Consider the following 70,886-nt stretch of genomic DNA (forward strand, 5'->3'; position numbering starts at 1 on the left):
AACAGGGATAAGGGCGCAGGGGCGGTGGCAGTGCCGGGATAGGCAGATGCTCGGCGCGATCTTCGGATGTTTGATGTCTGTTTGTGGGTCGTTGCGTGCTTACAGAACTGTCGTTCAGAGGCATCGGACGGATGGACATGGGCCAGGTGATTTCGAAGTCCCTCTGAGGGGAAGCTTCGACGATGGGGTGGGCAAGAGGCTACGAGGTCGGAATATGGACGCCGTAGGAACCCGGGAAGGCAGAAAAGATGGACTAGGTAACCGGGTAAGACTGAGTTACGATGGGATCTGAATATGCTTGGGGCTCTCTCCTCAGGCGATAAACTGTACTCATTCATAGAAGAGATCGGGGACATTTAAACCGCGAGTCTTTGCGCCGCAAATGGCTCTTGATTCTGTTTAAAGCATAAAATGTTGCGGGTCGTGGACGAAAGTTGGCCTAAGAGGATGAATCAATCACGGGATTCCGAAGAGCCTCCGAACTTGAAGGATGAGCATGTCGAGCTCGAGCATCGAAAAGCCTGTTTCCGAGGTGCTGAATCTCTCCATTACTCGAATGTATCCCTTTTCTCGGGGGGTAAACTCTCTAAGAGCTGAATTCGCCAATACGACGCAGAGGGGATATTCTTTCGCGCTGAGAAAAGAGGATGTCACCTAGTCAGCCGACCTGATCGCAGCAGGAGTGACTTGCAAACGGTCGGAAGCACGAAGTGCTCCAATTTATCGCCATAGACTTCTGATGAGGCTGCGAAATCACATTGTAAACACTCAATGGCGAGGATTTGGATGGCTGTTTCAAACGTCTGGTTGTACCCAACACGATGTGTTCAGTTACATCGGTGTGGTATCGATGCCGGACTGAGATCAGCGGCGATAGCAATGCGCCTAAGACGGAAGACTGGATGTCAAATGTGCAGAGACGAGCAGTCTCCCTGATTCGATTCATGTTGGAGGTAAGGCTTTGCCGGGCCTGCTTGATGGCAATGAACGTAGTGGAGAATTGGTGAGGATAGTGATAGAGCTGAAGTGGTGGAGGTAGCGGAAGTAACCGGAAGCTGATATCTGACAAACCGCGGTTCAACGAAGAGAAAATGCCGCCGTGCGTCAGTTTTCACACTTGATTGGTCTAATGAACCTGAAGACTGCATGAGCGTCAGGGGGACTCGGTGTTTGGTGGTAATGTAAGATATAAAGCCGCGGTATAAGCCTACCTTGACTGTGAACACGAAGCACCACTATGAAGAAATGTGAGGGACGAAACAATAACGCGCCATGGAGCCTTGCCTTCAAAACGGTTTGGACTGAGGGCCGAGGTATTTGGACCCTTGCCGCTTCTCACGATGCCCTCTTTCTCGCACAGCATGTGGTTTTGCCGGGTGGTACCATTGCAAAGCTTTCAAGGGGCTCGTCAGTTGACTGATCCCTCGCGGCAGTTTGAGAATACCAACGGGAACCAGGCGGACAGGTGATGATGTTGGCCACACCATACTTGGGATGGCGGGAGCAGATGATGGTGCGAAATAGCTCGCGAGATGTCCGCAACGAGTAGTATGAACGCAAAATTCAAAGGGCTTACGGAGTAGTGGCCTACCAGCCTTGTTCAATCTACTAAATGTGGATAGGATTCTACAGGTTCCGCAGCTGTAGACGTGTAGATGCCACAGACTGATTGAGGATCCGTCGTGAGATGTCGGATTTCGACAACGTCTCCATCATGGGAACTGGGAGGGCCCATCATACTCAACTATGCTCCACACCTCTTACCCCTACTGTCTAGCAGGACGTATAATAGACCTGCCTGTTTAGCTGGGGGTAATGGCTCAAGGTCTCCCAGCCGCAAGATGTGCATCGGAACCCCGCTGAGAGGGCAGAGGCCGGCAGATCAGTATGAGTATGCGTGCATCCCTGCCGTTAGATTGCATCGCTCCGGCGACTTTGGCACGATACTTGATTCCTGGCTGACAAGGCCTGCGTGGAGGATCGATCGAGACTCTGAGGCTTCTAGACAGACGCTAGTCAGATTCCCGTGTATGAAGTCCCTCACTATGTTTGTTTTTAGAACTCATGTCAATTGGCGCGCCAGAAAGATGAGGGTATCTCGGCTGTGAGTGACTTGAACTGCCACCTGCATAACTTTGAAGTCGTTTGGTCGGGGCGAGCGGATGGGTAATAAGAAATAAGAGACAGCATGTCACGCTATCTGATTTATCTGAGAGTGCATGGTTTGCTTCCTATGCAACTACTTTCCCTGTGGCTATAATTTACCTTACCGTCGTCGTTTCTATTGTCGTTGTTTTTATTGTTGTTGCCGTGCTTGCGCTTCCCTTCAGTTTACTCCACATAATAAACCATTTGCAGTATGTCTCGAGGTTGGCTTCTCGTGGAAACCTCGCGCATGAATGATGGCCAGTCCCAAATGTACGCTTTTGCGCTCGCACGATGGCCATTCTGGTGGAGTCGGCGGGTAGTTGACCACCATTCTGTCGTAAGTTTTGCGATACGTCTCAGACATTTGGGATCAGAGAGTATGCTGTTCGTTGGGCCCCTCGAGGAGCTGGCTAACGAGGGCCGTTACCTCCTTGTTGCGACGGATGGCATCGGGCTGCGGCATGGTCATACCTTTTGGCGGAAAAGGTCTGACTATGCCACTGGCCCTGGGACATGGTCATACTTTTTTGGCGGATAAGTCTGACTATGCCACTCTGGCCCCTGGGCCACGGGCTGCATTCACTCCTACTGCCACAGGGAACAGCGGGCGAAAAGCTTCGGTTCGATTGGTGAGGCGTTGGGACCCTTTCCCCAGGCAGCGCACCAACCAGCAGCGCGCAGTGACATGTCCCATTTCTCGCAGTGTGCAGCCCAGCTATCCTGCTTGTGTGGGGCCTGCCGGCCCGGGGCCGAGAACTCGCCGGCGCACTCGCCGGGTAATCCGGCTACTTCGTCATGGCTTCGTTCCAGGGTAGAGGCCCTACATAGGCACAGCTCGGCAATGGTTCGCACCTGTCGCTATCACTCGCTGGTTATATGACGTAGTGTTCTGGCTGTTTTCCCGCCAGAACACTACGTTACTGCGAGCTTTCTAGCGTCCCGCCGCTGCACTCTACTTGCAGGCTTCCCCCTCTTTTTCTGTGGCTAACTCTGGCAAGGCGTCGCACCGCTACGACCTATGGAAATGGAAACAGCAGCGCAGCAGACGCTCCAGGCGCCGAGACAGACTACCTTAGAGACAACTCCTGCATGAAAGACTCCATGTTGGTAAGACGTAGTTGTGGCTTCCCAGGCCTGAAGTCGCGGCAACCGAATGTAATCGGTTTAGACCACAGGTTAATTGGGGATGCTAATGGAATTCTAATTTGCAGGTTAAGCACGCTATATGTATCTGTGAATAAGGTAGTCTCGACACCTCCCTATCTGGGACTAACTTAGCGACGCCTTCTATTATTAGACTTGAGTGGACATTGCGAATCGACTCTTATGGTAGTCCTGTCGGAGGATTTCGCGTTTGGACCATCAAACAAAGTTATTTGTCGCCCTCTGCACCCAGGCTGAAGAGAGGTATTTGAGCTAGTGGGAGGCAGCAGAGACCTCTTTATGCATGGCTGCTACTGCTCTACTCCTAGCATAAGAAGACCTACGGCTACTAGTATTGCATTCCCTGCTTCGTCCTAGCGGCAAGAAGCTATTGAATTGGCTGGGAAAACAATAATCGCTGGTCAAACGCATTGAGCATTCTTTGTTCAGCGAGTCAAAAGAGGCCAGAAGAGGATTGGGGGGTTTTCTTCATCAGCTGGGCCGTGTTTACCCATCAGATATCTCATCGCCTCAGTCCCCCAATTTGATTCATTGAGACCAACTTTGTCGACAACTTGAAAAGATTATTCACGTCTTTGATCTTGGTCTCAAGACGCCGCCGCTGGCTTTACCCCTTGTTAAGCAACGCCAGCACAGAGACGGAGAGCTGTGCAGAGCGTCAGTGGTGTTTGCAACCGGAGAAATTGAACGTGACCGAGAACGCGCAGCTTCAAGGCCTAATTCAACAGTTTCAGAGACCATCAGGCTCCTATAGACTCTGCGCCTTCTAGGCTACATCAATACCTACGTAATATGCAACGATATGCCTAGCCAATGCTGTCAGTTTCAGACCCAGGCTCTGGATCAATCAATAATCCTCAAAACCATAGCATAGCCTTTCAAGCTCTACGTCAACTTAAAGAAGAGTGAATGCATGCTGAAAGAGCAGCGAAGCGCGAGGCTTTGACATTCCTCATCCAATACAAAGATCTAGTGAGGGTAGTACGCAACCAGCAAGAAGTTCGGCGATGCAACAGAAAACACAACCAAACCGAGAAAGGCTTTGAAATCATCGTGCTCCCGGACGCCAAAGGCTATTCCATTATTTCCAAGTGAATTCCCCTCAAATAGGACCCGCAAGTGCGTACACTAGACGACAAACCTACGTATGCTCACATGCAGCTTGACCTACACTCACTTTCCCTCCAAAGCGTCGCGGTTCTCGATCTCGCCCGCTCTTTCATACACGCGTAGACTGGCGACGCGAGCATGTTCAGAGCCCGGCTTCAATTTCTCCGTGTCTATGACAAACAGCCCAAATCGCTCCCTGCGAGACTCTGCGCTCTGCGGCCGAACACGCGCTGAAGCACATTCCTGCCGTGCCACGCCCTTCGTCATATAATTTGAGGTTCTGGGGAAGCTCTTATGAAGACACGGTCCACGACGGCTTTGAAGAAGCCTTCCCCCCCCCCCCCCCCCCCAAATTTCAAGTTGACGCGACCATGGTGAATGTCCACAGATATCTATCGACAAGCTTTTATTGTCGGGTGCTAAAGGCCTCCATCGGGCTTTGCAGTCGCTTCAAATCAAGAGCACGCATATTCTTTTCTTTCAATCGCAGCGTCCTCGCGAAAAGAAATCGGCAGATTGGCTGCAAGCAAGGCTCTCGGTTTTCACCGCCACAACATTGAGAAAGCGCTGGGCAGTCCACCAAGGTTATGCCTCCCAAGCGAGACCTCCATCAAACGACACCGAGTTGTTGTCTGGATTCCCATATCTAGCCTTTCGTATTCGGCTCCTATACCAAAAGCTTTTAGGCCAGAATTCAAGGTCAGCTTCTAGCAACTCTTCTGGTCCGGCGCTTTGATATTTGTCGGCACGTACCTCATGAACGTCAGTCATGGCCTGTTGTCGGACCCCTCAGTGTTACGGTCAGCTATCCGACAGTAGGGTCTGCTAACAGAAGCTGGGGATTGATACGTTCTAACAGTACACTGGGTCGTGGTTCGTAGGTCGTAGTTCGTAGGCTGTAGTAGATCGGTTCTTCAGAGGCCAAGGTGATCAGTCTTAGACTCAATAAGTGATTCGCAGTGAAGGTAAGCTGAGAGTATCTGTGAGGATGAATACTAAGTTGATTGCTGAAGAGCTATGGAAGTCTGACCATAAGCCAGGCTCAGGGTTATACTATATATAAGTCTTCTTATATGAGCAGTCTCGCTGTTCCTGAGCGCTGTTACCCTTGTCACTATGATGTTACGGTCAGCTATCCGACAGTAGGGTCTGCTAACAGAAGCTGGGGATTGATACGTTCTAACAGTACACTGGGTCGTGGTCGTGGGTCGTAGTTCGTAGGCTGTAGTAGATCGGTTCTTCAGAGGCCAAGGTGATCAGTCTTAGACTTAATAAGTGATTCGCAGTGAAGGTAAGCTGAGAGTATCCGTGAGGATGAATACTAAGTTGATTGCTGAAGAGCTATGGAAGTCTGACCATAAGCCAGGCTTAGGGTCATACTATATATAAGTTCTGAACAGTACCCTTTACTCTATCACTGATCCCTTACCAGGTACCAGTGAGCGCTTATTAACTGTTGGTGAGCGCTCAGTAACTTCAACTGAGCGCTCAGTGATCCACACTGCCTGCTCAGTCTTATCTTATCATCATATGACTTATATCATAGTTCTTCTGTCTCTGAGTGAGTCCCTGTTGTTCTTATGATCCTGCAGTATAAATATCCTGTCCTAGCCGCCCGACGCCTAAGTGGGTCGTTCAGCTGTTATCCTTGTTTACAGGTCGTAACATCAGGTCCCCTCTCTAAAGGTCTTATCCTCAAGACCTAACATAAGTAGGTCGTTAGTCCTAGGTTAGGGATCTGTTAATTATGCTTCCTGATTTACCTATGATGCTGACACTATGTCAGGTTGCGTTCCTGAAAATCCTGCGATTTCTACTCTTCGTCGTTATCGTTATTCCCTTAACATTGCGGAGAACAGGTTCGAAGTCATGCCTTGTCGTCGCTGTCGGTCTAAGGGGTTGCGCTGTAAAATGCTGCCTAGCTCCTTGGTTTGCAGAGAGTGTGTCGCTGTAGGTGGCACTCGTCGTTCGTGTAATGCTTCTGACGATGCGATCTATTAATATTTATATAGTTCCTGAGGCCTGTTATGTTTTGTTTATGCTAATTTATATATAGTGGAACGTTTAATAGTTAAGTCTCAGCGTTTAGACGATAAGGAGGAAGAAACTAAGGAACTATTTCAAAAGAGAATAGAGGTGCTGCAAAAGGCGCAGGCTGAAGTGAATAAGGCGCTTGCGAAACTGGATTATGTCCGCAAGGCTAAGCGAATAGTGTTCAAAAAGGGTTGCAAGGAGACTTCAGTGGTGGCTGAAGAGGAGGGGGCAGCAAGTCCTTCCCCTGTTGAGTCTTCCTTAGTTCTTAAGGTGCAGTTGGTAGGCGCTTTTGGTGCGATAGACCTGGATACTATCCTTGGCGATTAGAATCCAGGCACTCTAAACTTCTTATTAGAGGCGCCTTAGTTGATTTCTGGTGTCCTTAGGCGGATAAATGGTTTTCCTTGTTGCAGCTGATCTACTTCAGTAGGTGGTCTAGTGAAGTGGTGTGGGTGTTTGATCTGCTTATATCTACTGTTCTTTTTGGCTAGTATAACAGGTGTAGGTGTAACTTCTCATTCTTAGTGTTATTGCCAGTAGATCATAAGTTCTTCTGCTGCGTTAGTGATGTTTTTAGCTGGTTCCTATATGTTGTCTTTATGTCTGTATCCTTTCTATTTGACGAGGTATTAATACCCTTCTGGTTCTTTGAGATAGTTGATAATTCGTTCGACTTCATACTCTGGTTTGTTATCTTTGATAATAATAATATCGTTTGTCTGTGATCCATATAGTGCTGGTTTGAGGAGTGAGATATAGAATACTAGGTGACACTTCATGGTTTCTAGAAGTCCTAGTTCGTAGTTGACTAGTGAGATTACTTGTGAAATTTTGAAAGGTCTGAGTTTTTTATAGTTGAGTTTATCGTTTGGTCGCTTTGTTTTGATGTTTTGCCGTATAAGATAGGCGCTATCTCCCTCTTTTAAGGTTGGTCCCTCAATCCTTCGTTTGTTGCTGAATTTTGTCATTCTTTGTCGTATGAATTTGAGTTCTTTGCATACGTTTTCCTGGATATCCTTGATTTAGCGTATTGAGGCGACAGCTTTTACTGCAGCTAGGCCTGTTTAGGGTTCTCTATAGGCGGTTGGTTTGAATCTATAGTTAAGGTAGAAGGGGGATTCCTTAGTACTTTCTCCTACTGCGCTGTTGTAGGCAAACTAGGCTATCAGTAGCAATATAACCTAATTATCTTAGTTATAGTTGACGTAGGCGTGGAGATATGTTTTGAGGATTTGGTTGATTCGTTCTGTTTGTCCGTTAGTTTGTAGGTGGAATGCAGTGGATATTAATTATTTGATGCTGAGTTGTGATGTGATTGACTTCTAGAATTTAGAAGTGAAGATCTTATCTCTGTCTGATATAATCTCTCTGGGCGTTCTATGGTTGGCGATAATATATTTAAGAAATATATAGGCATATTCTTTAGCGTTACTTGCTTCTTTATATAGAATGAAGTAGGCGTACTTCGTGAGTTAGTCCACGATAATAAGAACGCTGTCAAAGTGTGTTCCTATAAGGGGTTCTCGAGACTTCAGTAATTTGACGATAAAGTCGAGGGATATGGATTGCTAGGCTGTTTGCAGCATAGGCAAGGGTTGTAGCATACCATAAGGTTGATAATAAGCAGGTTTGCTTTTGAGGCAAACCTCATAATCCTTAATTGCTTTTGCCACTCGTTCTCTAGTGACTTTTTCTCTATATTGTTGTTATAGTTGTTTCCAGGTTTTTGTGATTCCTTGGTGACTGTATGCAGGGCGAGCATAGAACTCCTTAATTGCTTTGTCGTCTAGTTTGCTAGGCGGGCTAGTACTAGATCGTCCGGCTATCATCAAGAGTTTAGTTGCTAGCACTAGGTCTCTGTCGTTGTTTCCTTTGAGAATCACCTGGGTTTCTTTAGGTACTAGGACGTTATAGTCTGGTCGTCAGCTAAGAGCGTCAGCTCTGCTATTATCTGATTCTTTGTGATAGATAATTCAGAAGTTAAATTCTGATAGGAATTCTAACTATCTAATCTGTTATTTATTCAACACTTTTAAAGTTGTGAAGTGTGAAAGGTTCTTATGGTCTGAATACATAAGTACTTCATATGTGGTTCCTGAGAGCTCAGGTCTCTATTCCTTAAAGGCTTCGATGATTGCCATGAGTTCCTTATTGTGAATCTGATAGTTGAGTTTAGGTCTGTGGAGCTTGCGAGAAAAGAAGGCATATAGGTGTAGTCATCCTTCTGAATCCTATTGAGATAATTATGCTCCTATCGCATAGTTAGATGCGTTAGGTTCTACTTCGAACTGTTTTGTTGGATCTGGAATGCTTAGGATAGGTTTGCTGGCGATGAGGTCCTTGATCTTCTGGAATGCTGTTTGTTATGGTTCTTCCTATATAAAGGGCGTGTCTTTGCGGCTGAGGCTTATGAGAGCTGTGTTGATTTTGCTATAGTCTTTGATAAATTTGCAGTAGAAGTTGACGAAACCTAGAAATCCTTAGACTTCCTTGAGGTTGTTAGGTACCAGCCATTCTTTGATAGCTTTGACTTTGTTCTCTGATATACAGACTTTTCTAGGGGTGATAGTGAATCTAAGGTATTCCACCCTCTGTGTGTGGAATTTGCTTTTCTCAGGTTCAACTAATAGCTTAGCTTCTTAGAGGGCTTATAAGACGTGGTGTACATCTTCCTTATATTTCTCAAGTGTTGATGAGAAGATGAGGATGTCGTTAAGATAGACTACTATACAGATGTCGACATACTTATGTAAGACTTAGTTGATTATATTTTGGAATATTGCAGGGGCGTTAGTGAGGCTGAAGGGCATGACGAGGTACTTGAAATGTCCTTTTTGGGTTCTGAAAGCGGTTTTCCATTCTTCTCCTTGCTTCATCCTGATCAGGTTATAGGCTCCTTTGAGGTCGAGGGCTGTGAACCAGTTAGCTCTGTGAAGGAGTCGTCTCATCTTATTGATAAGTGGCAGTAGGTAGCGGTTTTTGATCGTCATTTTGTTTAGCATGCGGTAGTTAACGCATAATTGTAGTTTTCCGTTCTTCTTAGGTACGAACAGGATTAGGCTTCCTGCTGGTGACGTTGAGGGTCTGATATATCCCTTCTTGAGATTTTCTTCAAGGTATTTATCTAGGGCTTCTATTTCTGTCTGGTTAAGTCTGTAGATTTTGTTGAAGCGTGGTTCCTTCCCTTTTTTGAGGGGTATTTTGTGGTTGAAACTGGTGTGTTCGGGCAGTCTGGTTTCTAATTCGGCTGCAAAGAGTTTTTTATACACTCTATATTCTTCTAGGATAGACAGAAGTAGATCGTTCTTCTGTTTGAGATCCATTATTACTAGTGGTTATGACATGGCTTTTTTTTGCCTTGAGGTAATAGAGGTATCATTTTGCTGTTCCTTGTCGTATTGATTCGTTTGAGGCCTGATTCTGACAGGGCTGCTCAGGGACTGAATCATCGTGGTCCTAATAGAGTTGGCCCTTGGTCCAATCTATCCGTGGGTTGCTTGTTCGTAGCCAGGGTAGTCCTAGCACTATGTCGTATGTTCCTAGATCGGCAATATCGAATTGGATTCTTTCTTTTCGATTCAGGTAGCTCATCTCGAGGGGCGCAGTCTCATTATAGATAGTACCTCCTTCATACTTAAATTCTTCTCCTTCTGCCGTGTGTAACTGATATGGTCGTTCTTTTCCTCCCTATCGTATTTCTAGCCTATTGATAGCTTGGGGGGCAATGAAGTTTGCTTCAGCTCCGCTGTCGATCAGCGTGAGTGTTATTTGCTGATTGATAGTAACTTTGAGTTTGATATTACCCTTATATCCTTATGATATTTAGTGAATAGATCTTATGTTTGTTGCCTGTTGTGATCTGTCGTCGGTAGGTGAGTCTAGTCTTTTGACTGCTCTGGTTGTCCTAGGTAGGTGATTTGCCTTCCCTCTCGTTATGCTTTTGCAAGGCTGTTTTTGCAGATCCTGATCTGTGGGGGTCTAGGTCTATTCTTTGTGATTCTCTAGGCTTATGCCTTTTCTTAGTAGTGAACTTAGCATTCGTCTTGTTAGCATTCATCCTATTTTATGCTGTCGTTATGTTGATATCTTATAGGGAACTGAGGACTAGGTCTGAAGACTGCAAGGTTGTCTTCAAACAGTACTATAGTCCATCTAATCATAATGGAGGTCGAGTAGATCTTATGGATAGGCTCGTCGTTATGTCTTCTGGGATAGAACTAGTAATCGTGTTTTTCTCCTATATATTCCTTGCATTTGTCGTGGAAGCACTAGGGCCAGAAGAGGGTTCAGTGAAGCTGGTGGTTGCTTCTCAGTGTGGGATGATCTTTCGTGTTGTTGTTGTTGTTGTTGTATTTAACGCCGTGGCGGCAAGGGCGCAGCCGCCCTTGCGGCCGACCTCCCGAGGGGTATATGGCGTGGAGGGCCGCAGGCTCAAGCTATATACTCTACATTACACGCCTCTTCCTAACGTCCTCCAAATCTTGCCCATAGGCTACTATGTGTTCTATCCGTCCCTAGTTCCCGCTGGTTCCCTGGTTCCGTTATACTCGTCAGTTCCTCTACGAGGAGGGGGTTCGTTACTAAGGCCTAGGTTCAGACCTGGGCCCTAGTACCGCGGGCAGATCTTCCGGAAGAAGTCTGTCACGCAGAGAAAGGCCTGGAAGCCTTCATGATCAGTGATTAGCCCCTTGTAGTATCGATCCAGAGATCCTATTGGTCCTATAGGCTCCTGTGGACTAGAAGGGTGGAGGGTCGGCCACTGAAGCCTCCTCGCTAAGGTCTTTCGGCAGTAGACTAGGTGGTCTGCCTCCTTTGCCTCCCCACAGGAGCAGGTAAGCAGTGCTTCTGTATGGTTAAAGCGTTGATAGTATTGTTCGAAGTCTCCATGGCCTGACCGGGCTGCTAGGAGATGGTGGAGTATAGCCCGTGGCAGGGCTAGTTCAGGGGGGCAGGCGAGGGAAGCCTTAAGCCCTAGTTGGGTATAGCGGGGTGTTGCCTCTTGCTTCCACCATTTTCTATACTGGCGGCATATACGTTCTCTAGCTAGCCGTTTGATCCCTGACAGGGTGGCTAGTTAGCCCCTAGGGGCTGGCAAGGTTGTGCCCTCCTTGGCTAGGCTGTCTGCTTCCTCGTTCCCTTTGATGCCTTCATGCCCTGGGGACCAATAGGTTCGTATGTCATGGATCCTAGCTGCCTCTTGGATCTCAAGGAAGGCCGCTTGTGAGGAGTCTGGGACCCTGCCTCGGATTCCCTGGATAACGCTGGTATTATCGATACAGATGTGTATAGGCTGGCCCTGGGAGGTAAGGAGGGCCCGTCGGAGCCCTGCCCTCGCCCCCTCAGCCTCCCCATCAAACACTTCTGCTAAGCTAAGGCGGCCGCAGCCCTAGGCTATACGTTTGTTCTTACGGTATATAACAAAGCTAAACCCTGTAGCGCCATCAGGGGCCTTAGATCCGTCTGAGTAGATAATAGTATGCTTATCTGGCACAGTCTTAAGCCAGGCCTGGAAGATCCTTGCTGCTACTTCCTTCGTCTGTGTGACTATAGGGTGGTGAGACCCAGGGGGGTATTGCGGCTGTAGGAGTGCTGGCCTTGGGCACTTAGGTAAGAGGCCAGCTGTTCTTTGGAGCCTGGTCTGCTGCCGCCCTGGCTGTAGAAGCCTTGGGACCAAGGGATGTTGTTGGTCAACCTTCTGTAGGCGTGCAGCGAAGCGTAGTCGCGCTGCCTCAAGAGCCACCTCTGCTGTTGGTAGGCCAGCATCTCGGATGAGGGCACTGGTTGGTGTGGTCCTCCAGACAGGTAGGATAGCCCTTGCTGCTGCTGTAATAACTCTTCCGACTCTACAGGCTAAACCCTTCTGCCCTGTGCCGACTATACTGGTGCTGCTGTTCAGGGCTGGTCTGGTCAAGCCTGTATACCAGGTCTCAGCTCCATATAGGGCTATTGGGAGGGCGCAAGCAATAGCTGCTTTTCGAACTGCAGCTGCTGGGAGCCCCCCTTTTGTGTTTGTAAGGTGCTGTAGGAAATAGGCTACCTTCTTTGCTGCTGCTACCTTTATTCCTACATGGTGTTAGAAGGAGAGTCTCCTATCAAACCAGACCCCTAACCATCTTATAGGCTTTATTGAGGCCTTAATAGTTAGGCCTCTGGCTTGGATATCTGGTAGGTCTGTTGTCTGTTTATATTTTCTGCTGAAGTGGATTGCCTCACACTTAGCTGGATCAAAGGCGACTTTATTTTCTGTTCCCCAGCTGAGGATACTAGTGATCTCCTGGCCTAGGGCTGTAGCGTTCTCTTCTAGCGAGGGGCTAGTAGCTACTAAGCCTATATCATCTGCATAGCCAAACCGCAGCTTCCGATCATCAGCTAGGATATCAGCTATATAGAGCAGGAAGAGGATAGGGGACAGTGGAGAGCCTTGCGGTAGTCCACAGGATAGAGGGAAGTCCTCTGTAGTAGTATCCTCTAGCCTGACGCAGGCTGTTCGGCTGGAGGTGAAGGTGTAGACCAGTCTGATCAGGCTGCTAGGCCAGCCCTGCTGTCGTAGCCTGACAATAAGTCGGTTTCGTAAGACGGAATCAAACGCCCCCTTGACGTCCATTGTTGCTAGCGTCGCAGTAAGCCCTGTATCTAGAGCCCTCTCAATCTCATAGGTTAGACAGGTTGTCAGGTCGACTGCAGCCCTCCCTGGTAGGGCTACAACCTGCTGTGGGCTGGCAACCCCTTCTAGGATAGTAAGGTAGGCCATCCTCTTTGCTATCAGCCGCTCTAAGCCTTTGCCTAAGCAGGACAGCAGGGATATTGGGCGCTAAGACCCAGTCTTAGAGAAATCTGTTTTCCCCGGCTTCTGGATCATGACAATTTCCGCATTGCGGAAGGGTCTAGGAAAGTAGCCTACTTGAACGCAGGCCTGGAAGAGCTGTTGTATAGGCTTGGCTACTAATCCCCAGGTGCATTATAGCAACTTTATAGTAATCCTATCAGTCCCAGGGGTTGTAGTTTTTGTCAGAGTAGCCTGGCGTACTTCCTCTATGCTAACTGTATTCTGCCAGGGTATAATACGACTTATAACCACTGGGGTAGCAAAAGGGTTCCCAGATAGGTCATCTGTAGCACTAAATCGCTCTAGTAGAGCCTTCCGCAAGGCTTAGGCTTTATCGTGGGTATTGCTGATCGTCTGCCCTTCCACTATTAGAGGCGGAGCTTTAACTGCTAGGCTAGACTTCCGCCAGCCTATAATTTTATATAGGTCTTGGTCTGTCTTAGCCTCTTCGATCTTAGCAGTCCAGTAGGTGCGTTTCGCCCTTCTCACAGTTGTTAGGAAGACTTTTTGCTCCTCTAGGATAGGGGGAGGTATGACCAGCCCAGGTTCTTAGGCCTGTTGGCGCCTAGCCTTAATAGCAGCTTGGTGGGCTACTGAGCATTCTTCTGTCCACCAGGGGGCTCCCCTACCCTGATTAGTCTGTCTCTTGCCTACAGCTTGAATAGCTGTATGGAAGAGGCTGACCAGTTAGGCAGCTAGGGTGTCCAGCTCTGCTGGGCTGGGCAGTTCCCCTAGAGTAGGTAAGGCTGTAGCCCCAGCCTTTATTAGGTCGATCAGCTGTGGTAGGGCTGACTCTGGGACTGAGAGCTGGTTAGCCTGGCGTCCCTGTTCCTGGGCCCTACTCATAGGGATAATTATTATGATGGCTTTGTGGTCAGCCCCTAGGTGTAGGTGTGGGCTGATATAAGCCTCGGTAAAGGGAATATTTGAGAGGGTTAGGTTGAGGGTATGCCTGTGGGTATAGGTAGGGGCCCCAACCTCCCCAATAAACAGAAGATTGTAGCCTTCCGCCTATTCTGCAATATCGTCTCCTCGATTCCAGCTAGGGGACCCAGGTTCCTAAGAGGAGTGGCGGGCATTAAGGTCCCCAGCGATAAGGGCTCTCTCTGGCGGTTGATAGTCTAGAAGGAGGCTGGTTGCTTGGTTTATAGGCTTATCTGGCGGCCTATATATGTTCATAATAGTGAGGTCGCCAGCTTTCACCTATAAGATATCTCTTGATTGGGTAGGTCTTTGTTGCTGTATTTGCAGCCTTAGACCTTTGCGTGTGAAGGTTATAACCCTAGGCCTTATGTCTCTGCTGTTCCAGAAGTCAACTGGTACGTAGGAGTCAAAGCCTGGGTGTGTATTAATCTGCATCTTATCTCTATAGCCTATCCAGGGTTCCTAGACCAAAACTATGTCGATCTGATCTGCCCAGCAGAGCTCTAAGAGAGCTGTATAGGCTGGGCTCCTCTTCCCCATATTACACTGGGCAACTCGTAGTACCTGTGGGGTAGCTGGCCTGAGCCTATAGCTCTGAGTCGAGGTCGAGGTGGGTGTAGGCATTAACAACGTTATAGTCAGGCTTCTGGGCTACCCTCTGGCTCCTGCTGCTGCTTAGGAGTGGATGGATAGGGCGGTTAGTTAGGGGGGGGAGGGCTTCAGAGTCTTCAGCCTCATCCTCATCCATACTGCTGCTCCTAGCTATACTAGCAGTATCTGCAATAATAATTAAGTCTTGCGTAGGTGTGAGGGGTTGAGGGCGCTTAGAAGTAGCGCTTAGCCTAGCCTCAGCTTGCTGTGTGCTGCTTCCTAGGGAGCTAGCCTGGTTTGCTAGAAGGTTGTTAGACGCCTTCTCTCCAACCTTCTGGATCCCTCGCAGTTCTTTCCAGGTTGGAATAGTAAGGTTTCTGTTAACCAGTAGGGGCCTAGCTGGGCAGTCTGCATAGCTTGCTGGGAAGGGCCCATGACAGTTAGCACACTTAGGCCTAACTAAGCAGATCCCAGCCTCATGAGTATCTAAGGGTTTGCTACAGTTCTCGCAGAGGGGTTTCTAGGTGCAGTAGCAGTTTGAGTGAAAGCCTTAGCAGCTAGGGGAGTGTCGTTTAGGGATATGCTTCCTCAGGGGGAGCAGACGAGCAGGACCTGACTGTCCAAACAGGCGGAAGCCTTCCTTAACCTATTGAGGGAGGGCGATAACCAGGCTTTGCGTAGCTGTAGCTAGATCAGGGCTATCCCAGGTTGGGCGCCAGGAAATAAGTCTTTGCTTTGTCTTTAGGAAGACCTCTTCCTCTATTTCAGATTCTATGCTAACCTTATTACTATTGAGGCTAGTAAAGTAGAGGGGGCAGAATGGGATGATATACTGATGCCACTTAGTGGGCACCTCAACCTTCTCAGCTGTAAGGCAGCTTTTGATCTCAGGGGCTCTCTGGAGAAGTAAAGCTTAGATCTCCTTGTTCTGGGGCTGAAGTGAGAAGCCTGTAGCAGTATGGCGGACCTCAACTAGGTCTTGCAGCTGTAAGTTAAGCTCTCTTGTTACCACCATCTTAACTGAGTGAGGGGCTAGGGTTCTGGAGGTAGGGATGTGTTCTGCAGGGAGCCGAACTAGTAGGCGGAGGTCCTGGGTCTGCTTAGGCTGGCGTGTGCGGCTGGTGGCCCGCCGGCCTGCTGCTGGGTTCAACCTGGGGCTGGAGCTAGGGCTGGGGCTGGGGCCGCTAGCGGTAGAGTTACTAGCTGCCTAGGCATACGTTTTTCCACTGCTGGGGCCAGGGGTGGGTCCAGAGATTTCTGCGGTTGCAAACCAGGTAAAGGTATCGATGAGGCCCTGGGCTGTAGCCTTCAGTCGTGCTGGGGCCGTCCTAATGAGGGCATCTAGGCCTCTGGCGAGGAGGTCCAGGGCCTCATCTCGGAGGGCTTGACCCTCTCGAGCCTGCTGGAGGGCGGCGGTGGCCGATCGTGGCCCCCTTCCCAAGGGCCGGGTAGGGGGGGGCGTGAGGCCCCTCGGTCGTGGAGGTAGGGAGGTAGGGGGGGGAGGGGTCTGGGGGAGACTATGCATAGAGGATGAGAGACCCCTAGGGGCCTGCGAGGGGCCCGCGGCCGGCTGTGAGGCCATCGCGGGCGAGGGTTCCGGTTGTTAGGGGGTTGATTTGGTGGTGTTAGTGTTCAGGTTGCGGACCCAGCACGGCACTAACAGTGGGTGCCGGCGGGATTGTATGTAGGAGGGAAGTGTGATCTTTCGTGTGTAGCTGAGGGGTGTAGCCTCAGTCTCATTAGGCTGCTGAGGTGCTATAGAAGTGGCGTTATTGCTTGTCTTAAAGCATGTCGATTCCTTAGTATCCCAGAAGTTGCTTGATTCTTCCTTCCTGGTCGTTAGGTTCCTCTTTGGAGCTGGAGTCGTCCACACTAGGGGTGAACCTATAGGCAATCTCTGTCTGAGTGCGTTATCAGGCAACGTCGCAAGGTTTATCTAAGTCATAGGGAGAGCTTTCTCCTTCTCTGAAAGTCTAGTTATTAGTTATACTGAGGAGTTATTATTCTATTAGAGGATTATATTAGTATTCTAGTTCTTCTTCTGATTCTTATTATTGATATAGTTATGCTTATCTGTTGTCTTCTTGCTGGATTAGCTCTATTTCCTTCTGGATTTATTATTCTTTGTAGTGGAGTTGCTAGCTAGTTATGCAGGGGGTGATTAGTTCTAGTTGCTGAATTCGTAGCATCTCATTAAGTTGTTCAACTGGTTTTCTAGCCACTTTGCTGTTGCTGGAATGCATTATTGCCAGGTTCCTAGGGTGAGTGTCTAGGAGGGTTATATTATATCCAGACCGTCCAGGGTTGCTATCCCTTAGGTAGTGTCCTGATATTTCTTTGTCTTTAAGGTGAATTTAGCAGTTATTATTATAGCATCTGGTCTATAATTAGGATGTATATAGGGCTTCTGCAATTATGTTGACTTATTGAGGTCGCTCTGCCACTAGTCTCTAGGGGAGCTTCTTAGGCTGTCTGCAGTCTTTAGCGATATAGCCTTACTTATTGCAGTTGTAGCACTTAGGGTTCTAAGGTTTTTTGTTGTTAGGTTTAGTTATCATGCTGAGATCTATAGGTCTGCTGTGTTGTCTTTAGGCAGTGCTCTGGCGGGTGTTATTCCAGTTGTTGCAGGGTCTGTTGTCATTCTGCTAGCTGTTGAACTTCTGTTGAGGCTGCTATTAGTACTTACGTCCTGAATTCAGATTTTGTTGTTTCTCTCCTCGTTCCTTTTGTTGTTTATAGAGGCGGTTGTTAACCTTAATAGTATGTTCAACATAGGCGAGGAAGCTAGGAGGTGTCTCTAGTTTAGCTATTTCGTCTTTGATATCATCCTTAAGTCCTTAGTAGAAGGCAAAAACTTTGCTTTCGTTAGTTATATAGAGTCTTACAGCTAATCGCCTAAACTCTGCGGCGTAGAGTGTAGCTGACTTAGTTTGTTATAGGTAGGATAGGTCTCGCTCAGCCTATCTTTATTTATCAGGGTTGAGGAAGAGAGATTCTAGGGCCTTAATATAGCCTATAAAGCTGAAGAAGATATCCTTAACTTCTTAGCTGTATTTTTCGACAGGGTTGTTAAGCTATTCCTATTGGAGGGGTTCAAACCAGGCAAGGGCTTGTCCCTAAAGGAAGGTGGCAGCATATATAACGCGTTTGGTGTCGTTCTGGAAGGTGTTTATATGGAAGGCCTGGTAGGTTTGAACCTATACCAGGTGTCCTTTGAGTTATCCTGGGGTTCTGTCGAAAGTGGAAGGTGTGTTAAGCTTAAGCTGTTCTCATCCTTCAACTAGGGTGGATATAACGTTAGCGGCAGCTTAGAGGGTGGCAACTTCTTTCTCCAGATCCTGGTTCTTGCGGGCTTGTTCCTGGAGTTCGCTAAGGGCTGCAGCGTTCTGGTTAAACATTTCGCATATTACCTTGAAGTTGCTGTTGGTCTTGTTAAGCTGGCGCTTAAGTCCTTTGGTGTTATCCTTGCTGTCTGAGTCGTCCTTTATCTTCTGGTCTCCTAGTTCCTAGGCTAGGTTTTAGGTGGCTCGTCCTCTGGAAGTAGACGAGGATCCTAGGGTAGGCGACTTAACAGAGGCGTAGGAAGATATTATCGTTTGTTACTGTTAGTAGGAATTAATAGTCAACTTACTGAACAGGAGCAATCAAAGTGTTACGGTCAGCTATCCGACAGTAGGGTCTGCTAATAGAAGCTGGGGATTAATACGTTCTAATAGTACACTAGGTTGTAGTTATAGGTCGTAGTTTGCAGGCTGTAGTAGATTGGTTCTTCAGAGGCTAAGGTGATCAGTCTTAGACTTAATAATGATTTGCAGTGAAGGTAAGCTGAGAGTATCTATGAGGATGAATACTAAGTTGATTGCTGAAGAGCTATAGAAGTCTGACTATAAGCCAGGCTCAGGGTCATACTATATATAAGTCTAATTCTGAACATGTTCCTTTGTACCTTAGGTCGATCTGGATCATTCCGATCCAGAATGATCGTTTGGCCCCTAAGTTGTGTTGGATCATATTGATCCAATATGATCGTTATCTTATCATCATGTGACTTGGACCATAGTTCTTCTGTTACCGAGTGAGTTCCTGTTGTTCCCATGATCCTGCAGTATAAATGTCCTGTCCTAGCCGCCCGACGCCCAAGTGGGTCGGTCAACTGTTATCCATGCATAACGGGTCGTAACATTAAGGCTATCGCAACCAATACTAGCCTACGAAAAGCTTTATTACATTATAGTGTGCCAAAGACCACTCTGCTACGTCAAATTCAAGGGGCTCAGCCACGAGATATTACCTTTTCTGATCTGCAAAAGCTTTCTACAACCCAGGAAAGCCACCTAGCTGAATAGGTTCAAATTCAGGCTGCCCTAGGCCTGCCTCCAACCCATCAACAACTCAAGGACTTTGCTGAACGCATCCTACAGGTCCATAGAGACTCCCAGCCTCTTGGAAAGAACTGGGTGCAGGCTTTTATTAAGAGAAACCTATCTATAAGGGTCTAAAGAAGCAGAGCAATCAATTCCCAGCGTATTAATAGAGCTTCAACTAATATAATCAGGCAATAGTTCAAACACCTCGCCATACCTAAGATTATAGCTATTAAGGCCTCTAATTAATATAATATAGATGAGACTAATATTCTAGAAGGCAGAGGATTAAATAGGCTTATTCTTAGATTATTAGAAACTTATTTTATCCGCAAGAAACAGCTTAGATTGCATACTTAGATATCTCTAATTAAGTGTATCTCTGCAACTAGCAAGGCACTACCTCCACTTATTATATATAAGGGTAAGAATATCTAGCAGCAGTGGTTCCCTTTAGATCTGACGCTATATGAATCCTAGAAGTTCACAGCTACAGAAAATAGGTGGACTTCAGACTCTATAGCTGTTAAGTGGTTAACAGAGGTCTTTGTCCTTTTAACCTAGCCAGGGGACCCCTCAGAGGTTAGACTATTAATCTTAGATAGTTATAGAAGCTATAAGACTACTGCTTTTATGTATATATGCTTTAGGAATAAGATATATCTGCTGTTCTTATTAGCACACACGTCATATATCCTTCAGCCACTTAACCAGTTGGTTTTTAGGCCCCTTAAGGCAGCATATAAGAAGGAGCTTAGATTGCTAGCTGAATAGGATGCTAGTATAGTTATAAGCAAGAGAAATTTCATTATATGCTATGGCAAGGCGTATAAGGTAGCCCTAATAAGCAAGAATATTATTAGTAGCTAGAAATAGACTGGTTTGTGGCCTATCAGTATGGCTAGACCCCTTATGAGCCCTCTGCTGCTTGAGAACACTTTAACCCCTGCCAAACCAGCTGGTCAGGTCTGCAAAAGGCTCTCTGATAGCAAAGCAAGCGAAAAATAGGCAGCAGATATATCAGCAGTCCCTTAGTCAACCCCCAAGAAGAGGGATAAGCTTCAGGATCAGTTCAGCCTGTTCAGTAAGCTGGATAATAATGAGCATACGCAGCGCCTGCTTTTTCAGAAGGTTCAAAAGGGCTTTAATGAGAAGGCATAATAACTGGCAGTAGCCTAACGAAAAATTGAGGCACTATAAGCAGAGATTGATGCTAGTAGGGTCAGGAAATGGAAGAAGGTCAAAATGAGCCTAAATTCGAAGTTTGCCGATATTGAGGCTATTTGGAGGGCTTAAATCGAGGCGGGCGAACTTGAAAGTAGCACAGATGAATCCAGCGAGTCTGAAAACCCTAGTGATAGCGAAAGTTTCATCGTTGTGGCATCATAATGTATATTGATATTGGTTGAAGTTGATGTGTATAAATGTGAGGGCATCAAAAGTGGGTGGTCCGGAAGTGGGTGTGGGACGTTACCAGTGACAGCGCGGGCGCTATACACGTGTCGTGTAGGTTGAACGTCGAATCGTCCTTGACGTACGGGTAGATCAGCCGCGACAGGTTCACAGACCTCTCGCACGACACCACCCCTGGGCATCTCATCAGCCTGTTCACCACCGCAAACATGCATCCGGCGGTGGCGGGACATGACCTCAGAAGTTCGTTTATGTGTCCTGTCTCGCACATGGTGGTCTTGTTTGGCACAACTGAGCATACAATTGCAGCGGCCTTCCCGAACTCGTGTTCTGAAGGCTTTGGGGCAGCTACCGTGCCGGACGGAGTGGTCACTTTAGAGTCAGACGTAAGCATCAGTTTACAAGCCGCGTCCCACTGTTTCATGCCCATAAGCACCACGTCAGCGTCTGAAGAACCTGACATGTGACATGTGGTCGTGGCGGTCGAGCACGGAGGACAGCTGGAGCATACACGCGCCCAGAAGATGGGCACCACTGGATATTCTCACATTGGCGTGGCAGTACGCACCCTTCTCGTCTCTGTTTTGCTAAAACCCGCTCAAGTACGAGCTCTCTCTGCTTCTGGGCTCTGCGGACATGTTTTTGTTTACGGATATCAAGAACATACACAGCTGCTCGTGTCTTCTGTTGTTCTGTTCTCCCGTCTCCTTTGCCAGTCTCACTATGTCTTCCGAAGCTGACCTTACGCCTATCAACACTATCACTGGCGTCTCTATGCCCGCGTGCGCTGATGCATCCCTGATATTGTTCGCCGTCCTATGCACATGCTCGCCTTCTTTTTTAGACACATACAGCTTGGCCAGCCAATTGACTTGAGCGTCAAGGTCCGTGATGCGCAACGAGTCGGAAGACGAGGACGACATCGCCCTGTGCGACGCTGGCAACAGCGTTGCCAGCTTCTACCACGATGTACTCAACGGGGAACACCACGAAGTAACGGGCGCGAAGCCGGGAGACGTTGCGCATGTTGTTGGACAAGGCGGATGCGTCCCTCCTAGACGACAAGTGCGACAGTATCTATGATACGACCCACCAGACGGCTCTGCCCGCGTCGTCCATCACGATGCTGACACGAGTGCTGACAGGACTGTGTGGTAAGAGAACAGAGCCAGGCACGGACTCGAGGTTGGTGTTCACCATGGCCGTGTAGATTAACGATAGCGGAGGCGTGCTCAGACTGTCCTTCGTGCAACCTGAGATGGTCACATGCACAGTCTACCTCGACGCTGGCACTTTTTCAAGCTTCTCGAAGAGTATCCTAACGTGGTGAGAGAGAACAACGACGCAAAGATGAGTAAGCCTAGCATGTGCGTGAGGAAACGCAAGGTAGCAGGAAGGATCGTCCCTTACCTTGTTGACCGGTGCGGGTTAACGGAGGAGGCAGCGTGGTCCCACCTCAACGCGATGGGGACATGGTTCGTGTACATTTTAACGAATGACTGCCAGACCCGCTATTTGTCGCACGCAAGAAGATCGTTGGAGGGACCACGTAGGCGAAGACGCCGTGATGACCGACTACGACTCGATGAGATCGTTCAAGCTCATCCGCGCGCCACGCGCGGGCACTTTTTATGTTACGCCAAACAAGAGCACGTGTGTGCTACCAATGAACAACGGTAAGTTCAGGGTACATGGAAGGCCGTCTGACGTTCAAGCTGTGTGCAGATCGTTCAGAAAAGCTATAGTTAATGTTTCGAAATCAGACGTCTGGGAGGCATTCCTTCTCAGCCTCCAAGACATAGGCCCACAAGCCTCTGCGCCCCCATGACTCGCGTCCTTTCAGAACTGCACTTGCAACTGCGTCCTCCACCCTCAGCTCGCCGTATGTGGAGTGACAAAGCTCAAAGCAGCTGCTACTGAACTTCCACGGGCCGCTTAGACTAGCGCGCCAGCACAAGCGTCTAGGCACGACAGACTGGAGTACTGCTCCACTGTGGGGGTGACGAACTCGAATCCCTCGCGCGACCTGGATCCCATCAGACGCCTCACCAGAGCTGAGTGTGACGTAGACGAGCTCACCGACTGTGTGTGTATAAAGCTTCATACACTGAGCATAAAGTCCCTGTCAACGTGCTTGAACGTTTCGTGGCTCAATTCGTAGTCCGAGCTGCAGAGAACTGCGAGGACTATAGGTAAATGCATGTTTCTTGCAGTCTTAATGTTCTGCTTCGATATACGCTTGGCTACACATATGGATATCTCGGGCTCTTTGGACAGGGTGGTTCTCAGCAGCTCGGCCATGTCCGCAGTGTTCACGAGGATGCAGTGATCGTGTGCCTAGCCATGTCTTCCTCGACGCCGACTACAGGCAAAAAGACGGAATAAAGATTGAGATGGCTGATGTGCCTGTCTACTCGGAGATTCATGTCCGTGGCTGTCGTGGTGGGTGGATAAAGCAACGGCGCTGCGAAGTTTTGAAACACAATGCTTCACACTGAACACTCTCGTATGGTTAGAAACCCAACTCTGCGAGCTTGGCAAGCACCGCGTCTGGGGTCACCTCAATTTTGTGGGGTTTAGTAGCCTCCAGTTCAGAGGTCGTGGACCTGCGCTCCTGCATCCTCACGTCTGCAACCACAGTGTTGATGTACGCTCTGACGACGTCTCCCGCGATGACGACGCCGTCGGAGGGTCCTCACGGGGCACGCTCCTCGAGTGGGATCTTCATGTCTTGCTCCCTGCTGGACTTAACGAAGAAGTAGAACTCCCCGTTGACAACTATACCCCTCTCAGTCGCATCCATAAGTACTCTGATGTTGTTGGGGTGAAACATGATGTCCCCGCCAAGCACGCCAATGGTCTTATTTGTGGGGTTGACGTTCTGCCACCATTCCTCAGGGGTGGACACGAGGTTGCCACTGGTGGTCTGGAATGTCGTTCGTGGGCAGCTTATGTCTAACGATTCTCGTGATGCCCTCACGGAAATACAGGTCAAATCAAGCGTAGAAATAACAATCGGTTTCTCTTCCATACTTTCCTGCTAAAAGTACGGAATCCTGATGTTGCTGATGTGGAGGCTGTCTGCAACCTTGCCTTTCTTCTTGAACCTCAGTGGGGCCTTCCAGTAACGCGTGGTGGCGCTCCGCCTACGTGTGAAGTCGCTTGTGGTCTCCTTCATCGTAATATCCTCTATATCCATACCTCCAAACGACTTGGGGGAGTTGATCATTATGATCGCACCCTTGCCCACAGTAGGAGGAGCCTTGTCGTCCATCTTAGTGCTAACGACGCTCGGGAAGGTCAACGCGTTGAAATGGGGTGTAAGCTCTGGAAGCGGTACTCCTGAAACTAGTACTTGGTGCGCCACTGCAACAGCGTACGCGAAGTTGCTCGGGTCCAGGTCTACCACGGCTACGCCCCGAAGGAACCTGTCGCGTATCACCATCAGGTATGCCGTCAGAACGCCAGAAAACAGAGGTGTGGCTAGAGACGCGCAGCGCGCGCGTCTGTGTATCTGTGTAGGCAACAAACATGAACGATTGGTCTATACCCCGTTGAAAGTAGTAGCACCATTGACGTAAGGTTGGATGAAAACCTCAGACACATAGATACAAGTATTGGGCTTATGACTACGCAGCCTGACCCTTTCTCGCAGCTCGCGTCTTCCGTTTGTCTGGAGACGCTAAGTTTTAACTTCTCCAGGTGCAGCGTAGATGAAAGAAAATGACAGCAGTAGTGAACGACGATTCTAAACACGCCGTGGGGGGGGGGTCCTGAGTGGACATGGGAGATGAATGCATAGAGGTCTGCACCTGCACGATTCTTCTGGACTAACCGTTACGGGGCTCGAGGCTGCGTCTTGGTCTGAGACCCTTGATATATGTGCGTCCTTCACGCCCGACTACAGAAGACCAAGACATCAGTGTGCATTTGCGAGCAATCTGTCTTTCTGTGCAGCCTATAGACGAGGTCCTGGCCCCCCATGCAGCACACCGGGCCCGACTCTATAAACGCCTTGTTCAGCTTGCTGTGCTGTTCTGGTTCAGCCCCCTGGTGCCGAGGCACGGTCCAGTCTTCGTCTTTGTAGTACATTAGTTCGCCCGAATGAGACATCACGACGTACGGCAACACAACGTGGTTGTTAACCGCACGCCTAAATGGACCTGTCGCGTTTCAAAGAGCTGGTTGAAACGAGAGGGCCGATTACCTGGGTGGGCTCAGTGAAGAATGGCATAGGCGCAAGGCTATCGGCTGAAAAGAAAATAACAGTCATGACCATTCGTGAGGGCCTCGGAGTGAAGAGAGGCGCGACTGTGGTCTACAACAACGAATCAGACAAGGACGACACAAACACAGGCGAGGTCTCGCCTCGTCAGTATAGCGACATAAGACTGGCGTCGGTCCTTGGGCTTAACATTTGCCGAACATGCACGCCAGGAGGGTTCCAGAAGTACAGGCCTGTCGAAGGAGCTTGCACCATGTCATACGACATCGAAGTTGACGCCAGTGGCAACTCCGCCGGCGAGTTTCCGCTGGTCGACAACGCGATACCATCTATAGCGTGTAGCTGCACCTGGGACTAAAGGTCGTATTTCTCACCATAGACACAGGAGGGGTGACCTCCGTCAACGAAGTCAAGCTGGTGCAGTGTTCGACGTTCGCGGAGGCAGTGCGATGCTTCACGGAGGCTTCGAAAGCCCATATGCCACTGTGGTCGATCGGGTGGAACAACTACGGGTTCGATAACCAGTGCATGTTGTACCATGACTTCGAGATGAGCGGGATGTTCGAGCAGGTTCGCATTGGGAGCTCAAAGATGGTGAGGTACGGCAGCATACTCCACATTCGTGGGTGTTACAACATAGACGTCATGGCTTGCTTACATGATGAGAGCCAGGCCAGGCCAATACTCAGCGATATCTCTGAAGGCTGTCTCGCAGGAGACGGGGTGCTCGCACAAGCTAGACATGCCGGTCATAAGCAAGGACGTGGATCTGGATTCTCTTGTACAGTCCGTTGTGCTTTGCATCAGTAACAGCTATTGGAAGGTGGTGCGTCAAGCTGGCGTACAGAGTTCTTGAACGCCACGGTCTTTCCATTCTGTACGGCGATACCAATTCGTGTTTTGTGTCCCCGTCTAGTGCTGGTGACAAGTCTGAGGAGGGTGCACGCCGCTGTGTCTCCGAGGCACTCAGCTCTTTGCGAAAGAATTTCGAGGATACCCCCTTACAGGAAATGACCATGGAGATGGAGAGCTACCATCCCAGAGTTATACTGCTAGACAAGAAAAGTTACTGCAAGATGAACGAAGATGGAACGATAAAGTATATAGGCGTCTCTGCAGTAAGACGAAACACTATAGGAGTAGTCTATAAAATGTGCGTCAGCATATGCATATCTATCCTTAGCTACACTATGGTTGAGCCGCAGCTAAACTTAATATCTAGACACCTTGAGGTGATGCTAATATAGGTTATAAATAGAAACGTTACTATGAAGGACGTCTCAAGCATTACGTCTAGAGATGGTATTAAATGCTACGCATATAAGTTAACTAGAGGTAGAACTATAAGAAGCATAATGTGGGAATCACCCTTGGACGCATCTAATGTTATAGCAAAGGAGGTTTTGAAAAGCATAAGAGAGGAATATGATTGAATAATTGTTCTGTGTGGCCTTGGTGGGACTTCAGACATATGTCTAAGGTTGATGAGATTTATGGATTAATTGTGCTTCGACATTAAGTTGGAGAAGTTAGAGAGATACATTAAGCACGTAATAGTCTGAGGTTTATCATTAAAACTCTCTATATAGTGACCCAGTTTGCTGTAGTCAGTTCTAAATCTTTCTTCCCTTCTAACCTTTTCTTACAATTTGCTGCTTAGAGGCGCACCTTATTAACTACCATATGAAAACTTTATCTACCCACCCTATGTCTCTTGAGAGTGCTCCCTCCCTTGAAGTAATGGGGTACTCCGACTTTTCCAGCTGGTACGAGAACATATGTGCAAGGTCATGCACCTCAGGCTCAGAATAGTCGCAGCCATAGAACCCCATAACCGATCTAAACGCCTCCGTGCAAACATAGTGACGTTTGGAAGCGGCCACTTCCTCAAGAATTTGAGGATTATATGCACCCACAACACTGGCAACTCTAACTCCTGTTACCTTTTGAGGGCTTATAAGACACATCAGGGTGCCATCCACGTTTGCGCATCATGACGACGCCGCCTTCGCCTTCGCGTAGCATAACTGCTTAAATATGCAGCACGTTGGCCCCTTGCGTCCTGCCTGAACGCTCTCTGGGGGCCTAAACATGTTGGCTATAAAGTTGAAACTCTTGCTTTCAGACAACCCTACACTGTGAGCATCCAGAGCGGACTGCTGCGCTTTAGAACACTACAACATCACCGCTCTCAAAGAGGGCGACCCTGGGTCCGGACCCGGCTTTGCAAGGACCACCGTGCCCTCGGCTGTCTGAACGCAGAGACTGCCACCTTCCGACCTGTAAAAGCATGATGCCGCCACCTTCGCGTTCCTCGTTAATTCTCCAATAGAGCGCTGAGACAGCTGCTGTCTGAGTATACTCATAGTTCCACGTATCGACTAGGACACGAAATCCAGCTCGGTTGAATCTGTCCGACGTACCTTGGACGCACACTTTAGGGTTTCTTGACTGCTCTCCAAAGTACAAGCCGCAGTCTCCATCCTTCAGCTGCTTGGAGCTCAGAGTCGTGAACTCTACAAAGCACGCGTGGTCTTCGGGCATGTCTGTGTCCGGGCTCAGGCCGAGGTCGCGCATCATCTTTCTGCCTTCGCTGAACTTGCTCAGTTCTGGCACAACCCAGTTAGACGCCTCCCACAAAGACCCCTCAGACGAAAGGGGGTAGCAATGGGCCTCGTCCCCGTCGAAGTCACCGTGAAACCCCGTGAACGCTTCAGGCTTTATGCCTACGCAGGGTCTGTCCCATATACTCACTTTCATAGGCTGTGTGCTCAGCCACGTAAGGGAGGGAGGACGAACAAGCATTACGTAGTCGCCTTCTTGGAGGCATCGCTCCACCATCTTGCCTGTATACTTTCCATCAGTGTCTTTTTCGTGGACACAGAATACAGTCGTTTCTGCGAGTTCCTTGGCTATGCACACATAGTTACGCGGAAGATGCACTTGCGGCACAGCCACAAGCCTTGAGCTGCCGGCCACAGGCGTGCTCATTATCGCTCTCATATGGCCACGCTGGGTGTATTTGGTACGTTTAAGCGCGTCCTTGTACGCGTCCGGGTCTCGATCGAACGCCATTGACGCCGCCTGAAGGTACTCTGTACTTATGGGTCCTACTCTCACGGACAAGGCGTGGGGAGGAAGGAGGTTGCCCTGAGGTGCGGTACACATATAGCCGAAACACCCTGCATGGTGTCTACAGCCCGAGGAGTAATCGTCGTCGGTCGACTCCACCGTGACAGTCTCCAGCTTGTGACGCGGGCCGAACGGCTCGAACCTCACCGACACCACCGCGTGACCTTCCTTCACTTCCGAACCGTCGTAGACGCGCCGTGTGAAATGCTCTGGGTCCATCGTGGTAGCACAACGCAAGGACGTTGCGTTTTTCACCGAGGTAACGCCAACATGGAACAAGCCAGGCTTTCACTGTTTTTCCTGTCTACGAACCCGCAAGAGCGGAAACTCCTCGAACAGTCAGGATCGTTCATGACACTGCACGACGGGTGCGGAACGAAGCTCGTGCCTTTGCCCCAGCTTCATGTCAGGCGCCCGAACTCAACGCGACTAAAGGCGGACATAATGGCTCTGTGTACCTATAGAGATAATAATAGAGTCGAACGAAGCGTACCATGGGCTACAGGAGCTGAGGGTTGGGGTGGTGTGTTCCGAAGCAAGCGAGGCTACAGTTGTGGGAAAGTATTTGTATAGGCATACATCTGCATGTGTCGTCACGCCGAGCGGGGATCTTAGGCAAAGAGTGGTTCAGCCCGGGCTACCTGTTCCTGTGCTGGAGACGGCGTAGTACACACGTACATGGTTCGAAGGAAGGGGTCTGCGGGGAGACAAGGCGGAGCGCCCGTCCGGGCGGGCGCCAGGGCAGCGGCGCTGCGCCCTCCACACCAACCAACCATGAACGCCGTCTACGCAGAACTTCAAACACAGTGGTGCAACGGTTGGCTAAGGCGCGCGGTAGAAACACTCGACTGTCATCTTGTTTTACACTACGGCCTGGATACAGAGGTAAAGGGAAGGATCCATTCGTTTATTACCGTTCCCCATGGGCTAGGCCCCCAGCACACTGAGGTCGTGCAGGCTCGCTCTCAACTGTGGCCCAATTCTCTGAACCAAGATCCGCATCAACCTATACACGCTCGACTGCCCCGTCGATCGCCAGCCTTCTGAGAGATCGAAAAGCCGACCCAACAGGGGAAATACTCCAAGCCGTGGCCGTAAGTCAAGATGTCTGAGCCGACTGCCGACATGGACTTTTCGCAATGGAGCCAGCCTAGCCAGTTGTCAGTTTTCTTTTCGATGACCTTTTGTTTTTGCCACTTACTTCAGAATGTAGAAAATATCCTCGAACTCAACGATCGTGTGCTTGAACTCGGCCGCATCTTGGTAGATTTTCGTTCCAGCAGTCAACAAGGTGCGTCTCCAGGCGGCAAACAGCGAAGAAAAAAACTTAGAAGGGAAGAAAGATTTGGTTGAAGGTGAGCTGGAGGTATTCGTACTCGTCCATGTTTGCTTGGAGCTGTCTGTTGTTGGATGGAGAGAAAGGAAGAAAAGAAGCAATCAGACGTTATACCTAAGCAAGGACAGACTGTGGTGAGATCCGTGCGAGTGAGACACTTTGCGACGGTGATGTCAAAGGCAGCTGTCGTTGTTTGCTCTCTCGACTGTGGAACCCTGAAGGAAAGGGTAAGCAGGCTTCCGACCTGGGTGCCGTAGACTGAGGGGTTCCTGTCCGGGGGCGCTTCGGATTTGAACTTCTCTTTGCTGTCCCGAACTCGACGATCGTGTGCTTGAACTCAGCCTTGCTTGAACTCGGCCTTTCCATCTTGGTAGATTTTGTTGACTGCCGTATGACTCTCACGGGGAAATATTCGAGGGCCAGGATGGCTCACAGAGAAGCCTCTATCGCACAAGGTCTTCGAACTTAACGATTGTGTGCTTGAACTCGGCCTTTCCATCTTGGTAGATTTCGTTAAAGGTGATAGTTTTAGGGGCCATAGACTGGGGGGTTCCTGTCCGGGGACGCTTCGGATCTATTTCCTGGTAAGAAGAAATCTCACTGGCGTCTGTCTTACGCTTGAGTTGTCGTTGAGGATCCGCCTGGAGCTGTCTGGTCAATTCGTCTTGTCGTCCCGGAGAGAGATGCATTGTCGAAGAGGAAGACTTGACGTTGGCTGAGTCAACAAGGTGCGCCTCCAGGCGGCAAAATGCGAAGAAGAAAAGTTAGAAGGGAAGAAAGACTTGACGTTGGCTGACGCCTCGGCCGCTGTTGGAAGGTTTGTGTTAGTCGAAGAAGAAGACTTGGAAGGGAGGAAAGAGTTGATTGTTGGTGATTGGGATGTTGGGGTGTTGGTGAAGTCGGGACGTTGGTGAAGTTGGGACGTGGATTCGGGCAGATTCCATGGAATCATGATTGTGGGCAGAGACAGCAGGGGCTGGGGGGGGGAGCGCCATCTATATTGGTTCTGAGGACAGGGACACCCTATCGGTACCTACCTTACGGTGCACTATCAGGGTCACCATTAGGGTAGGTGCGGCGCATGGGATACCCGGACGTCTTTCGGAGGCAGGGATGTGTCTCCAGCAGAGCCCTGCTGCTGCGTTCTTCCTTCCAGGTTCCGTCTCCGTCCAGTAAGGCACCTGCTCCGTACCTACCTTACCCAAACTTACCCAAACACGCCAAAGTAGACGGGATGCCCGGGCGCTCGCTGACCTTGGGCGGCTCCACTCCTTCCTGCCCTCAACTTGAGATTTTTAAGAGCACTCTGCACCCGACAACAATCACAGTCGTGACGTCGAGATGGACCTGCCCCACACCACTGCACAGGTGCAGCCGCCATCCTCCCCTCCAATCCACATCCATCTGGAGGCGGATGACGATGACCGTGACGATAGCATGATGCTTCCGACTCTCGACCACTTCTCCAAGCTTGTTGAAGACAACGAGGACCACGACGCCCAATCTCTTGTCGAATTTGTTGTGGCCAATGACCTTCTCGAGCCCGACGATCCTTTGCTCGATTCGGCAACCCCCGGCCTTCCCATCGTCGCCAGTCGACCCGGCGAGGACAACAACCACGGAGATGAGTCCGAGCGCGAGTCTCGTGTCAGCACCCCACAGCCAGATCCCGTAAGCAAGCGACATGTCATCCTCTCCAAGCAACCCCGCTGACTAAATACCATCCTTCCAGATCCCGTTGTGGACCGAGAATGAGGCGCGTGCCCTGGCTTTGTTTCTGCAGACCATATACGGTCCTCTGACCGTTGGCCAAGTTGCGGAGCAGATGGACCGCAGCGCCACGGAGGCCACAGCCATGATCGTCTGTACTTGGCTTTCAGCCATTCGCGTGTTGGAGGGACGGGCCGTTCCCTGGTGGGTCGGACGCCCCGTCGTCGACAGCATCGGCTTGGGCCGAGTCGCCGTCTTCATGCGGAACGGAATGCAAGTCGTGTTGCGGCTGTATGACACACAGGGCGAGCTTGATCTCGAGGTTTCTATCGACAATCCGAGTCAAGTCTACGACTACGAACCCCGTATTTTCTGAGACGCGTCGCTGCCGTTTGTCGGGCTTCTTTGTTTGTCGTTTCCGAGGTTAGCTTGCATCCAGGAGTCGCAGATACACCCGACGTCATTTCCAAGACTCAAAACTTCACCAGCAGCCCTCCCTTAGCTAGCAGCCTCTCGAAGAATACAATCTGTGAAAACCGCCTCCATCATTCCGCCTGAATTGTTGTGCAACCCATCTCGTTGAGTGACCTTGGAAGCGGAGTGTTGTGCAATTTTGGACGACAAACAGTCGCGAGCCACACATGTGTTTAATTGCAAGGGTCAAAGTGGCGCGGCGGGGCCCAGTGTGACGGGACGGGAGGCGGGGGACACTGACGCTGTGGAATATCACAGCAGATACTCCGCCCGAGAGATCTCCCGCCGACGGGAGTCCAGTGCAGGCCGCACAAGACGCGCGCATCCTCCGGGCGATGGCAGCGACTGGGACAACTCCGTCTTCTTTCTTGTTCCTGCCCGTCCTCTTTCTTCCCTTGCTCATACTTTTAGGCCTGAAAAGTATGACCATGCCTCTGTCTGCCTGGGGCAGCAACTCCACCCTGCACACTTGTCCCCCCCGCTGCGGGTGGCAGCGACTGCCATTGACCGTTGACCACCAAAAGTATGACCATGCCCTCAAGGTATCCACCTGGAAGGTACCTTGTGACACGGTCAGACTTTGCCCGGTAAGGCGGGTGGGTACCTACCTTTGCTGCCTACCTTATGTGACTGCGCGTGCCCCGCCATCTGCTCCAGAACAAGTGTCAGGTGTCCATCCAGGTCCTGATGGAGCAGTTATTGCCTGGGTGCCGCCTAAGATCCAGATGGGCAGGAGGCAGCATACTCGTAGTTTCCCGCCTTCCTTGGGTCTTGCCCGAGGTCTGTGCAGGTCGTAAAATAGTATGACCCACACCGCTGATTGGATAAAAAATAATTATAAAGCTATTAGATATTTTAAAAAGCTTTAAATAAAGCTAAATATATATAAGTAAAAAACTAAAGCTTTAAAAGTAAAAAGACTAACTTTAAGTACTATAGAAGGTGTAAATCTATATATTAATAAGAGCTGTTATAAAGGAATATACTAGTTTATTAATATAAAAAATATTATTAGTAGCTAAGAGAATAGATTCCCTTATCCCTTATTAATATTTAGATTATTAAGAAGTATAGGCATTTATACCTATATTATATTACTAAAGGTTATTTAATCCCTTATAAAGGGATATAGTTAAACGCTGCGTGACGTAGCTTATACTTAGAATAGTATGAGTCTCCCCACCTAGTAACTTACGTAAGGGCAGCGCGCGCCTCACAAAGGGGGGAGCACGCATCTTCTGAGTTGGTGCTTTGGCTGTAATGCTCGATTTCGCCAGCGAGCCTTATGCTGGCCTGCGGGGTAGCTGGGGGAGAGTGATGGTGTCGTGCGGTGTGGTGAAAGCCTTCCTCGCAAGGTGAATCGTGTGGAAGATGTCGGGGCCGAAGTCCCAGCCATGATGAACGCAGAGATCCAGGTACCAAAGGGCATTCGTCCCAGGCCCAAGGCGCAAGCACCACATTTGAGAAGTGCCTCCCACAGGTACCTCAACCTTATGTTTTCGGCGTTAAGGTCATGAGGTCCACCTTAGGTAAGCCGCCAATGCTCGCTAATGCTCACCCACCTCCTGCAGTAAGGTACCTCACAGTACTTCTGCCCTGTGGTGCCACCCCTGTTCTGAGTGGTCCCCACTGAGAGTCAACCGCCCCGCGTTCGCCAGCGTGTGATGGCTGCCTGATGATTGTCACCGGAGTCGTTCAATTGGACGTTGGCGCCGAGCGCCGCCCCCAAGTCACCTGACCTGACTCGACAGATTCGGCCGAGTGCACGGATGTATTATTTTTCGACCTGCATCAGGCCGTTACATAAGCACAACAAGCATGGGCCAACTCATCCTCCAACCACTCAACCACCCAACCAACCGCCCAACCACCATTCTCGGCTCCTGCTGCTCGTTTTGCCCGGAACCCGCAACGGCGCCCCTTGACTGTCTGTATCATCAGCGCAAGCCTGCGGTATCTACATTTAGGCGACTCCGCAAACTCCGTCCCGTCTCAGTGTTTCCCAACTGGGACAATGCGCTGGCCGTGACGACAAGATTCACGTATCCCATGGCTTGAGAGCTTCCCATGCGAAATGGACCGTATGGCTGGAACTGAACGAAGTCGTCTAGTACCATGTCTACATCGCCAGGCGTCACGGCGGTCGCTTCCATGTTCTTTATGTAGTCGAGGTACCTCGCCCCGACGGTTGCCACGATTAGCCAATACTCATCCTGGTCCAGAGACAACATCATCCGACGCACTGGCTTCTCTTCAGGTCTACATCCAGCTGGCGGCGCCGAATCATCAGTCATCACCATCTACACAAGGTCGACACACGCGTGGGGAAATGATGCATGCACAGATGTGGGCAGAGCCACATCATCTTCGCCTCGTGTTTGTCAAGGCTGAGGAGGCCTCTTTGTTGACATGGACAAGGAGGGATCAGGAGAGGAAGTAGATCAAGACATGTGGACTTACGGTTTGTCGGCCTGGTCGCTACAGTATTCCTGGTAAAAAATAGCCGCCATCTCGGCCGTCTCCTCACGGCAAATATTCAATGCTTTCGCTGACCCATCTCTGCGGAACGGTTTTAGCTCAAAGTGCAAAAATGCCTTTCGGAGCCTGGGGCCTAGGTTGACGTAGGCGGCACCATCGGGGCAGGCCACGAATAGATACGGTCTTTTTTTTCCAGTCCCGGACGATGACGGCGCGGCTGCCTCCCCTTCTCGGACGGGCGGGATGGCGGCCTTGCCGAATCCATACCGTTGCTCTTCCGGCACGATGGACAGGTGGTTTGAAAACGATATCGAGAGGGCGTGGCCGAGAAGCGTGTCGGCATACGTGACAAAGAAATGGGACGTCTGCACTTCATACTCTGTCCTGAGGAGGCGAACGAGGGGCGCAGGCGCATCCGAGTCTGCGAGCTCAAGCACTGGAACAGCGTCCACCCTCTCGTTCGGGGGCTCTGCTGGGTCTCCGCCCTCCATCGCTGGCATCGCTGGAACCGGCTGTTCTCGTTGACCTGTTGCGCCTGGCCTGCCACCTCGTGGGGGCTTGGACGGAGTGTCAATGTCGAAACTGGTTTCGCTCAAAGACATGCTTGCAAAAATGTCTTCGATGAGATCCTCTGCATTCTGTGGTGGCAGCTGCGACTTGGCTCCGGTCAAGTCCAAACGGGATACCGGCTGCAGCAAGAGGTTTTCTTGAAGCGTGGATTCAAATCTTATCGTGACTTTCGGTGTGAAGTTCGGCATTCCCTTAGGCGGACCTTGAGTCTTGCCGATGGGCTTCAACCGCTGCCACGACGTAAAGGCAGGCCCGAACATGCCCAGGTCGTCCGCCTGGGAGGGAGATCCCAGCCTGGCCTTGCCCAGCGATGGAGTCACCGGAAACGGGTCTTGAGGACGTCGGTCATGGTTAGATGCTTCCACTGTGGCGATGAAGTTTCCAAACCGCGAATGGTTCGCGTCGAGACAGGATGTGGCCAGATCTCTGTCGGTGCGGTTGAAGAAGCCGGCGGTCTCGAGGTCGGCTGGAGCAGCTGCGCCCTCCTTCGGCTCAAGCCAGACAGCGCGGAGTTGGAGAAAGGCTCTGTGGGGAATCGTGGAACCAGAGAAATGCCCATCAGCTTTGATATCGCCCAGCTTCGCGTTTGCGATGCCCTCTGCCCGGACCTCGCACTGCCAGGCGTGAACGGTGTCCGGGAGTCGCATCCTGGGCTTGTTGTGCCCTGCGTGGTGTTGTCGCCGTGAGTATGGCCGAGATACGAGGCTCGAGATAGGCAGCCGGCGTTCGTTCTTCCTGTTTGTTGCTGGCGCGATCTTGATCGTGGGGTTGCGTGGGGACTGAGGGGTTAATGTAATTATCCGTAAATATTAAGCCAGCAACAAATTGTTCAGACATTGGATCGCCAGCGCGGAACCCTGCATCGTATTACGTAATCTCTGTCTGTGGCAGACGCAACAATGCCGACTAACACCGAAAGAGCTGAACATGGTGCACATGTCTCAGAGCAAGCGTCGGTCGCCTTGCCTGGAATTAGCTGACCAAAGTACAAAGGCGTAAACGAACATTTCGAAACCTCCAAAGGCAATCCTTCAAAACTGGGTATCATGATGTGCTTCCAAAGCAAGAATCACAAAGCCTTAACTCCGACCCACCTGCCGCTTCATACCCCGAGTCGTCTCGTGGTCACAGGCGTAACAACTCGCTCGTTCCGAGCAACACAGCGTCTCCAAATCCCAGCAATTGACGTCCACCCATCAAAGACCACCAGCCTGATGCGAAACTGCCGAAAGCTCTCAGTCTTGATTTCCTTTCGCGTCAATACGAGGCGAGCCTGGGGCCGATGATGCCGGGGATGCGGCCTCATCATGTTGGGGCTTGCTGCTACCGCTGCTGCCCGTGTCGCTTGTGCCAGAAGAATCGCTCAATCTGGAGACCACCCGATCCTTCGCGTGCTGTTCGAGCTGCCAGCGGTGACCAGATTTCCCTTGCTTTTCTACCCGTATGTTGTCGCTTTCGGTCGGAGTGAAGCAGAGCCATGACAGGACATCAAGCCAGCATGTTCTGGCTGCGTCACTTTCGCCAGTCAAATCCCTGAGAGACTTGTCCAAGCGGTTGACGACTCGAAGAATGGGTTTGTCGGTATCGGACGAGTCGATGTAGGCTTGACTGATGCGAACGCGGGCTCTCGTAAACGTCGCTACCGTAACCTAGAACCAGAGTCGTGTTAGCTACAATTCGTTGCTGATGAAAGCAAACAGCAGGAAGATGACGTACCGAGGGATCATGGCCGCCACTGCCAGGCTTCCTGAGCAGGTTGAGTCGCCAGTGAAGGAGGACAAGCATGCTGAAGAGCTCGCTGCGCAGGACCTCGTCTCGTGAGTGCTCATCTGGCGGTGTTTGGTCGGCCACAAGACAGCCAACGTGATGATGGTCAGTCTCGAGAACAGCTATCATCTCCCACGCGGGCGACTCGTCGGCGCCGATGACCAGAAGGTTCTCCCATGGGCTGTTTGTATCCGGGAATCGGGGCCGGGCGAATGCTTGGGCCGGCAGCACATTGGGACCTTCACCACCGCGAGGCAGCTGCCGCGAGAGACATCTAACGGTGTCCCGGAAAGCCTCTGCCCATTCTGTCGCGCTGAACGATGGTGCGCCCTCCGAGGGCCGAACATCTTTAGGGGGCCTGAGGATGTGGTTGATGGTGCTGGGAGCGCCGTTGCTTGGTTTCGGTGCAAGCTTTTCGATTTCAGTATCGAGATACGCGATGTTCAGCGGAGATGAGACCCATGGGGGATGATGGGATGCAGCCTCTGAAGTTGTGGCGGGGTTGCTTGAGGTTGTATACTGAATGGAATGTCGCTCGAGGAAGGCTTGGGTATCTGTAGGTCTCGTTGCTTTCAAGTCTCGAATTGCGATGCCCACGCGGGCAAGAGTCGGCTCGAAATTGTGCATCGTGGGCGAGTGTGACGATGGGTGAGCGACTGTATGCGCATGAACTTGGGTGGTGAGGGTGAGGTTGTCGCTGGAAGGATGCACGCCATCTTTCAGTCGTCTTTTGTTGACGCCTTTGCCTCTTTGTTGCCATGGTGAACCACCGCACTGGTCTGTGCACAGCTGTGGCTGGAGGCACGTGACGGGATGACAAAGAGATAGTCGGATTCAGCACCCAGGATGAACACCTCGGAGTAAGATTATGCAAAATTCCGCATAAACCTGACAACTGAATCTCACCTCCCCCTGCCACCAAGGAATCATGCTATGCAATTGAAGAGCTGGGTGCGCAAATATTGGATGATGATGGGATGAGCATTTGGATTGACTTGCGACAATAAGGTACATGGCGGCAGGTTCCCAACTGATGCCCTGGCATGTTGCTGGATTGACAGCTAGAGGATACTTGTCTTTTTTCGTGCATCCTCATACTGATGAGAGTACCTGGCCTGTGCACCCGTCCGCCATGTGATGGCGCCGGAGCCAGGTGGTTTTATGGGCCGACCCATGTGGCCTGGGTGTAGGGTCGGACAGGTGCGTGCACGCAATTCTTAAAGTACTAGCGTTGCGTTGTGGGAATGCACCAGGCTGAGTACTCGCCAGCGCACTCGCCAGATAATCCGGCTACTTCGTTGTACGCTCAATTGAAGCCCTAATCGCATGCCCGATTGAATCCTTCGTCGCGCGCGCCCGATTGAAGCGCTACGTGCACTGCGAAGGGTGTCTCCCTCCATCTTGGAAACGGAAACTGGAAGGGATCCAGCCAATGGGATGGCTTCGTTCTAGGCTGGAGGCCCCACACAGGCCACTGCGCCATCACAACATCCGACCAATCATTGGGTCTTGAGGTCTGTGCAGGTCGTAAGATAATTCAACCCACACCGCTGATTGACCAAGAGATGAGCAGGGTACTCCACTCTTGGGAGCCGCTGAATCTCCCCCTCGACTGGCCCCCCGCCGACCTCCTCGAGGCTATCACCGCCGTACAACCCGACGTCACCGACGACACATGCCCCCCCTCCCGAGCCTGCGACATGGCGATACATTATTGGAAGCCATTGCACTGCATCATCCCTTTCGGAAACCTGAAGCATCCATCCGGCTCGCGACGGCTGCCACCGTCGCTGCGCCTCCGCGACTGGCATCCACTCTGCAGAGGTTTGGGTAGTATGACGACGTTGGAGAACGCCTCCGTTGACCTCCTCAGATCCCTCCAGAGCGACGCCGACACCGCATCCCGAATGCTTCACCCTTCGGTCCACCATCTGCTTGCGACGCAGACTTCGGAGCAGACACGATCCCGTTGGAGATGCTGGTGGCTGCGATATTGGCCTAGGCTTCGAGTCTGCAGCCAAGTCGAACCGCCCCCGACACCTGACATCCGACACCCCTCCTGACTTGGCCCTCCATCTTCATCATCCTGACTTTCAACTCAAGTCTTGCAGCTCGTGACTGTGCCGCACCTTCGATTCCTTATGACGACAACTCGCCCCTTCCTCCACCTCGACTCGACTTTCGGGCTTCTTCCCTCCGCATCTTTCAGTCACCACTGAATCTCTTCGACGGCCTGGTCGTCCTCCTTCAGCACCACCAAGCCGCCCTTGTACCCGTCATTTTCACCGTGCAGAGACATCGTCGACAGACCCTATCGCATTCTCCTGGGACAGCTGCCCCCGACCAACACGACTGCTACCTTCACCCGGTTGCTCAGTCATGTCTACATAACATGCTCGGATCTCTGCACTGACGTCAAGGCCTGACCGTCGCCATCCCGCCCTCTGATTCGGACGCCGAGTTGCTGCGCCCTGTCGAGACGTCTCCCAATTCACCTTCAACATCGCCCCGCGTCCATATCAAAGAGCGGCCATGTTGTCGTCCGATTGGACTCAAGCCACGCCACATCCCATGTGGAATCCCTCTTCGAGCGGCTTCCGATTCATAACACCGGCGACGGCACATGATCTAGACTTGCTCGAGTCGCCATTGGTCTCGGCCTCGTTGATATCCTCCGGTACCGCACCGCCCCAGACACGCGCCTCCAGAAGCCGCATACCGACACCAGCTTCTCGTCCCCATTGTCCAATTACCGAGACAACTCTCACCCGCAACCCCCCACTGTACGGCCGCACTCCTACGGTCAAGCGGCAGCAAAGGCTGGCAACCTGGGGCGAGCAATACGCGCGTTGTAGCCAGGGTCAGTGGGAATTGGCGAGCGGCAGCGGTCAAGCGATCGGCGCCTACGATACCCAGTAGTAGATGGCGTCCAGTGCGGACAATCCAGGTCGGGTTTCGAGGTGTCCCTGGCTAGCTTGGACCACAATTCGCCGTCATCGTGAAAGGGGTCCCACGATTGTTCGCGCTTCCTCTCCACGGCTTTCGCCACTCGGATCCATCTGACACCCGGACTAGATAACGTATGCCGTAGTCTTCCTGGCAATCTTCGTGCCGTAGCATTGTGTTCCTCGGCTTTTTGTTTACTTTGCTCGCGACGTATGAGGTTGCGCATCAGCAGCAGCGTCGGTATGCCGATCGAGCAGGCCCAGCACATTCATGATCTTTGAGACATCTACTAAGACATGTCCAACAGGCCTCTCTAGCTTGGCTTTCAACACACGAGTCATCGTGGAACTGAAGCACGAGTCCCTCAAAATGCTGGTATGGAGTGGCAGATACTGGCAGATTCTGGTAGGTGGGTCGAGGCTGCAATGCACAAGTGATATCGGACCACTGTTCATTCCTTGGGCTGAAGCGCGATACTTCCGCTGCGAGGTCCGCGGGGTCCCGGCAGCATCCATTATGCGTGTCGGCTCAGCATTAGACGCATGATCCCGGCGCCCAGAGACTCACACATTGGAAGAGCTGTGAGCTGGCAGGCGGAGGAATGGATGTTGCGTTTCAACTGCTCGTAAGACCACGCCTAATCCATCCAGCGTGGGAATTCCGTCCCGCACTTCCTTCCGCTGCTCGGCTGGAAGCGAAGCTCAAGTGTAGTGCTACCGCTCTGCGAAGGCCTTTGGTGACGGGGCCTCTTCCCGAGGTAAGTCCTCCAGGGGCGCATCTTGGAAAGCCCCATAATGCTGACCTGACCCAAGGGGGTTCCGGAAGACATTGAAGTCGACTCGAGCGGGTGCTGGCGCGACTCTCAGTTGCAACGCCGTCATCTCCAGCGCGTGGTACACTCGAGACATGAGTGTCGGCTTCCCGGTGCGGTGAGCGTCAGCAAAGGCTGCGCGAGTATGGCTTTGGTGAGCTTGTGCCTGCCACAGCTGCCAGGCCCGATGCTGCAGGTGTGAGATAGCCCCGGCAAGTGCGGATTGAATGGCAAGCGGCCACCTTTTGCCGAAGTCTGCTGGTTGATGAATGCACTGTGCGATGTCCTAGTGTCATGGATGATATCGGGAGAGTCCATCGCCCAGGTGTTGAGGCCTGGCGGGCTGCTGTGCTTGGAGGAAACCCAGTGCTCGGCGCGAAACAACAGTCTTGTGACGTCGCAAGGGCAATTTCGACCTGGACCTTCCTTACCTTAGATAAGCCCGGGCAGTTCAAGGTTGCTCCTGCCGCCGCTGTCGTACAAACATGAGGTGGAAGCCGCGTCCTTCCTTTCTTTACCAAAGATACCCAAGGTAGGTAGGTAGGGCAGGCACCTACCTACCTCCTACCTTACCTACCTTATGGTCCCTTGGTCTACACGCTTCCGCGACCCCACGCCCCAACTTGAACAACGCCCAACATGCCGTCAACACCTACATCGATGGATATCGACAAAACCCTCGCAGACGACATCATTTCTTGTTGTTTAGCCTTGGCACATGATACCGAGAAAGCCAACGACATTTATGATCGTTTGCGCCATTACGAGACGCATGTTGCGGAAGAACATCAACTCGACCCCATCCACATTCGGGCATACCTTTCCAATCCAGTAATCAATACTCTGACCAGGCTAATCCCGGACAAACACTTCGTCGTCAACACGCGCTCTGCCAAGCTCTCAAAGGCCGCTCGCATCTGGACACTGCCTACTCAGTTATTCCATGCCGGAACGCGTCGAGATACGGCCGTCCGTGTACAGCCATTGGCCCGACCCATCCAGAGCCCCACCCATCACCCCCTGCCCGACTTAGAAATCTCGACGCGTTCCCTAGGGTCTCTGATTGGCCGGCATTGACTTCAGTGTCTCCACCTTTAATTGAAATCTCAACGCGTTCCGAAATGAAACCTTAACGAGTTCCAAAATGAAACCTGTTCTTCTGACTGATGGTTTGTAAACTTGAATGAAGAGTAGTAGGTTGTTACGGTCAGCTATCCGACAGCAGGGTCTGCTAACAGAAGCTGGGGATTGACACGTTATAACAGTACATGGGGTCGTGGTCTGGGTCGTAGGTCGTAGGCTGATAGTAGATCAGGTCTTCAGAGGCTAAGGTGATTAGTCTTAGACTCAACAAGTAATTTACAGTGAAGGTAAGCTGAGAGTCTCTATGAGGATGAATACTAAGTTAATTGCTGAAGAGCTATAGAAGTCTGACCATAAGCTAGGATTAGGTTATACTATATACTAGTCCTAAATAGTATCCTTTATCTACCTAGGGTGATCACCTAGGTATATGAGGTGATTATAATTAGTTAGTCTAACTAACTGATTACTAAGCATTTCCTTATGCGCTCCACTAATTATATCCTTATCTTATTATTATATGACTTATATTATAGTTCTTCTGTTTCTAAGTAAGTCCCTATTATTCCTGTGATCCTGCAGAGTATAAATATCCTGTTCTAGCCGCCTAACGCCTAAGTAGGTCGGTCAACTGTTATCCATACATAACAGGTTGTAACATCAGGTCCCCTCTCTAAAGGTCTTATCCTTAAGACCTAATATAAGTAGGTTATTAGTCCTAGGTTAGAGATCTATTAATTATGCTTCTTAATTTACTTATAATACTAATATTATATTAGGTTATATTTAAAAGTTAAAATCAAATTCTGCCTCTACTCTTCATCATTATAATTATACGCTATATATTGCTGAGTTTGGTTTTATTATTGATATGCCTTATTCCTACTGTTATTCTTCAGGTAAGCGTTGCAAGTTGCTTCCTAGTGGTGAAGTTTATAGTGAATATACTTATCTAGGGCAGTCTTATAATATAGTAGCAGATGCTGTTTACACTTATAAGTTCTTCAAGATTGTTATGCTTTATAGGCCTTACTGATTAATTATAGTTAAGTATTTATTAGATGAGGCTGCTTATCTAGAAGATATGGAGGTAGCTGAAGAGGAGGTGTTGAGAAAGAAAGTTACTGCTTTATATGTAGCGCAGGCTGAGTTAGATAAATCTATGGGGAAGTTAGATTATTTGTATAAGCAGAAGAGGATAGTGTTCTAAAAGGGTTAGGAGGTTACTGAGGAGGAATTAGTAGTGGCACCTATATTAGAGGTTTAGTCTATAGGGGGTTTTAGTGTGGTAGACCTAGATGCTGTCTTAGGTGATTAGAATCTTAGTACTCTGAGTTTTCTGTTAGGGAAGTCTTAGTTATATTCTAGCGTTCCTAGGCGAATAAATGGTTTTCCTTATTGCAGTTGATCTGCTTTAGTAGGTGGTTTAGTGAAGTGATATAGGTGCTTAATTTGCTTATATCTAGCGTTCTTTTTAGGCTAGTATAATAGGTGCTAATATAACTTCTTATTCTTAATATTATTGCTAGTAGATTATAAGTTCTTCTGCTATATTAGTGATGTTTTTAGCTGGTTCCTATATGTTATCTTTATATCTATATCCTTTCTATTTAACGAGGTATTAATACCCTTCTAGCTCCTTAAGGTGGTCTATGATTCGTTCTACTTTATACTCTGGTTTATTATCTTCCATAATAATAAGGTTATTTATTTATAAACCTTATAGGGCTGGCTTAAGAAGTGAGATATAGAATACTAAGTAGCATTTCATAGTCTCTAGGAGTTTAAGTTTATAGTTAACTAGTGAAATAATTTATGAGATTTTGAAAGGTCTGAGTTTTTTGAAGTCCAGTTTGTTATTTAGTTGTTTTGTTTTGATGTTTTGCTATATGAGGTAGGCGCTATCTCCCTCTTTTAAGGTTGGTCCCTCAATCCTTTGCTTATTGCTGAATTTAGTTATTCTTTATTATATAAATTTAAGTTCTTTACGTGCGTTATCTTAGAGGTCTTTGATTTATTATACTAAGGCGACAGCTCTCACTGCAGCTAGGCCTAACATTACGTGGGCGATGGCTTGAAGTCAAAGCCGTTGTGACCACCACCAGAATTGAAAGTGGGGCCAGGGAGAGGGGGGGTCAAAGCTGTTGTTTATAGCAGTGAAGAAGCCGTTGAGGTTTCCAGCAGTAAAATACATGAAAGTAGGATGAAATTAAAGCCACAATCCAGGTAATTATAGGAATCCAGTTTTCAGTGTCGTATTCAGTAATATAAGTCCAAAAATAGGTGAATAGGGTAGTAGACGTTTTTATGATGTCGTCCTAGTCCCCGCATTAACCAGCTAATTATATAACAGGGCTACCAGCTAGGCTAGAGAACCTAACTAAGCGATGGAATATAGGTAGGGAGGAAAGTAGATCAAAGAGAAAGTATATAGAATTAAGGGGTAGGAAGGTGAGTTTATAAAGAGAGGATAAGAGGAATCAGTTGTAAATAGTAGATAGAAGAAAGTAATTAATATATATAGCTAAAGATAAAGCTATTTATTTATGATATATAGTATTCTATTTTGATATATATATTATATAAGTATGCAGTAGTAGCTAATAAAGTCATAGCATATTTATATAATCACTATTATTTAATCACTACTAAGGCTAGGGCAGGAGTCGCTAGATTAAGCGGTAATATAGCTAACTGTTACGGTCAGCTATCTGACAGTAGGGTCTGCTAACAGAAGCTGGGGATTGATACGTTCTAACGGTACACTGGGTCGTGGTTGTAGGTCGTAGTTCGTAGGCTGTAGTAGATCAGGTCTTCAGAGGCTAAGGTGATCAGTCTTAGACTCAACAAGTGATCCGCAGTGAAGGTAAGCTGAGAGTATCTGTGAGGATGAATACTAAGTTGATTGCTGAAGAGCTATAGAAGTTTGACCATGAGCCAGGCTCAGGGTCATACTATATACAAGTCTAGGGTAGTTTCTTTAAACTGAGGACCGATGTCTTCCGAGCGGTCCCCAGGTGTGGACCGCTTTCTTTATGTCGGTCCTAGGTCAGGACCGCTTATCTCTCGTCGGTCCTTCTTATCGTCACGTGACCTGTACCATAGTTTTTCCGTTCCGAGTGAGTCCCTGTTGTTCCCGTGATCCTGCAGTACAAATGTCTTATCCTAGCCGCCCGATGCCCAAGTGGGTCGGTCAACTGTTATCCATACATAACGGGTCGTAACACTAACATCATCTGCAGCCAAACTGAATTAGAGTTATTCTAATACCTAGACGCCACAGTTAAGCCTATCGCCTATATCGCACCACCTTAAGTTGATAGATTATGTTGTTATTTATGCTGTTATATATGCTGCTGCGTATAGAACATATAGGAGCATTACTAGGCTGAGCATAGATAGCATAACGATTAGCAGAAGGGGGGTAATATATATAAGAGGGCTATAGTAGTAAGGGATTTACTATAGATAATAGGGGTGCTATACTAGCAGTTTTTCCTATTACACGCTGGGAGCCAGTGGTTTGAGGTTAGGTGGGGGTTAAGGGTGGCCGTTCAAAGCAAGCTATCAAAGCTAGCAACAGACAACATAGCGTGGTTCATCACATTGCATAAGAACTAAGAGAAGCGGTTTGAGGCTGACGTGCGCGAGGAGATCAGTATAGTGGACGAAAAGTTAGAGCTAAATAGGTGGTTATACTGCGTTAGGTGGACGAGGGATTTAGATGTTACGAGCGGGTCAGGGCAACCAACTGTGGCACAAAGCAAAAGCTTCGATAATGACAAATCCGTTGTCATTGTCCCCTGTTCTGCACTATATAGTTACGAGCCTACAGTGACCAACTGCAGCGGTCGTAACACCATGTCTCCCCTCCAAGAGGCATGTCCCTATGCCGAGGACCAAGCGGCAATAGTCGGGTATAACACAGGGAAACTCCAGGCTAGTGGGGCCCCAACCCACATCACAGCCTGCCCACGGTCGGGTCGCCCTACGTAGTGTGGGAGGCACAATCACACTACCGACGCAGCGTGCGGGAATTGAACCCACAACCCCTCTACGCGGGTTGGATTTGTCATTGTGTTACGAGCGGGTCAGGGCAACCAACTGTGGCACAAAGCAAAAGCTTCGATAATGACAAATCCGTTGTCATTGTCCCCTGTTCTGCACTATATAGTTACGAGCCTACAGTGACCAACTGCAGCGGTCGTAACATTAGAAGGGTTAAATAAGATGTAGTTATAAGAGGTGATATAACTAATTAAGGATGGTGAGGAGATGTTAGAGGCTATATAAGCTGTATTTAATAGTGTTGCTGATAAGGTATATATAACAGCAGTATTATGTAAAGTTAGGTATAATATATTATTTAAGGTGGAGCGGAAGGAGATCAGCTAGAAGCTAGTATAGCTGTTTAATAACTATATAGAAGATGATATATAGCAGCAGTATAAGGAGGTTTAGCATAAGATAGTAAGCATATAGTTTTATATAGATAAGTAGCTGGAGTGTGAGCAGCTGTTATATTAGTTTATTATGTGTTTGAGGTTGTTATAGGATGTATTTACTAGCTGTGTTAAGGTAGATGTTAGCAGAAGGCAGCCTGTGTAGGTAGAGGAGGTTGAGAGGATATATTTAGACGCTATTATTGCTATTATTAAGGACCTATATAAGCAGAGCTAGAAGGAGAGCGTGATGATTAGTGTGTTAGCAGTGTTAGGTATTTATAAGGATAGTAGGTAGCATTAGGTGATGGAGTATATAACGAATTATTTAGTTATGATTAAGGTGGCTAAGATGTTCGTTATGTACTAGGCGTGGTCAGAGCAGCAGGATGAGGTGGTAGTGTTGATAGTAACTAAGGGGGCTGAGGCAGCATATAAGGAGGCTAGCAGCATGTTTTATTTAGTGCGTAATAAGGTGTGGCAGTTTATAATATAGATGCTTAGCTGGCTGGATAATAAGCCTAAGGTGATAAATTAGATTTATAACGCTTAGATGTATAGGATGTATATCTGGTTTAATATAGTGGCGTTAGGGATAGTGGATTAGAGCAGCAACTAGATATCGTTCTAATAGGTGCAGGTGTAGGTGTGTAAGTTAGCTGAGATATTCCACAGGGTAGCATAAGAGGCGTAGTTATTATTAGCGTAGTTAGCAGTAGTGGATAGGGTGGGTAGCGATAAGCATAGTGATAAGCATAGCGATAAGCATAGCGATAAGCATAGTGATAAGCATAGCGATAAGTATGGAGGCTGATTAGTGTTAGCAGCAGTATTACCTGCCATCAGGTGGGAGAGTGTTACGACCCGTTATGCATGGATAACAGTTGACCGACCCCACTTAGGCGTCGGGCGGCTAGGACAGGACATTTGTATTCTGCAGGATCACGGGAACAACAGGGACTCACTCGGAATGGAAGAACTATAGTATAAGTCACATGACGATAAGGAGGACCGACAAAAGATAGGCAGTCCTAACTTAGGACCAACACAGAGAAAGCGGTCTACACTGTTACGAGCGGGTCAGGGCAACCAACTGTGGCACAAAGCAAAAGCTTCGATAATGACAAATCCGTTGTCATTGTCCCCTGTTCTGCACTATATAGTTACGAGCCTATAGTGACCAACTGCAGCGGTCGTAACATACACCTAGGGACCGCTCAGAAAGACATCGGTCCTCAGAATAAGGAAATTACCTTAGAATATATATATTATAACCTTAAGCCTAGCTTATAGTCAGACTTCTATAGCTCTTCAGCAATCAACTTAGTATTCATCCTCATAGATACTCTCAGCTTACCTTCACTGCAAATCATTATTAAGTCTAAGACTGATCACCTTAGCCTCTGAAGAACCAATCTACTACAGCCTGCAAACTACGACCTATAACTACAACCTAGTGTACTATTAGAACGTATTAATCCCCAGCTTCTATTAGCAGACCCTACTGTCGGATAGCTGACCGTAACACTTTGATTGCTCCTGTTCAGTAAGTTGACTATTAATTCCTACTAACAGTAACAAACGATAATATCTTCCTACGCCTCTGTTAAGTCGCCTACCCTAGGATCCTCGTCTACTTCCAGAGGACGAGCCACCTAAAACCTAGCCTAGGAACTAGGAGACCAGAAGATAAAGGACGACTCAGACAGCAAGGATAACACCAAAGGACTTAAGCGCCAGCTTAACAAGACCAACAGCAACTTCAAGGTAATATGCGAAATGTTTAACCAGAACGCTGCAGCCCTTAGCGAACTCCAGGAACAAGCCCGCAAGAACCAGGATCTGGAGAAAGAAGTTGCCACCCTCTAAGCTGCCGCTAACGTTATATCCACCCTAGTTGAAGGATGAGAACAGCTTAAGCTTAACACACCTTCCACTTTCGACAGAACCCCAGGATAACTCAAAGGACACCTGGTATAGGTTCAAACCTACCAGGCCTTCCATATAAACACCTTCCAGAACGACACCAAACGCGTTATATATGCTGCCACCTTCCTTTAGGGACAAGCCCTTGCCTGGTTTGAACCCCTCCAATAGGAATAGCTTAACAACCCTGTCGAAAAATACAGCTAAGAAGTTAAGGATATCTTCTTCAGCTTTATAGGCTATATTAAGGCCCTAGAATCTCTCTTCCTCAACCCTGATAAATAAAGATAGGCTGAGCGAGACCTATCCTACCTATAACAAACTAAGTCAGCTACACTCTACGCCGCAGAGTTTAGGCGATTAGCTGTAAGACTCTATATAACTAACGAAAGCAAAGTTTTTGCCTTCTACTAAGGACTTAAGGATGATATCAAAGACGAAATAGCTAAACTAGAGACACCTCCTAGCTTCCTCGCCTATGTTGAACATACTATTAAGGTTAACAACCGCCTCTATAAACAACAAAAGGAACGAGGAGAGAAACAACAAAATCTGAATTCAGGACGTAAGTACTAATAGCAGCCTCAACAGAAGTTCAACAGCTAGCAGAATGACAACAGACCCTGCAACAACTGGAATAACACCCGCCAGAGCACTGCCTAAAGACAACACAGCAGACCTATAGATCTCAGCATGATAACTAAACCTAACAACAAAAAACCTTAGAACCCTAAGTGCTACAACTGCAATAAGTAAGGCTATATCGCTAAAGACTGCAGACAGCCTAAGAAGCTCCCCTAGAGACTAGTGGCAGAGCGACCTCAATAAGTCAACATAATTGCAGAAGCCCTATATACATCCTAATTATAGACCAGATGCTATAATAATAACTGCTAAATTCACCTTAAAGACAAAGAAATATCAGGACACTACCTAAGGGATAGCAACCCTGGACGGTCTGGATATAATATAACCCTCCTAGACACTCACCCTAGGAACCTGGCAATAATGCATTCCAGCAACAGCAAAGTGGCTAGAAAACCAGTTGAACAACTTAATGAGATGCTACGAATTCAGCAACTAGAACTAATCACCCCCTGCATAACTAGCTAGCAACTCCACTACAAAGAATAATAAATCCAGAAGGAAATAGAGCTAATCCAGCAAGAAGACAACAGATAAGCATAACTATATCAATAATAAGAATCAGAAGAAGAACTAGAATACTAATATAATCCTCTAATAGAATAATAACTCCTCAGTATAACTAATAACTAGACTTTCAGAGAAGGAGAAAGCTCTCCCTATGACTTAGATAAACCTTGCGACGTTGCCTGATAACGCACTCAGACAGAGATTGCCTATAGGTTCACCCCTAGTGTGGACGACTCCAGCTCTAAAGAAGAGCCTAACGACTAGGAAAGAAGAACTAAGCAACTTCTGAGATACTAAGAAATCAATATGCTTTAAGATAAGCAATAACGCCACTTCTATAGCACCTCGGCAGCCTAATGAGACTGAGGCTACACCCCTCAGCTACACACAGAAGATCACCCCGCGCTGAGAAGCAACCACCAGCTTCACTAAACCCTCTTCTAGCCCTAGTGCTTTCACGATAAATACAAAGAATATATAGGAGAAAAGCATAACTACTAGTTCTACCCCAGAAGATATAATAACAAACCTATCTATAAGATCTACTTAACCTCCGTTATGATTAGATAGACTATAGTACTATTTGAAGATAACCTTACAGTCTTCAGACCTAGTCCTCAGTTCCCTATAAGATGTCAACATAACGATAGTATAAAATAGGATGAATGCTAATAAGATAAATGCTAAGTTCACTACTAAGGAAAGGCATAAGCCTAGAGAATCGCAAAGAATAGACCTAGACCCCTATAGGTTAGGATCTGCAAAAACAGCCTCATAAAAGCATGACGAGAAGGAAAGCAAATCACCTACCTAGGACAACCAGAGCAGTTAAAAAACTAGACTCACCTACTGATAACAGATCATAACAGGCAACAAACATAAGATCTACTCACTAAATATCATAAGGATATAAGGGCAATAGAAACTCAAAGTTACTATCAACCAGCAGACAACACTTATGCTGATCAACAGCAGAGCTGAAGCAAACTTCATTACCCCCTAAGCTATCAATAGGCTAGAAATATAATAGGGAGGAAAAGAACAACCATATCAGTTACACACAGCAGAAGGAGAAGAATTTAAGTATAAAGGAGGTACTATCTATAATAAGACTGCACCCCTTAAGATAAGCTACCTAAATCGAAAAGAAAGAATCTAATTTGATATTGCTAATCTAGGAATATATAACATAGTGCTAGGACTACCCTAGCTACAAATAAGCAACCCACAGATAGATTAGAGCAAAGGCTAACTCCATTAGGACCACGATAATTCAGTCCCTAAGCAGCCCTATCAGAATCAGGCCTCAAACGAATCAATACGACAAGGAACAGCAAAATAATACCTCTGTTACCTTAAGGCAAAAGAAGCTGTATTATAACCACTAATAACGATAGATCTTAAACAGAAGAACAATCTACTTCTGTCTATCCCAGAAGAATATAGAGTTTATGAGAAACTCTTTGCAGCCAAATTAGAAATAGGACTACCTAAACATACCAGTTTCAATCACAAAATACCCCTCAAAAAAGGAAAAGAACCATGATTTAATAAAATCTACAGACTTAACCAAACAGAGATAGAATCCCTAGATAAATATCTTAACGAAAATCTCAAGAAGGGATACATCAGACCTTTAATATCACCAGCAGGAAGTCTAATCCTATTTATACCTAAGAAAAACAGAACGTTATAACTATGCGTTAATTACCACATAGCTAATAAGATGACGATTAAGAACTGCTATCCACTACCGCTTATTAACAAAATGAGACAACTCCTCTATAGAGCTAGAGCTAACTGGTTCACAGCCCTCAACCTCAAAGGAGCCTATAACCTGATCAGAATGAAGCAAGGAGAAGAATAGAAGACTGCTTTCAGAACACGAAAAGGATATTTTAAGTACCTTGTTATACCCTTTAGTCTCACTAACGCCCCTGCAATATTCCAAAATATAATCAACTAAGTTCTATGCAAATATGTTGATATCTGCATAGTAGTCTATCTTAACGATATCCTCATCTTCTTATTAACACTTAAGAAATATAAAGAAGATATACACCACGTCTTATAAGCCCTCTAAGAAGCTAAGCTATTAGTTAAACCTGAGAAAAGCGAATTCCACACATAGAGGGTGGAATAGCTCAGATTCACTATCACCCCTGGGAAAGTTTGCATATTAGAAAACAAAGTCAAAGCTATCAAGGAATAGCTAGTACCTAACAACCTCAAGGAAGTCTAAGGATTCCTAGGTTTTGTTAACTTCTACTGCAAATTTATTAAAGACTATAGTAAGATTAATGCAGCTCTTATAAGCCTTAGCTGCAAAGACACACCCTTTATATGGGAAGAACCATAACGAACAGCATTCCAGAAGATCAAGGACCTTATCGCCAGTAAGCCTGTCTTAATCATCCTAGATCTAACAAAACAATTTAAAGTAGAACCTGACGCATCCAAATATGCGATAGGAGCATAACTATCTTAATGAGATTCAGAAGGATGACTACACCTATGCGCCTTCTTCTCTCGCAAACTCCACAGACCTAAACTCAACTATCAAATCCATAATAAAGAACTTATAGCAATTATTAAAGCCTTTAAGGAATAGAGACCTAAGCTTTCAGGAACCACCTATGAAGTACTTATATATTCAGACTATAAGAACCTTTCACACTTCACAACTTTAAAAGTGTTAAATAAACGACAGATTAGATGGTCAGAATTCTTATCAGAATTTAACTTCTGAATTATCCACCGCAAGGGATCAGGTAATAGTAGAGCTGACGCTCTTAGCTGACAACCAGACTATAACATCCTAGTACCTAAAGAAACCTAGGTGATTCTTAAAGGAAATAACAACAGAGACCTAATGCTAGCAACCAAACTCTTAATAATAGCTGGACGATCTAATACTAGCCTGCCTAGCAAACTAGACGATAAAGCAATTATGGAGTTTCATACTCACCCTGCATATAGTCACTAAGGAATCATAAAAACCTAGAAATAACTACGACAACAATATAGAGAAAAGGTCACTAGAGAATGAGTGGCAAAAGCAATTAAGGATTATGAGGTCTGCCTGAAAAGCAAACCCGCTCAACATCAGCTGTACAGCATGCTATAACCTTTGCTTATGCTGCAAACCACCTAGCAATCTATATCCCTCAACTTTATCGTCAAATTACTGAAATCTTAGGAACCCCTTATAGGAACACACTTTAACAGCGTTCTTGTTATTATAGACTAACTTATGAAGTACGCCTACTTCATCCCATATAAAGAAGCAAGTAACACCGAAGAATATGCCTATATATTTCTTAAATATATCATCGCCAACCATAGAACGCCCAGAGAGATTATATCAGATAGAGATAAGATCTTTACTTCTAAACTCTGGAAGTCAATCACATCACAACTCGGCATTAAATAATTAATGTCCACTGCATTCCACCTGCAAACCGACGGACAAACAGAACGAATCAACTAAATCCTTGAAACATATCTCCACGCCTACGTCAACTACAACTAAGATAATTAGGTTGTGTTGCTACCAATAGCCTAGTTCGCCTACAACAGCGCAGTAGGAGAAAGTACTAAGGAATCCCCCTTCTATCCCAACTATGGATTTGAACTAACCGCCTATAGAAACATACGACCAGGCCTAGCTGCAGTTAAAGCTGTTGCCTCAGTATGATAAATCAAGGATATCTAAGATAATGCATATAAAGAACTTAAATTTGTATGATAACGAATAGCATGATTCAGTAATCAACAAAGGATTGAGGGACTAACCTTAAAAGAGGGAGATAGCGCCTACCTTATATAGCGAAACATTAAGACAAAACGACTAAACGACAAACTTAACTATAAGAAACTCAGACCTTTCAAAATTTCATAAGTAATTTCACTAGTTAACTACAAACTCAAACTCCTAGAAACCATAAAGTGTCACCTAGTATTCTATATCTTACTTCTCAAACCAGCACTATATAGATCACAGACAAATGATATTATTATTATAGAAGATAACAAACCAGAGTATAAAGTCAAACGAATTATTAACCATCTTAAAGAACCAGAAGGGTATTAATACCTTATTAAATAGAAAGGATATAGATATAAAGATAATATATAGGAACCAGCTAAAAACATCACTCACGCAGCTGAAGAACTTACGATCTACTGGCAATAACACTAAGAATGAGAAGTCATACTAGCACCTATTATACTAGTCCAGAAGAACACTAGATATAAGCAAATTAAGCACCTATATCGCTTCACTAAACCACCTACTAAAGCAGATCAACTGCAATAAGGAAAACTATTTATTCGCCTAGGAATACTAGAAATAGACTAAGACGACACTAAAGCACTATTAGCATTAGGTATTAAGGGGCCTAGATCGACAAAGTCCAGACTAAAGCTAAACTCCTGCTACTCTAGATTGTTTAGCACCCTAGCAGCCTAAAGATCGTTTACAACCTACTTCTTATAAGCATCTAACGCTAGAAGCATACTATCCTCCTTATTAATCTCCTATATTCCCCGCTCAAAAGCCTCAGTCTGACGCTCTCTTACCAGCCTCCTCGTCTTACGAATATAACTTAAGCGACTAGCAGCCTCTGCTATTTAAGTCTGCAAACAAGCAAACTCCTAGTGAAGTGTAAGCAACTCCTCACCAGCTTTCTCTTCTTTTTCATCCCACTCCTTTTGTTGCTTATTCAACTTTTGCACTATAATGCGATCAGTCACCACTCAGAGGAATTAGGATTGAGAATCACCACATAAGTTGAAGCCACCAGAACGCTATCACAGGGCTTTTTCGCCTTGATGCATATATAGCACCTAGATAACTTCTCACTAAAACAGCAAGGAACCTTTGCTTAGAAACAATAGGTATAAGGCATATCGCTAGCTAAGGAATAAGACTTAATATAGTTAATTAAAGCCTCACGCCTATAATCCTTAAGCTCAGTAGTGGCTGATTTCTTTTTCGATTTTTAAATATAACCTAACATAATGTCAGCATCATAAGTAAATCAGGAAGCATAATTAACAGATCCCCAACCTAGGACCAACAACCTATTTATATTAGGTCTTAAGGATAAGACCTTTAGAGAGGGGACCTGATGTTATAACCTGTTATATATAGATAATAGTTAACTAACCCTACTTAGGCGTCAGGCGGCTAGGACAGGATATTTATACTCTGCAGGATCATAGGAACAACAGGGACTCACTTAGAATAGAAGACCTATAGTATGAGTCACATAATAATAAGGAGAACTAACAAAAGATAGGCAGTCCTAACTTAGGATTAACATAGAGAAAGCAGTCCACACCTAGGGACCGCTCAGAAAGACATCAGTCCTCAGAATAAGGAAATTACCTTAGAATATATATAGTATAACCCTAAGCCTAGCTTATGGTCAGACTTCTATAGCTCTTCAGCAATCAACTTAGTATTCATCCTCACAGATACTCTCAGCTTACCTTCACTGCGAATTACTTGTTGAGTCTAAGACTGATCACCTTAGCCTCTGAAGAACCGATCTACTATCAGCCTACGAGCTACGACCTAGACCACGACCCCACTGTACTGTTAGAACGCATCAATCCCCAGCTTCTGTTAGCAGACCCTACTGTCGGATAGCTGACCGTAACACAGCAGTTCTGTAAGCTTTTGGGAATAGAGCAGCAGCTTAGCACCACCTACCACCTATAGACTGATAGAGGCCTAGAGAGGATAAACCAGGAAATCTAGGCCTACCTATGTAACTACACCACCTACTCACAGAAGGACTAGGCATATAACCTTCTAGCAGCTCAGCTAGCGCTTTATAGCTGCAATAATAGCGCTATTAGGATTAGTAGCTTCTTCCTAGAGCATAGATATAACCTAGAGCCTATTAAGGTCAAGGAAGCAGACCTAGCAAGCCCTGAGGGCACCTATGAGGGCTAAGCACGTAAGTTAGTAATAAGGCTTTAAGATGTGATGGATATAGCCTAATTGACCCTCGCCTCAACACAGCAACGCTACGAGGAGCTGGCTAATAGGAAGCGCCAGCCTATAGAGAGACTAGAAGTAGGCGATAAAGTCTAGCTTTATATAGGGTATTATAGATCCCCTAAGCCTTATAAGAAACTGGATTAATTACACTATAAGTATATAGTTATAAAAGTTATCTCACTATATATAGTAGAGCTTGATATACCAGCAGCTATATACCCACGCTTCTATATAGATATCCTAAAGCGCGCAGGTAATAACCCCTTACCTAGTTAAACGTTAGATAATAAGCAGCTGCCACTAATTATAGACAATAAAGGCGAAGAGACCTAAAGTGTAGAGAGTATTAACGCTACTACCTAGAAGCGTTAAGGGTGCAGGCGACGCTGTGAAGTTCTAGTTAAGTGGGAAGGATATACAGAGAGGACCTAAGAGCCTGTCGAGACGCTCCAGGGGACAGAAGCAATAGAGGCTTACGAACGCCGTTATAGCTCTCCACGATAGAGCACAATAGAGACCTAGCCTTAGCGCTGCGGGCGCGCCGCTAGAGGGGAGCAGGGGGGTGATGTCACAGGCTAGAGCCCAGATTGATATCTCCGGCTTCGCCAGAGCAGTTACCGAGATCCAGCTCCGTTGGACCCACTATTCTGCCGCAGTACGTCGCCTAACCCAGCCTGCTTCACCGCTGTTAGGTGCCTACCCTTGTAAAGTCCTTTCTTCCTTCTTCAGCTTAGAATAGTCAATCGACGGCACCTCTATGTTGAACAAGCCTAGGGGCCAGGCCCTTACAGGTGGTATCTGTATACCTGCTGGCATTCGTATCCTCATGGCCAAAATCCTCTAAACCCTCTAAGCCTTCACTGAGAAAGTCTTCAAAGTCACTCTCATTATCATCAGTCTCAGTCGCACTGCTATTACTACTATCATCACTAAGATCTCCACCTGCTAGGAAGCTTGACGATCGATGAGATGGTATCCCCTATGCCCTTGTCCTTATTGTCGTGCGCAATATGCAGCGTTCGTCTGCATCTGTTGCCTCCCCGTGAGGCGAGATAGCGCTGGACCTGGTAGGGGTGGCATTATTGAGGCGTGAGGTGTTCCAGACTTCGTCGGACCACAGTACGTTAAGCGCATATGACTGAGCGATGGTAAGGCTTCTCCGGCACTATGACAGCTGCATCCCTAGCGGAAGGCGCTATAGCTGTATGCAGAAGCATAGAAGCCTTTTGACTAGGCTGCGGTACTTATATGTGGTGGCCTGCCGGCCGACAAGCTTAAATGGCGCCTTATACAGGTGGTGAGGCTCCGTGCTGCGGAGCCAACAGCGCATGGAGATATCCATGGAGCGTATTGTATCCTCGCAGCGGTTGAAGACGCCGTCCACGGCTGACATAATACGTTGTAGCCGGGCTTCGTCCTCTGGGGGGCTCGCATAGGGCATGTCGTCTTCAACATGCCGGCTGGCGTCCGGCAGCTCTGACATCTTCACGAGGAAGTCGCAGCGGGCGCTGTCGAACATAAGATCCCAGCTGGTGCGATGCATCCAGCCGGTCTGGAATGTAATATCGATAGGCCCCGTGGCAGAAGCGGTAGCACAGAGACCGCTGGCGAGGTGGGCTCTTTCCGCATTGTGAGCTGCGGTGAGCAGAGCGTGCAGGGCGGCGTCAACCCCGCTGCGGTAGGCTGGGCTATCCAGAAGCCCTAGGCACCATTCTGCGACCAGCTCTGTAGCAGGACGCCGCTGTGGATGTGGTCCTGTTGCCAGCCGTCCGTCTTCCGCAAGCCGTTAATGCTGTGCGACTTTGCGATATGGCGGCAAATCAGGTCATCGCTTGCCGTCTGGTAGCTGCAGCGGCAGCAGGCGTGGCCACAGGTAACCATCAGCGCTTTGTGCGGTGGGAGGCCGTTGGGACGGAGAGCAACGTCGTTTAGGTCCCCTAGATGTAGGGACTTCACTAAAGCGCTCAGTCCACAGCGTTGTGGCTTGGGAACCTCATGCTTCTCGGCTAGGTGGCGGCTCACGCGCTCACCGAACGGCTTCAAGGCGTAGCCGCAAGGCCGGCAGATAAGGACGGGCTCAGGCTCGTTTAAATGCAGTTGCAAGGCTTCTAGGCGCCGGCGTTGCTTGTCCGTCAAGCTGTGCGGTGCCGTGGGCCTGGACGGCGGCGACGACGGAAGGGGAGATGGGAGAGTCATGTTTCGCTAGGAACTGATTCAACCGTTCTTCTCCAATGAGAGAGTTGTAATAGAAAACGGTTTTTTTTTCCCCTGCTTTCTTCTTAATTGTTACTTCCCTATAAACTTTTTTCTTCTTTCTCTCTTGCTTACTTTTCTTTGTTTTCCCTCACTCTCTATAGCAGAAGCTATTGACCTACTACTCTTCGTCCCAGTTCACGAACCGTCAGTCAGGAGAAGAGGTTTCATTTCGGAACGCGTCGAGATTTCAGTTGAAGGTGGAGACACTGAAGTCAATGCCGGCCAATCAGAGACCATAGGGAACGCGTCGAGATTTCCAAGTCGGGCAGGGGGGGGGGGCAAGCGGGGCTCCTGACGGGTCGGGCCAATGGCTGTACACGGACGGCCGTATCTCGACGCGTTCCGACATGGAATAACTGAGTAGGTTGTCACTATGCGTGAAGATGGAGCTCCACTTAAACAGCAGTTAAGATAGGATCTTGACCGGATCGATCGGCTGAAGTTCAACAGCCTGTGCAGGAGGCGACTTGACCATCCTTCTCATCACATGCATTATGTGGTATTCATTTACCATCAGGACGAACCAGATTGGAAGAACATCTGAGAGGTTCCCTCCCAAGCGCCACTTGGATGGTTTCCTCGATACTCAACAGTATATCTACGGTCTAGATTTCTGAGAGTTTGAGGAGACTGTTTCGAGAAGATTATCTCCATTGTTGCTGTCGCCTGTAGCGTCGACGTCCCTATTGGTAGAAGTGAAGAAGTTTTCGGCGCTGTGTAGCGTAATCATCATGCAGCGATGCGGAGAATAGTGAAACTGGGGTGTCAGACAATTTTTAACACGAAACAACGCGATAGCAGTGCTCTCGTAATGCGGTTCACTCGTATGAAGCGGTGTTTCTTCATGTTGGAAGCCATGGCCCGGGATTATGGTAAAGTCGACTAGATGATGAAGCAGGCTGCTGGTCATCCTCCGAGCCCACCCCTTCCCGGATTGGATGCCAGCTTGATGAATTTGACGATGCTTTTGTGAACGGTCCAGATTTTGGATAAACCGGGCACCAGATTACATGTTTTCGTGGCTGATTTCTGAGAGAGAATAGCTGAGATACTTGTAGTGTTGAGGTGTCATCTTGGAGTAGGCGAGCGTAGACATCCATGATGGTTTCGGACCTTCACAAAATCTCGGCAAATACATTAAGTAGAGCTCGTCGTAAATGCGCTAGCTTCTGTCTCAACTATGACCGATCAGTCGTATCTTTCACGTCTATAAGTGGTAGGCAAATTAAAACTTCAGCTGAGGTGGCTGGTTAGTTTCACACGGTGTAAGTAACGCGAATAACGTGGCTCCAATGTTTGGAGACGAGCTGAGCTAAGACTACTATCAGGAGTTCCGGGCTACCTTCGATGCTGCCAAGGGGCTATTGTAAGGTATCACTGACGAAATGAAGGTTGGAATCTTGAAAACCTTTGCTATAGGTTTCGTTGAGATGTAATTCAACACGCCGATCTCAGAAAGATAGGTGTTAACCGTCGTACCCTACAATAGGATGCCGTTCTTTTCTTCGAAAAAGTTGGCAGTGACCTGAGTAGAATGAGTTACCGGCATACTTGGTATAAGATTTAAACTTGGTTGATTAAGGATCTTCAGATCAAATTGAAAGGCTTGGATTTCCTTCCCGCGTCTTTGGTGTCCTCAGCAAAACTTAAGAGTAAATTAATGCTGCTCTCGTATGGACGGAGTGAGCACAAATCAGACTTCACAGAAGCACGTTAAAAGGGAACCTGATTGGCAAGAATGACGCAAGTCCCATGACAAGCATTAGAATGTGGGAGAGACGGGATACCTGGATTATATGACGTCCGACAACGCAAAGCCTTCTTCTCGAAGAATCCGCCAGGTATCTCGACCTAGGTAATCAGGTTTGGCAAGAAAAACAAAGATCATGTTCAGGAAGTTAGCAGTCTTGAGAATCAACCAATAGCAGAAAATCATAGTTTGATAGGAGGCTTATGAAAGGCATTATGCCTAAGAGAGTAGAATAGGCCGCTGCATCGAGGACAAGCCTCTCTAATAGATAACAAGAGTGAAGCTTTGAGCGAAGCATACACCACCCCGCCGTTATCCCATCTTGACCCACTACTCGCAGTGGATAATTGTAATGGACAGGACTTGCTGCTTTCTCAGAGTCAGAGTCTGACGGGCTCCGTCTTAGTGTGGTGGCTTGGTGCTTCCAGTGATGGATGAGGACGCCATATCGAACAGCATTGAAGATGAAAAGAACTAGCGAACTATTGCATGCTGAAATCAAGAAGATAATCTGGTATTTACATTGGCTTCAGCACCCGCTTCCCAAAGATATAGCTGCACTGCGTGCCTCATCCTTCGTTTTCCCTTGGACACAATGCCCTCCTCTTTCCATCCGACCATTCTGAAACACACAATCAACTTTAATGCGACTCATCGGCAGACTACTTTCTAGATTCTCAACATCTTAAAGCACGAAGTTATCGACGAGATTTCCTACCAAACCCACATCCTTTGCTACATCTTGGGCGGCTGCCATAGCCTCGATCATGTCCGGCCCCCGGCTTGGCGCACTGCTGTTTCTCCGATCGTCTCACGGAAGAGGCTGGACGCTTACAGGAGGTTGTCGGCACAGAGCCAAGCAGGTGCACACCAATGCTCAGGACTTCAGGATCTATTGGCTTGTATACATCGCAATGGCATTCACTCAGAGGCCAAGCACATGCACTTCAACCACGAACGAGACTTGGTGAAGCCGGTGACCAACCATGTCGATACTTTTCCAGGCCATCATCCCCCGCTAATCTGACGATAACATCTCAAATCTCAACAGAAACAGCTGGAGAAAGCACTATCAACTGCCCATGCGATTCACCGGCTCCAAAACTGTGGAGACCTTTCGCGTACTACCTGCACGTTGGAGATTATTCGGACCTCAACCAGGCAAGCCGCTTACCTCTAAAGCTGCATCTTGTTGATGGGTTTCACGTCTATTGGGTCCCTGACACACGAACTGACTCGTGAAGCTCCCAGCATACTCGAAACCGCTCATGAGCCTATCTTCAACCGTGTTTGACTTGCAGTTGAAGTTTGTGTTTTCGAACGCGCATGACTGGAAGCACCATGGCTTTCAAGTTAAATCAATTGTTTTCAGTCAATACCCTGACCGTTGCACCATGAGCTCTATCCGTTAGGTTTCCTAACTTTCCAAGCGATCATGAACATCTGTTGATCCGATCTTACTGCGATGGATGGTCCAGACTTCCTAGATTCCCTGAGCACTAAGCTTCACCCTCGATCCGGCCAGGAATGTTCGGGTGTACGCTTGCGGATACGGTATGAATTTCTGTGCTTGGCTGATTGCGCTCGCTGAAGGTCATCCTGAAAGGTTGAAAACGGAGGTGCAGGGAAGAGGATTGGTAGCAGCGGATGGACTATTGGATCCTCGACTATTTTCTCTGGTAGCTCATCATAACGATCAATCACTTCTTCCAAAAAGACGCGCCTTGTGCCATTTGTGCATGAGATACATGGCCACCATGGGCTGTGATGCGATGCAGCAGGCTTCAGGAACCTTTTCGCAGATGGTGTTCAGGTCATGGTCATCATCTATCAGGATGCTTCATCCTCCTATTGGCGCTTTGCCCATATCCTCATTACTCGGAGCGAGTCTTGGCTGATTTAGTTCACGCAAACAGTTACCTTGATCGACTTCATGCAAGCAAACACGAATGCTAAGCTCACGCCACTCAAAATGGACGGCTCTCTGATCTCGTAAGAGACGCATTGCTGTGGGTGGAGATGACATGATTGTGTGACTGAATTTGTGACTGCATGTCTCAACATGAACGCAGAGCATCCTCTAACTTGCTGCGTTGCCCCAATACCAATCGACACCACCGCCTGGAGAACAAAGCAGCATGCCGAACCCGAAGCAGGAAAGATTTCCGTCCAGCTGCTCGTCATTGCGAGCATCATCACCTGTGACAGAAAACCGACCCCCTGGATGATCCGCAAACACATATGTCCCGATGTCGATCAAGCACCCGGCGGCTTGTAGTCACTATCCTCGTCTTCCTCGACAATACGGCGCTTGCGCTTCTTGGTGGTGGCGGTGGCACCGGCCTTTCGGTTCTCTAACTTGGCGAGCTCGACACGGTACTTGAAACGCACGCGGGAGAGCCAGGCGCGCTGCGTCATGCCGGTTCTGGCCGTGACCTTGTCCCAGTATGTGCGGACGACACCGGGGTCGATGCGCTTCGCTAACTTCCACGTCTCGTTGTTGCCGTCGCGGGGGTCGGTATCGCGGACTTTGTACATGATCAGCAGGCCGTGGTCGGGGTGAACGCCGGCGCGGCCGTTCATGATCTCGGGGGGAACTGCATTGGCGAGGACTGCGTCGGCGGAGACTTCGGTGTTGGGTCTGTCGCTCGCCGGGTTCTAGACGGCGTTGACAGGCTTGGCCGTTGGCTTGGTGGCCAGCAGAGAGGGGCGGCTGGTGGCGGAGGTGCCGAATGCGCTCGCGAGGGTGGTTTGTTGGAACTTCGACTTCGGCTTGGTGGCTGTGTGGCGGTTGCCTGTGTCAGCGTTGAACGGCACATGGAAAGCAGGGCAAAAGCCAGGTGCAGAAGAAACGAAGTTCATCTTTTGCTTACCGGTGGGATTGATGACGGAAGACATCTTGGGCGGGGAGAAAGAGACGATCTGGCAGGAGGTGGGTTTGGGCGAGGGCCTGCCGTTTGCCGTCTCTGCAAGGGTGACGGCGAGACGCAACCTTGATATTCAGTCTGGAGAGAAGTGGTGTGAGAGGTGAGTGTGAGGAGCACGAAAAAAAGCACAAAGGTCGGTCGGTGGGGCCTTTCTCGACGCGTTGACGCGGACTGTCTGAAGCGGAAGGTGGCGGGGTTACTGGCTGCATGCCATATCTGCCTTCTTACTCTGCCTGCCTACCACCCTGCCTACCATGCCTGCCTACCATGCCCGCCTACTATACCTATAGGTAGGGACCCAACCTTTTCCTCTGGATGCCATGGAGCATGTACATTTCACTTTGTAGATAGGAGGGGTTATCTATGAAAGCCCGTGAAGGGAAGAAAGAAAGGGAAGAATTGTCACTCTTGATTTTAGTAGTGACAAACACAGCCCAGCCACTCTGCATGAACGGCCACTGCCACTGGGGAACAAACGCCCGGGCTTCCGACTTGAGCAAACTTCACGATTTCTCGGACGCCACGACACATCATCACTATTTTGACACTTCCCTCCTACATACAACCCCACCGGCACCCACTGTTAGTGCCGCGCCGGGTCCGCCACATCAACACTAACACTACCAAATCCATCCCATACAACTAGAACCCTCGCCCGCGATGGCCTCGCAGCCAGCCGCGGGCCCCTCGCAGGCCCCTAGAGGCCTCTCATCCTCTATACATAGCCTCCCCCGGACCCCCCCTCCCCCTACCTCCCTACCTCCACGACCGAGGGGCCTCACGCCCCCCCCTATCCGGCCCTTGGGAAGGGGGCCACGATCGGCCGCCGCCGCCCTCCAGCAGGCTCGAGAGGGTCGGGCCCTCCGAGATGAGGCCTTAGACCTCCTCGCCAAAGGCCTAGATGCCCTCATTAGGACGGCCCCAGCACGACTAAAGGCTACAGCCTAGGACCTCATCGATACCTTTACCCGGTTTGCGACCGCAGAAATCTCTGGACCCACCCCCAGCCCCAGCACAGGAAAAACGTATGCCTAGGCAGCTAGTGACTCTACCGCTAGCGGCCCCAGCCCTAGCCCCAGCCCCAGCTCCAGCTCCAGCCCCAGGCCGAACCTAGTAACAGGCCGGCGGGCCACCAGCTGCATACGCCAGCCTAAACAGACCTAGGACCTCCGCCTACTAGTTCGGCTCCCAGCAGAACATATACCTACCTCTAGAACCCTAGCCCCTCACTCAGTTAAGATGGTGGTAACAAAGGAGCTTAACTTACAGCTGTAAGACCTAGTTGAGGTCCGCTATACTGCTACAGGCTTCTCACTTCAGCCCTAAAACAAGGAGATCTAAGCCTTACTTCTTCAGAAAGCCCTTAAGATTAAAAACTGCCTTACAGCTGAGAAGGTTGAGATACCTACTAAGTAGCATCAGTATATCGTCCTATTCTGCCCCCTCTACTTTACTAGCCTTGATGGCAGTAGGGTTAGCATAGAATCTGAAATAGAGGAAGAGGTCTTCCTAAAGACAAAGCAAAGACTCCTCTCCTGGCGCCCAACCCGAGATAGCCCTAATCTAGCCACAGCTACACAAAGCCTGATTATCGCCCTCCCTCAAGGGGTTAAGGGAGGCTTCCGCCTGTTTGGACAGTCAGGCCCTGCCCGTCTGCTTCCCCCGAGGAAGCAGACCCCCAAACAACACTCCCCTGGCTGCCAGGGCTTTCACTCAAACTGCTACTGCACCTGGAAACCCCTCTGCGAGAACTGCAGCAAACCGCTAGATACTCATGAGGCTGGGAGCTGCTTAGCTAGGTCTAAGTGTGCTAACTGCTATGGTCCCTTCCCAGCAAGCTATGCAGACTGCCCAGCTAGGCCTCTGCTGGTTAATAGAAACCTAATTATCCCAACCCGGAAGGAACTGCGAGGTATCTGGATAGCTGGAGAGAAGGCGTCTGATGATCTCCTAGCTAGCCAGGCCTGCGCCCCAGGCAGCACACAGCAAGCCAGGGCTAAGCTAAGCGCTACACAAGAGCAACAACTGGCATCCAAGCGCCCTCAACCCCTCACACCCACATAAGACTTAATTGTTATTATAGATACTGCTAGTGTAGCTGGGAGCAACAATATGGATGAGGATGAGGCTGAAGACTCTGAAGCCCTCCCCCCCCTAACTAACCGCCCTATCCATCCACTCCCAAGCAGCAGCAGGAGCCAGAGGGTAGCCCAGAAGCCTGACTATAATGTTATTAATACCTACACCCACCTCAACCTCAACTCAGAGCTATAGGCTCAGGCTAGCTACCCCACAGGTACTACGAGTTGCCTAGTGTAATGTGGGGAAGAGGAGCCTAGCCCATACAGCTCTCTTGGAGCTCTGCTGGGCAGATCAGATCGACATAGTCCTGATACAGGAACCCTAGGTAGGCTATAGAGATAAGATGCAGATTAACACACACCCAGGCTTTAACTCCTATATACCAGTTGACTTCTGGAACAGCAGAGACATAAGGCCTAGGGTTATAACCTACACATATAAAGGTCTAAGGCTGCAGATACAGCAATAAAGACCTACCTAATCAAGAGATATCTTATAGGTGAAAGCTGGCGACCTCACTATTATGAATATATATAGGCCGCCAGATAAGCCTATAAACTAAGCAACCAGCCTCCTTTTAGATTATCAACCGCCAGAGAGAGCCCTTATTGCTGGGGACCTTAATGCCTGCCACTCCTCTTGGGAACCTGGGACCCCTAGCTGGAACCAGGGCGACAATATTGCAGAGTGGGCTGAAGTCTATGATCTGTTGTTTATTGGAGAAGTTAGGGCCCCTACCCATACTCATAGGCATACCCTCAACCTGACCTTCTCAAATATCCCCTTTGCTGAAGCTTATATTAGCCCACACCTACACCCAGGGGCTGACCACTAAGCTATTATAATAATTATCCCTATAGGCAAGGCCTAGGAACAGGGACGCCAGACTAGCCACCTCTCAGTCCCAGAGTCAGCCCTACCCTGATTTATCAACCTAGTAAAGGCTGGGGCTGCAGCCCTGCCTACCCCAGGGGAACACCTAAGCCCAGCGGAGCTGGACACTCTAGCTGCCTAACTGGTTAGTCTCTTCCACACAGCCGTTCAAGCTGTAGGTAAGAGACGGACTAACCAGGGCAGGGGAGCCCCCTGGTGGACAGAAGACTGCTCAGAAGCCCACCAAGCTGCTATTAAGGCTAGGCGCCAACAGGCCTAAGAACCAGGGCTAGTTATACCTCCCCCTGTCCTAGAGGAGCAGAAAGTCTTCCTGATAACCGTCAGAAGGGCAAAACGCGCCTACTGGATAGCTAAGATTGAAGAGGTTAAGACAGACTAAGACCTATATAAAATCTTAGGCTGGCGGAAGTCTAGCTTAGCAGTTAAAGCCCTACCTCTTATAGTAGAAGGACGGACGATCAGCAATAGCCTCGATAAGGCTCAGGCCTTTTGAAAGGCCTTATTAGAGCGATTTAGTGCTGCAGACGACTTACCTGGGAACCCCTTTGCTATTCCAGTAGTCGCAAGGCGTCTTATACCCTGGCAGGATACAGTTAGTATGGAGGAAGTACGCCAGGCTACTCTAACAGAGACTACAACCTCTGGGACTGATAGGATTACTACAAAGTTACTATAATGCACCTGGGGTTTAGTAGCTAGGCCTATACAGCAGCTCTTCTAGGCCTGCGTATAGGTAGGCTACTTCCCTAGACCCTTCCGCAAAGCAGAGGTTGTTATGATCCAGAAGCTGGGGAAAACAGACTTCTCTAAGACTGGGTCTTAGCGCCCGATATCCCTGTTATCCTGCTTAGGCAAAGGCTTAGAGCGGCTGATAGCAAAAAGGATGGCCTACCTTACTATCCTAGAAGGGGCTGCCAGCCCACAGCAGGCTGGAGCCCTACCAGGGAGGGCTGCAGTTAACCTTACAACCTGTCTAACCTATGAGATTAAGAGGGCTCTAGATATAGGGCTTACTGCGACGCTAGCAATAATAGACGTTAAGGGGGCGTTTGATTCCGTCTTATGAAACCAACTTATTGTCAGGCTACGACAGCAGGGCTGGCCTAGCAGCCTGATCAGACTGGTCTACACCTTCACCTCCAGCCGAACAGCCTGCGTCAGGCTAGAGGATACTACTACTGAGGACTTCCCTCTTTCCTGTGGACTACCGCAAGGCTCTCCGCTGTCACCTATCCTCTTCCTGCTCTATATAGCTGATATCCTAGCTGACGATCAGAAGCTACGGTTTGGCTATGCAGACGATATAGGCTTAGTAGCTACTAGCCCCTCGCTAGAAGAGAATGCTACAGCCCTAGGCCAGGAGATCACTAGTATCCTCAGCTGGGGAACGGAAAATAAAGTCGCCTTTGACCCAGCTAAGTGTGAGGCAATCCACTTCAGCAGAAAACATAAACAGACAACAGACCTACTAGATATCCAAGCGAGAGGCCTAACTATTAAGGCCTCAACTAAGCCTATAAGATAGCTAGGGGTCTGGTTTGATAGGAGACTCACCTTCTAACACCATATAGCAATAAAGGTAGCAGCAGCAAAGAAGGTAGCCTATTTCCTACGGCACCTAACAAACACTAAAGGGGGGCTCCCAGCAGTTGCAGTTCGAAAAGCAGTTCTTGCTTGCGCCCTCCTAATAGCCCTATATGGAGCGGAGACCTGGTATGCAGGCCTGACCAGACCAGCCCTGAACAGCAGCACTAATACTAGCAGTAGCACTACTCTATAGATAGCTACAGTTAGCACAGGACAGAAGGGCCTAGCCTGTAGAGTTGGAAAAGTTATCACAGCAGCAGCAAGGGCTATCCTACCTGTCTGGAGGACCACACCAACCAGTGCCCTCATCCGAGATGCTGGCCTACCTACAGCAGAGGTAGCCCTTGAGGCAGCGCGACTACGCTTTGCTACACGCCTACAGAAGGTTGACCAACAACATCCCTTAGTCCCAAGGCTTCTGCAGCCAGGGCGGCAGCAGACCAGGCTCCAAAGAACAGCTGGCCTCTTACCCAAGTGTCCAAGGCTAGCACTCCTACAGCCGCAATACCTCCCAGGGTCCTATAACCCTATAGCCACAAAGACGAAGGAAATAGCAGCGAGGATCTTCCAGGCCTGGCTTAAGACTGTACCAGAGAAGCATACTATTATCTACTCAGACGGCTCTAAAGCCCCTAATAGCGCCACAGGGTTTGGCTTTGTTATATACCGTAAGAACAAGCGTATAGCCCAGGGCTGCGGCCGCCTCGGCTTAGCAGAAGTGTTTGATGGGGAGGCTGAGGGGGCGAGGGCAGGGCTCCGACGAGCCCTCCTTACCTCCCAGGGCCAGCCTATACACATCTGTATCGATAATACCAGTGTTATCCAGGGGATCCAAGGCAGGGTCCCAGACTCCTCACAAGCTGCCTTCCTTGAGATCCAAGAGGCAGCTAGGATGTATGACATACGAACCTATTGGTCCCCAGGGCACCAAGGCATCAAAGGGAACGAGGAAGCAGACAGCCTAGCCAAGGAGGGCACAACCCTGCCAGCCCCTAGGGGCCAACTAGCCACCCTGTCAGGGATCAAACGGCTAGCTAGAGAACGCATATGCCGCCAGTATAGAAAATAGTGGAAGCAAGAGGCAACACCCCGCTATACCCAACTAGGGCTTAAGGCTTCCCTCGCCTGCCCTCCTGAACTAGCCCTACCACGGGCTATACTCCATCATCTCCTAGCAGCCCAGTCAGGCCATGGAGACTTCGAATAATACCATCAACGCTTTAACCATACAGAAGCACTGCTTACCTGCTCCTGTGGGGAGGCAAAGGAGGTAGACCACCTAGTCTACTGCCGAAAGACCTTAGTGAGGAGGCTTCAGTAGCCCACCCTCCACCCTTCTAGTCCACAGGAGCCTATAGGACCAATAGGATCTCTTGATCGGTACTACAAGGGGCTAACCACTGATCATGAAGGCTTCTGGGCCTTTCTCTGCGTGACAGACTTCTTCCAGAAGATCTGCCCGCGGTACTAGGGCCTAGGCCTGAACCTAGGCCTTAGTAACGAACCCCCTCCTCGTAGAGGAACTGACGAGTATAATGGAACTAGGGAACCAGCGGGAACTAGGGACGGATAGAACACGTAGCAGCCTATAGGCAAGATTTGGAGGACGTTTGGAAGAGGCGTGTACTGTAGAGTATATAGCTTGAGCCTGCGGCCCTCCACGCCATATACCCCTCGGGAGGTCGGCCGCAAGGGCGGCTGCGCCTTTGCCGCCACGGCGTTAAATAGAACAACAACAACAAAAAAAAAAAAAACCATCACTATTTTGACCTTCTGCGGAAGTTGATCCTGGCCTGTTTTGTGGTGCCTCGCCCGTTCACCCCACCAGGCTTCGACCGCCGGAGGGCTTCAGCATGTCGTACCTTTGGCCCAATTCTTCACATCTCGAGGTGGGTCACTTTCCCTCGTCGGCCACAGCTTCGAATATATCTTGCGCAGATGCATTTTGGCCCAGCCCACGTCATGGCACTATTTTCCGTCGCGCAACAATCGGACTACACGGCGAAGATTGGCTCGCGCTTTTAGATCAACCTGCATTTGCCCCAAACATCCAGCATCTGCATTTGAGGCAGTACCTAGCTAACAACGCCCTTTTTGCCATCACGCATCTTTGCAATGACCCAGGTCGATGGGGTTTGATGCCATGGTGCTGACACTTCCTCCATCCTCAGAGCGCAGTAGTGAGGCGAAGACCACCGCCGCTCGGCCTACGCCGTCACAGTACCAATAAGTGGGTCATTGTGCACCCATTTGTGTTCATTGATCCACATAATCTCACTCATGTAATGCTGGAAGCGGCGCACCGCGGTAGCTGTACCCGACAGCCAAGAAAGGGCAAACTGCCAACCTTGCGATGAGCACCAGCACCCCCCAAAACTTCGTCATCAGCCAACCTTAAGGAAGACTACCAACACACAGCAACATCGACCTGGAAAATTCCATCGAGGAAATCCGGGAGCGTTCCGGTCCAGACTTCCAAGCTTCCGCCAAGTTGGAGCCTCGATGTACGCAGCGTCAATCGTTGCCGACGACAGGGGTCGCCGAGGATATCTAGGAATTACTTGGCCTGGGGTTTACTTAGCCGGAAACGGGCAATCACCCTTGCTCTACATCGAAGTAGAAGGGAAACGTGAAGCACAAGAAGCATGCATACCGCAACCTAGCCCCTACAACTGTTGTGTTTTTTAGTGTACTTTCGCATTCGCTAGCCCGTGTTAGCGACCACTACGATATACGCCATTGAACCTGCACGTTGTCTTGTGGAGGCGGATCATAATCATTGGTTTTAGGATTTGCGACAAAGGTGTTTGAGGACTTCATGGCTACTGAGAGGGAATTTTTAATTAGGATGAACCAAGTGGTGGCCGACCGACGCAAAGGGGATCGAGGCAGAGGTGGTCGGTCCACCGCATTCTCGCACGAGTCATGTACTTCACATCCAAGGCAACCACGCCCTGCCTTAATCAGTCCCGCTCACACGCTATGATTTGCCAGTAAGTGCTATCTGATCCACGTTCTTCTGCTCCGTTTTACTCTATTTTGACGTCGTCCGCGCTAAATCCCAGATGCCCGCCTTCCTGCTCAATGTTCCTGCAGCTGCCTTCGTCGTCATCATCTTAAGTTTGCGTACTCTGCTGCAAGGCTGGCAGTGTCACTCAAATCTCAAGCTGAGTTACGTACATTCTGTGGGAAAGCAGCGCTGGCATCGCGGTGGCGGAGGCTCATTCGAAGTGACAGTGTCCGGGAGTGCCCTTCAAGAATACTGCAGATCAAGCTCACAAGCACATACGACCATACCCACTGGAAAACTCGGGATCCCGTTCGCTCTCCCATAGATAAGCCAGTGAGGGCTGGATTAGTAGTTGGGTCGGTGACGACCAGCGAATACCCGGTGTTATATGTTTTTTTACTTTTGTTTTTGACCAGCTCGTCTTAACTTATCATCAACTGACCACAAGGGGCAGAAGTTATCACTTCGAACGCCGAACCGCTCCCCCCCGCGCATTACCGCTAAATGTCCACATGACACTGCTGCGTCCTTAAACCTGCCCACTTCAACAAGCAACAGGGCATGTGATTAGCAAGTCCCACAAGCCCGTTCGCCAGCGTTGCCATCACATTACCTCCATACGTCTTGCATCGGTTTCCCGTCAACGCAGCACTCACACGGCCCTAAGATTGTTGGTGCAGACAGTTAGTCTCCTTTGACCGGCTTGGAGGTTGAATCCAGGCACTAGAAGGTAAAACGCCATGGTCATAATTCTAACGCCGTCGACGACAGACCGCAGGCATGTCCTGACATAATGGCAGTTGTCGCTGCTGCCGCTGTGGAATCGCTGCTCTTCCCTTGGTTCCTTTCAGCCTACTTCTTACCGCCAATTTCTCCTAACTTCGACCATAAATCTGATGGTACCACTGCCAAACACCACACTTTTGGTTCAATCATCTCTCGTCTGGCCAAAAGGGATGCAAAGTCACCGCCTCAAACCGCAAGTAGCTGATATATGTACATCATAAGTCTCATGGTTCACGTAATGGCTTAATATGTCCCACTGACTTCCTCTATGGAAGCTACCTAATGTGACGCCAGTCTGCTACAACCTTGGGATGATGGTATATTTATATCCGCCTTATACTACTCCACTTAATCTTATCTATAACGGAGCACTCTGTTCTTTGTATGCTCAGCAAATCTATGGCACCTTTTGATCCCTCAGGCCACATACTACTACCACCTGCAAGCTGTTGGCATCCTTACTAGCACCTCGGATTATGCGTCTCTGAAGATGCCCTATCTAGCATGTCTGCAGACCACGCTTGATCTCATCTCGCTAGGTATGATTTGGGTTGCTATAAGTGTTCTTTGAATCTCAACAGTCTTAATTTAAGACCTAGATGCTCAGGAATTCGAGCAGCTGGTACTATAGATGTCTTCTATATCTTGGCTGCCAACTCTTTTGTTGGCGTGTTTATTAGCATCTTCGTCCCTGTCTGCCTGGGTAGTAAAAAAAGGTGAAGCTTCTAACTTAGTGCGATGTTATGTCTCTGACTATAATTCCTAGTCTCCCCCGCCCTCTCATCACCAGCATCAACTATACCATTATCACTAGTGATGATAAGAATAATAACCTTAATATCGCCACAGCCAACACCTCTTTCTCTCTCCTTCACTATATCTCCTGAGCCTTTCCAAGATCTAATACACGCATAAGATATATAGCTTTAAGTCACTCAGACTGCGATATTAG

General features: G+C 48.7%; 7 protein-coding genes across 7 annotated transcripts, besides 1 other annotated feature; 3 read left to right on the forward strand and 4 right to left on the reverse strand.

Annotated features, from left to right (window-relative positions):
- Positions 1-16,453: 16,453 nt before the first annotated feature.
- Positions 16,454-16,537: a sequence feature (Short protein (CGCA056_v014992, KAF5498165.1) was converted to a misc_feature.).
- A 9,760-nt stretch (positions 16,538-26,297) lies between these two features.
- CGCA056_v014993 (uncharacterized protein) lies at positions 26,298-26,766 on the reverse strand (the record flags this gene model as incomplete). Its single annotated transcript, XM_037330234.1, has 2 exons — positions 26,298-26,409; positions 26,480-26,766. 2 exons carry the CDS (start codon positions 26,764-26,766, stop codon positions 26,298-26,300), a joined length of 399 nt encoding a protein of 132 aa, XP_037171376.1.
- Positions 26,767-30,608: 3,842 nt separating this feature from the next.
- Positions 30,609-31,353, forward strand: CGCA056_v014994 (uncharacterized protein; the record flags this gene model as incomplete). Its single annotated transcript, XM_037330235.1, has 2 exons — positions 30,609-30,938; positions 31,000-31,353. 2 exons carry the CDS (start codon positions 30,609-30,611, stop codon positions 31,351-31,353), a joined length of 684 nt encoding a protein of 227 aa, XP_037171377.1.
- Positions 31,354-33,525: 2,172 nt separating this feature from the next.
- CGCA056_v014995 (uncharacterized protein) lies at positions 33,526-33,891 on the forward strand (the record flags this gene model as incomplete). The annotated part of the gene is made up of 2 exons (XM_037330236.1): positions 33,526-33,622; positions 33,674-33,891. The coding sequence occupies 2 exons, from the start codon at positions 33,526-33,528 to the stop codon at positions 33,889-33,891; spliced, it is 315 nt and encodes a 104-aa protein (XP_037171378.1).
- Positions 33,892-33,907: 16 nt separating this feature from the next.
- Positions 33,908-35,146, reverse strand: CGCA056_v014996 (uncharacterized protein; the record flags this gene model as incomplete). Its single annotated transcript, XM_037330237.1, has 1 exon — positions 33,908-35,146. The coding sequence occupies one exon, from the start codon at positions 35,144-35,146 to the stop codon at positions 33,908-33,910; it is 1,239 nt and encodes a 412-aa protein (XP_037171379.1).
- Positions 35,147-35,734: 588 nt separating this feature from the next.
- Positions 35,735-36,893, reverse strand: CGCA056_v014997 (uncharacterized protein; the record flags this gene model as incomplete). Its single annotated transcript, XM_037330238.1, has 2 exons — positions 35,735-36,148; positions 36,216-36,893. 2 exons carry the CDS (start codon positions 36,891-36,893, stop codon positions 35,735-35,737), a joined length of 1,092 nt encoding a protein of 363 aa, XP_037171380.1.
- A 1,073-nt stretch (positions 36,894-37,966) lies between these two features.
- Positions 37,967-39,486, forward strand: CGCA056_v014998 (uncharacterized protein; the record flags this gene model as incomplete). The annotated part of the gene is made up of 3 exons (XM_037330239.1): positions 37,967-38,090; positions 38,140-38,380; positions 39,381-39,486. The coding sequence occupies 3 exons, from the start codon at positions 37,967-37,969 to the stop codon at positions 39,484-39,486; spliced, it is 471 nt and encodes a 156-aa protein (XP_037171383.1).
- Positions 39,487-60,904: 21,418 nt separating this feature from the next.
- On the reverse strand, positions 60,905-61,186 carry CGCA056_v014999 (uncharacterized protein; the record flags this gene model as incomplete). The annotated part of the gene is made up of 1 exon (XM_037330240.1): positions 60,905-61,186. The coding sequence occupies one exon, from the start codon at positions 61,184-61,186 to the stop codon at positions 60,905-60,907; it is 282 nt and encodes a 93-aa protein (XP_037171384.1).
- Positions 61,187-70,886: the final 9,700 nt, after the last annotated feature.

The sequence above is a fragment of the Colletotrichum aenigma genome (genome assembly GCF_013390185.1).
Source record: "Colletotrichum aenigma strain Cg56 chromosome Unknown KSG_Cg56_contig12, whole genome shotgun sequence".
Classification (NCBI taxonomy): domain Eukaryota; kingdom Fungi; phylum Ascomycota; class Sordariomycetes; order Glomerellales; family Glomerellaceae; genus Colletotrichum; species Colletotrichum aenigma.